This window comes from Peromyscus californicus, unplaced genomic scaffold (assembly GCF_007827085.1).
Source record: "Peromyscus californicus insignis strain IS unplaced genomic scaffold, ASM782708v3 Scaffold_6__1_contigs__length_162567912, whole genome shotgun sequence".
NCBI lineage: Eukaryota > Metazoa > Chordata > Mammalia > Rodentia > Cricetidae > Peromyscus > Peromyscus californicus.
Window position 1 is genome coordinate 27,148,406 of NW_026294584.1, and position 72,089 is coordinate 27,220,494.

General features: G+C 39.0%; 1 protein-coding gene across 1 annotated transcript; it reads left to right on the forward strand.

Moving 5' to 3' along the window:
* Positions 1-23,940: 23,940 nt before the first annotated feature.
* Tmem106b (transmembrane protein 106B) lies at positions 23,941-50,688 on the forward strand. The gene is made up of 9 exons (XM_052720029.1): positions 23,941-24,107; positions 24,451-24,537; positions 26,180-26,401; positions 29,842-29,905; positions 34,036-34,195; positions 44,632-44,772; positions 45,010-45,059; positions 45,996-46,049; positions 47,035-50,688. Exons 3-9 carry the CDS (start codon positions 26,182-26,184, stop codon positions 47,171-47,173), a joined length of 828 nt encoding a protein of 275 aa, XP_052575989.1. The 5' UTR covers positions 23,941-24,107; positions 24,451-24,537; positions 26,180-26,181; the 3' UTR covers positions 47,174-50,688.
* The last annotated feature ends 21,401 nt before the right edge of the window (positions 50,689-72,089 follow it).

The window sequence follows — 72,089 nt, forward strand, 5'->3', positions numbered from 1 at the left end:
TCCTTTCTTTCCTTCTCTCTCTCTCCCTCCCTCCCTCCGCCCCTCCCTCCCTCTCCCCTCCCTCCCCCCTCCCCCCCTCTCTCTTTCTCTCTTTCTTTTTTCCTAGCCTTTTCAACATGCTTACTTCAGTTACCTTGAATTCTTTGGGCTACACTTACTTTGTTCATAAGTAGACATTTTATCTACACTTGGCAAGTAAGATTTTCTTTTCTAAGAAGTTGGATTTAGGCTTTAGAGACAGCAGTTAAAACCTTTTCTAAAAAAGTGAAAATAAGAAGGAATCTATATTAGAGTTTTATTGACAGTCCTTGGACATTATACTCTAAATGATTTCTTATCTAGTTCTGTGCACTGAAACTACTTATAGTTTTGATGAAAACTGTATCATCTGTCATCTGCAACATAAAAGTATTATCACAGCTTAGCAGCTAAGCTACATTCCTGTGTCAAGAATTCAAGCACAGCTTACCTGGCTCTTTGCTTAGGGTTTTATGGTGTTTCAGTGGACATATCAGCAAGGTTGCTCCATTCTTACTGTGTTCTTGAGATGGGAAAGTGCCTCTGAAAACTTTATAGATTGTTAGCAGAGTTCATTTTCTTTCATCTCGGTGACTGAGTACTCAGCTCCTACTGCGTGTTGACTGGAGGCTGCTCTGAGGATGGAGCATCTCCTGTGTGTGCTGACTGGAGGCTCCTCTGAGGACAAAGCACCTACTAACAATTACCTAGCATGCAGCCCCTGTGCATCTGTAGCCACATTGCTCAAATGACCTTTTACTCCTGAACATGACAGTTGTAGCATAAGAACAATTCTATTATTTAAAGTGTAAATTAAATCTTTCCATGACCTCTCACTGCACTGCACCATAGTAGTAAGGCCTGGTCATCTTGTAATAAGTAGTAATAAGGCTCCTCCTTGACCTCAGCGCTCATCACTCTTCCCATCGCTCACTCATCAAGTACACTGGATTCTTTCTAAGTCCCAGGCTGGAGAATGTATTGATTCTCCCTCTCTAAGGCATCCCTACTCCTCTGTTTGATATTCTTTTCCAGAGAAGCATGTGTCAGGCTCCTCCCTTTAAACATATCTCTACTGAAGTACCAGTGTCTCTCACAAAGGTTTACATAAAATGGTAATCTATTCATCATTCTTTCACTTCTTGCCCTGACTTCCATTGTTCTGGTGAGCTTACTAGTGTTGGACATTTTTAGGGCACTGCTCTGTTTTGTTCTGTTTTTACCAGTTTGCTCTCATTCTCACATATATGAGCTCGGTGGAGACAAGGCTGACTCTTGCTTATGCTTGTTTCCCTAGAGGATAGAGAAATGTTTATCACATAGAGGACACCCTTTAGTGAATGGATGGAAACATCTTGGATTGCGCCCCGCCCACTGATTAGCATGGAAGACTATACCTAAATGCTCATAATAGTCAATTTCATTTCAAGTTATGCGTTAACTGGTACACCAAAATATTTCTCTAAATTATAATTACACATTGGACAAAATCAAACTCCCTGCCTCCTATTCTGCTCTCTCCTATAAACAAAAGTGATGAAGGACCAGGCTATTAAAATGAGAATTGCATATTATTCTATGAAAACTAAGTACATCATTTTTGATAGAAATATCTTCTATTGTATGTTTCTTGGTGTTATCTATATTTGACTTGTTTTGTAATGGAAAATATCAAAATGAAAAGTATTTGTATATGAACAAAACCTGTTTGGAAGATTTCAGAATCTTGCTCGGAAGGAGTTAAATGGCGCATATGCTATGCCATAAAATATTAAATAGAAACTCAACGTTAATTCCTGGTTTAAATGAGTGATGACTTGAATTAAGTATGTTCACAGAAATGTGTTACACAGTCCATTTTGTGTTGATCAAAAGGGCCTGACCTGGAGTGTGGTTGATATACCTACTCAAATTTCATTGAAGAAAACTGTTTTCCCTTTCCCAGCATGTATCAATTGCAAATAGCTTCCTGGTTAGCAGTGGGATTTGTGCCTACTTCTCTGTGGGATTTCGTCTGGTTTGAACTTGTGCCATAATCTCTGTGAGTTCACATGAGCATCAGCCTTGTCGTATCTGAATAATGTCATTTCCATGGGGTCACCTACCACCTGTGGTTCTTAGAATCTTTCTGTCTCCTCTTCCACATGGAACCCTGAGCCTTGAGGGGGATGATAAGACATCCATTTAGGGCCAAGCAAAGTCTCTCACCTCACATTGTCCAGTTGTGGGTCTCTGTGTTCATTGTCTACTTCAAGAAGAAGCCAGCTAATGAAATGGAAACTGGAAACGCATTGCTACACATAATTTTGTGACCAGAAAAATTTTACACAGGAAAATTTACATCGTTCTTATTCAATAGTTGATCCAGAAATAAAGTTCTCATAGATTCCTGACCAAAAAAAGGAAAAAGGAAGAGAAAACCCTCCCAGGCGTGTTTACAAAAACGTACTGTGAGTAGTTATTTCAGACAAATTCTAGCAACAGGAATAGAAATGATGAAAGAGGTAGAACCTCCTGATGCAGACTGTTTTCCAGGGCTTGTTTTCTGCCTGAGTGCTCTAGTTATTACATACTTATGCCTGATCTCTTGTGAAACTCTCACCTTGTCGGAATGTCAAAGTTAGTTAGGCATGATCTCTGTAATTTTCCATTAGTCACTGTAGTTACATTCAAACAGAAGATTACTCCTTCTGATTGGCTTACTTGACTGGTGCCAAAGTCTGTTAAATGTTCTTTGTGCATTGTTTACTTTTATATTTGTGGCTCCAAGTATTTCTGCCAAGTAGTACATGCATTATAAAAATATGTCAGTGGAAATAGGCTAGTTGAAATAATAGGAATAATGATATCAATCAAAAAGTTCAAGAAAATCCATGTAAATGTGGAAAAATGTACTTCCATGTAGACAATTAATTCTTAAAATAATAAAATATGGAACTGATGGTCTGTTGTGTCCATGACATTAGCTAGGAGAGATGATTAATCAGTCAAAGAAGTGGGGGGAAACACAGTCAGAAGATGATCAGCATATTCCAAGCAGAAAACAGAACTGAAATGAACTATAACGCCAAGAAGAACACAGCAGGAAGGGCAGAGGACTAGTACAAGGCACATTGCTGACTTTTGCCTGCAGTATGATTTCCTAGCGTCAGCATCAGGACCCTGATAAATGCCTATCCTAGTGAGCACTCTGGCCTATAACCCAGGGTAAGATCCTGGGGTGAAACCTGTAACAAATGTGATCAGCTGAACAGAAAGGCACACTTCTGTGGAATCAGCCCAGCAAGTCTTTAGAAGACTCTCATTCCTTTATTCCTGTATTTCACAGCATCTTCCAACTCCTTTTTCAGATTAAGGTTTACACAGCATGGAGCTTTATCATTTGATATCAGATTTAAAACTACTGAAAACTCTGTTTGTTGGTTCTATGGAGTCAGTGTGTATTTATTTTCTGTTTCTAAATTCTATATGTTATCGAGATCTCTGTTTTTTCTCAGTGTCTTTGTCCCTCCAGATCTAAAATGCAGTTCAGAAAAACAGTTATTAATAAAAGAGGATTTATACACTAATCTTCATTAACTACATATATTGGATTATACAATTTTTCATAATTCTCATCAGATCCAGGTGTACAGGAAAAATGCATCTATTTAAATATAATGTGAGTCAAATCCTGCTCATTACTCATCTCTTCACTTTAATTTACTTTTCAAGAGGTAATTTCTTTCAGGTTTATAGTATGCAATGTTAATATTTACTTCAAACACTGTATATTAAGTATGATTTCACATGCCTGTAATACCAGCACTCCAGAAGCTAAGTTAGGAGAATACTAAAGTAGAGGCCAACCTGTGTCTCACAGAGAGTCTAAACCAGCCTGAGCTACGTAGTAAGTTCCAGGGCAACCTAGACTACATGTTAGATCCTGCTTCAAACAACAGAATAAAATATTAGTCTGGGGCTGGAGAGATGGCTCAGAGGTTAAGAGCACTGACTGCTCTTCCAGAGGTCCTGAGTTCAATTCCCAGCAACCACATGGTGGCTCACAACCACCTTGAATGAGATCTGGTGCCCTCTTCTGGCCTGCAGTCACATATGCTGTATACATAATAAATAAATGAATTAAAAAAAAAAAAAAAAAAAAAGAAATGTCAAGAGTCTACCAGGTTGACCTCAGTCTGTGGGGAAGGCTTTGCCCTGGAGGAGATGGGAATGGGGGGGGGGGGTTGGGGGGAAGGTGAGGGGGACGGGACGGGGGAGAACAAGGAAATCCGTGGCTGATATGTAGAACTGAATTGTATTGCAAAATAAATTAAAATAAATTAAAAAAAATTAAATACAAAAAAATATATATTAGTCTGGAATTTCACGGAGCAGAGCGGTGGAGGTTGTTTGTTTGTGATAAATTCTAGAAAAGAATTTAATGTTCATACAGTTCAATGTTCATACAATACACAGATATCACAGATCAGGAGAAACAAGAGAGCCATAATACAGGAAAGTGAGAGGAACAGCAGATATCAAACACCAAGGCAAAAGGAATGGACAACATCAGTCAGACAAAGATAACCTTTGTGTACCATTAAAACCAAGAGGCTGACTCTGAGCTCTAACAAGAGTTTACAGGATATCAACATCAGACAGGTCCCTGAAATAATGAAAATGTATTCTCACTGTTTGAGGAAATGGTGTCTGAAGAACTGAGACTGAGAAATTTAAAAAAAAAAAAACAAACAAAAAAAAAAACAAAAAAAAACCTCAGAAAAAGAAAAGCAGAGAAGTGGAAATTGCAATACTTTATTAATGATTTATATAAAAATAAACTCCAGATATTAAGCAATCGATCCAATCAGTTTCGGCAGTTATGTTCAACCCCATAACTCTTTCCCAAAACAAAATGAGGAACATTTGCACAGTGCCACATGAATTTCTTCAAATGTCAATTTCTACTTCTGAATGAGGTGATTGCTTTCAGATTTGTATAACTGTGTATTTGTTTTGACTTTAAAAAGAATACTAAATACATGTAAATGGAATAGAAGTCTATGCATCCTTTCAATTTTTAGCTTCTTTTACACAACAAAATGACTTGTATTAGTACGCTCTTACTACTAACTGGTGTTTTTTATGTGAATGCAAAACTACTCTGTTGAGTTGCTTTATTTCTTCTCTTGGGCTATGTGTTGGGTTTTTTTTCCACTTCAAGCTATGCTCTACTAAGTATAAAGCTGCTATAGATATTCTTGTACACTTTTTTTGGTAGTTGTGTTTTTTTCTCTCTCATGTGGCTTTAGTTTTGGTTGAATATGATGATTATGCCTGTCTATAGGGTATGGTAGCACGTTTCAAATCAAATATATTTTATGTTGATTGAATCATAGTAATTCCTAAATATAACATCTTAAATAGTTATCATTACCTCATAAGAACATCTGAACTCTTCTTATCTAGTTATTTAGAAATTTATAGTGTTCTATTGTGTGATGGACAACGTAACTATTCTCCCAATGCAACATCGTGCCCATTAGCAGGCTTCTTCCATCCTTCCATCTAACCCCTGCTTCTGAGCCTTTGCTAACCACTCTGCTCTTCACTTCTGTAAGATCAACTTTCAGGCTTTTCCTGTGAGAGATGTCACACAATGCTTGTCTCTCTGTCCATGTCTATGTTAATGTACTTCAGGTTCATCCACGGTGTAACAATCGACTAGATTTTCATTTGCTACGGTTTCTGTTCTTGATACTCAGTTTGCACAGAATTTATTGATGTCTTTGATCTACAGATTGATCCACAGTTGTGGCCAATATCTTTTCAAGGATTTTTTAAAAGTTATACTATGTGTTTAATAATTTATGTCTTTATTTGTAAATTTATTAATATTTCCTTTTTGTCTGTGTAGTTCTAGGTAATCAAGCCCAGGACATAGCGCATGCCAAACAAGTGCTCTGTAGATGAGCTCTTATTTTTAGTTAAATTTACAGGACAAACACTTTAAAAGACACATTTCACTCACTGCAAAAATACTGGTTGAGCCTTCACCATGTGCTGGTGCATCTTCTAGAGAATGGAAGCACAGTATGCAAAGATAAAAATGATTGTCCTTACTCTCTACCATGTCCACCTACACTAAAACAAAAATTCCTGGAATTATCATAATATTGTATGAAACAATATGTTGTCAATGTAACACCCCAAAATAAATGGACAAAATCGGATAATTAATCACAAGATTAAGCCAGGTGGTGGTGGCGGCGGCGGCGGCGGCGGCGGCGGCGGCGGCGGCGGCGGCGGCGGCAGCTGCAGCGGCGCACGCCTTTAATCCCAGCACTCAGGAGGCAGAGGCAAGCAGATCTCTGTGAGTTCAAGGCCAGCCTGGACTACAGAGTGAGTTCCAGGAAAGGCGCAATGCTACACAGAGAAACCCTGTCTCAAAAAACCAAAAAAAAAAACCAAAAAAAAAAACCCCAAGATTAAAAATATAAAATGTTTACCTTTGCTTCATATACATATACTCTGGCTTCATGTGTCCAATTTAAGTTGTTCAGCCTTTATTTCTAAGGCAGGCCATTCTCATGTTCCAACCATTTCCTAACTTAAGTGGTATATAATATATTTTAGAATAGGAGTGCCCTTGTCTTAAAATGCCAGAAGGAGCTAGGTGGGTGTCAAGGCATCATCTGAACCAAATTCAGCCCATCAGAGTTACCAAATGCAACTGAGCACCTTCAGCTCCCATGCTTCTCCTAATTTCTGCTCTCGGAAGCGGGACCAGTCTCCCCGGCTCATCTCTCCAAGACTGTTCCATCTGAAGTGCTAGTTTACTCCTCCTTGACGAGTTTACTCCTAGAACGTGTTCGCAATTTTTTCAGTTGACTGTTCTTGTTTAAAGAGATAACATGTCATAACATTAACAATGAAGACAGGTTTATTGATGTACAACAAAGAAGCTTTTGCTGTCCACTCCTTTCCTACCTTTCAAGGAGAGAAGCCCAAAAGGAAAACATCAAGTGGAATGTCAATAACCTTTGGTAATACTCAGTTCTGGGTCTTGGGCCTTGTGAGGTCTCTCAGCTTGGGAAATGTGCTCGCCCTTGTTACTGATCCTGATGACCTGAGTTCAATGCCCAGGATCCACTTAGTGGAAGAGGAGAATTGACTCCTGTGATTCATCATCTAAACTTCACATGTTCTCGATCTAGGTTAAGAGTGCTTGAGCACATAAGCACACAAACGTCAGGGCATGCAAAATAAATAAATCAATCCAATTAAAAAATTTAATTCTAATTCTATCTAAATCTCTGTACCATTCATAATTCACCTAACATTTAAGGAATGCTATACATCAAAATACACATTTATGAAATACCTACAATGTATCAGATGCTGTTCTTTTGGAGAACATCAGAGGGAAGAAAGGAGGAGAGTGCTCTGGTAGTGGGCAATCAGGAAAGAGCATGGTGTGTAAAAGAATGACTGTGTAGCAAGCTTTCTCATTCTCTCACACGCGCTGTGTAGGCAGAGAAAACAAAAGCACCCTGAGCGTACACTACAACGTGCAAAAGAGAAATGGAGAGGCAAGAGACGGGATTCTGAAGCCTGGAAGTGGAAGCCAGGAGAGCTGCTTTGAGTTTCTTGAGTATGCAATCTGAGATTCTGAGTGGAGATGGAGTGCACTTTTCATTTCATTCTAGTGACTGTGAGTTTACTGTGTGTGTAGGGGAGGGACAAAGTGGATGTCAGATGGCCTAGAAAGATGCTAAGACCAGGAGCCGAAAGCTTAGGGTGGAGCAGTGCTTTGAGTACCTTCATTTTCTTTTAAAGAAAAATTATGTGAACATGCATTTGTGTGCGTGTGTGTTACACGTGTATATGTACACATGGGTAGTGTCCATGCCTGTGTTAATGAATGTGGAGGCCAGAGGAAGACAGTGTCCTGCCCTGACACTTCCTGCCTTTGAGACACAATCTCTCACTGAATCTGGAGCTAAGCTGCCAGCCATCGAGCCCCAGGGGTCCTTTTGTCTCCCCTTCCCTAGTGCTGAAGTTCAGGTGGTGCAAACCCAGTTTCTCACGTTTGTGCAGCAGGTGCTCCTAGTTCTCAAGCCATCTCTCCAACCCTTTAACCTTTTCAACCCTGTTGCTTTTCACTTGGCAGAATCCCATCTGTGTTCATGCATAGTTTCCACTTTTTCTATAAATCCTGTTAGATATTGATCAAAATGAATTTAAGGTGCATTAGCTATTTGAAGTGTGAGTCAATTCTGTGATTGTTTTGTCTTTTCTCTCTTGACTATCTCCCACATTTCCTTACTCCTCCGCAAGCCTCAGACCTTTTATTGCATGCCAGATACTCTATTTTAAAAAGCACAGTAAGTGATGTGTCTTTAAAAATATCCTCCCCATTTTTTGTTTTTTTGTATCAGGCTTCTTGTTTGATATGTTGAGCCAATCAAATCTTTAGATTTGCTGAGTCTCAGATTTGTTGATACTTTCCGTTGATTCGGTTCACAGTGTATTTAAAATATGCTTGCATTCCCAGCAGTGCCAAAGCTCGGGAGAGCTCTTTGAACTACTGACGCATTCTTACCTCAAGCCTCAGGTTCAAACACGCCCACTGTACATCCTCGTCTGCCTGTATTTCTGAGCATTGCCACCCTGCCCCGAGCTTTTAGACAGATAGCACCAGTGAAGAGCTGGGATCCTGCAATAATTGCACTCCATCATCCTGCCTTGGCTCTGCCTTTGACAGGACTCAGCTGATCACTTCCTCTCTGAAAGCCTCCGGGAAGGGTCTGGGAGGTGGCTGCCTATGACTGGCACTCTGGGGACTTGTAAGCCCTCATTCCAGCCCACACAGAGCTAGTAAACACGCCACTAGTCTCCCTGGCCCCTGTTTATGGGGCGTCTCTGCTCCTCCCACTGTATTGAAGATTAAGCAGCTATGAACCTCTCAGCTCCCCAGAGTTCTCAGCGCTTTCTGGATTTGAGCCTATTTGTCTGTGTCCTCATCTCTCGGATCAGATTTTTGTGTTTGAAAATGTGTGATTTTTGCTGACTGTGAGTAAAGCAGCAATGTCTTGTTACTTAAGAACTTGAACTTTGTGTTTTTCTAACTTTATAATAATTTCAAAACACGTTCTTCAGGATTGTGTGCCTAATGTTTCTCTTAATCTGCAGGGCTGATCATCACAGATAAAGAATGGAAATGCTTTTTTCTTCCCCACCTACACTCGCTCTGTCATCAGGTGTTGAGCTCTTGCTGTACAAAACTACCTGACCTCCTGTGGGTGTCACATACAGTGATGCATATTCTCCCTCAAACATTTCATTCCCATCATTTCTTGTTTCATGTATGCTGTACTCAAGCAATGACTCCGCTCTTCAGTGGGAAGTATGTCAGGATTATAGGCTCTTGGTTGACTCCAGGACTCTATTCTTGGGCTGGTTCTTACTTCATAACATTGCTCAGACATGTTGCCTTGATCTTTACCTCTTTCTTACTTGGGTCTTTGTCCAGGTTTTCTCACTCTGTTTTGCAGATTGTCTCTTCCTGACATCTTCTCTTTCTAGTAGTAACAATCCTGCTTAATTCTGGAAACTGAAAGTACTTTTGCTGAACTTCTGAATTTGTTGAATTATCCAGATGAACACATAAAAGTTGTCATCATTCTTTACCTTCTCAGATGGCTCATTTAGTGCTTTCTACATTGTTATATTTTGAAAGAACAAACCTTGTCAGTTCCCATTTGTTAGAGGTAGCCCATCAGAGATGACCAATCAGACACAGTTTAAACTTAATTGGTAGTTTTTATTCCAGCTGCTGGGACCACACCCAGGTCTTTGGAGACCTAGGTGTGGCTCTGAGTATCCAGAACAGTGGTTTTGATGGTGAAAACCAAAAAAAAAAAACAAAAACAAAAAAAAAACTGACCTACTCTGGTGATAGGATGGCCAAACACCCTAATTGTCATGCTAGAAACCCCATCCAATGACTGAGGGAACCGGATGCAGAGATCCACGGCCAGGCCCCAGGTGGAGCTCCAGGAATCCAATCGGCGAGAAAGAGGAGGGTTTATGTGAGAGAGAATTGTTGAGACCAAGGTTGGAAAAAGCACAGGGACAAATAGCCAAACGAATGGAAACACATGAACTATGAACCAATAGCTGAGGAGCCCCCAACTGGATCAGGCCCTCTGGATAAGTGAGATAGTTGATTAGCTTGATCTGTTTGGGAGACATCCAGGCAGTGGGACTGGGTCCTGTACTCAGTGCATGAGTTGGCTGTTTGAAACCTGGGGCTTATACAGGGACACTTGGCTCAGCCTGGGAGGAGGGGACAGGACCTGCCTGGACTGAATCTACCAGGTTGAACTCAATCCTCAGGGGAGTCTTTGCCCTGGAGGAGATGGGGATGGGGGGTGGGCTGGGGGGAAGACAGGGGGCGGGGCGGGAGGGGGGTGAACAAGGGAATCAGTGGCTGATATGTAAAATTAAATTAAATTATAAAATAAATTTTAAAAAATGAAAAAAAAAAGTCCTGCCATCTTGTTCAGCAGCTTTAGGGTGCAGGACTTCACAGAAGCAAGGAGTCTGAACAGAAGCTAAGTGGTAAGCAATAGGGGATTCTAGACAAACAGGCTAAGATAAGTTAGCTAGCACATCCTGACCTTAGGTTCTTAGAGAAGAGTTGGGTAATTTTCCATGGGATTTGAACAAGGAGTTCAAATTCTAGTTATACCTGAAATGACCTCAGCAAGACTATAAGACAGATGAACCTTTGTCCTGTCTTGCCCTGGACACATTCCCTCAACTATAAGAATTCCAATTTGAAGCCCAGGAGGTGGTGGCACAAGCCTTTAATCTCAGCACTTGGGAGGCTAAGGCAAGCGGATCTCTGTGAGTTCGAGGCCAGCCTGGGCTACAGAGTGAGTTCCAGGAAAGGCTCCAAAGCTACACAGAGAAACCCTGTCTCAAACAAAACAAAAAAAGAATTCAAATTTGAATGCAATCAAGCTCACATTTTATATATATGAGCTATCCCCTATTATAATAGAGCAAAAAGATTCTAATTGCTGGTTATTTTTACTGTGTCTTTTCTATGTTTATCTACACACAAATACTACTTATCATGGTTTGGCAGCTGCCTACAGGATTTAGTGCAGTAACATATTCTACAGGTTTATGGCCTAGGAGCAGCAGGGAATAGCCTGCATCATAGATGTGTAGCAGTCTGTCTTGTAGAATTTTCTAAGTGCATATTATCATGTTCACACAAAATCAAAGCTGCTAATGACACTTTTTCAACTGCACCCCCATCATTAAGCAAATCATTATTACTTCCTAAGTTGACTGTCTCCTCTGAGATTGTTCTGATTATCTGATGTAGCTATGGTTTGAACATAAATTGTTCCTCACAATCTCATGTGCTGCAGATGTAGTTATCAGCTGATGGCATTGCTCTGGGAGATAGTAGAAACTTTAGGTAATGGACCCTAGATGGAGGAAGTAGGTTACTAAAGGTGTGACCTTGAAGATTCCCATGTTCCCATCTCTTTCATTTTTCATTTGTACCCTCTGCTTCCTAGTTATCAAAATGCACCCATAATTGCTCCACCACATCCTTCTCACCAAGATGTTTGGTCTCACCTGGCACAGTGATCATACTTCCATGACTGAAACATCATGAGCATCAACAAATCTTTCTGGTTCTATGTTCTTCAGGTATTTGGCTACAGTAACAAGAGACTTACACAATAATGGAGATGCTATAACAAAGTTATCAAGATGCTAACCCTGGGAGGCAATTATTGTCCTAAGAAGAACTCATCAAGAAAGATTTAAATTTTAAATAATCTTCAATATTCCAAGACGGTTGTGGTAGTTTGAATGAGAAACTTTGGGCATGTGCTCATGTATTCCAACACTTGGCTCCCAGCTAGTAGCACTGTTTTGAGTGATTATGGAATCTTGAAGAGGTGGAACCTTGCTGGAAAGGGAGGATCTGAGGACTTAAAATCTCACCCTGTATCCTGCTTGCTTCCTCTACTTCTTATTCGTGGATAAGAATGGATGGTGTGCTTCCTGCTCCAGCTGTCTAAAGCTATGCCTTTCCCCTCTTCCACATTGTGGACTCTCCCTCTGAAACTGGAAGCCAACGTAAAGTCTTTCTTCTACAAGATGTTTTCAGTGATGGTATTTTATCACAACAGAAAAGTAACAGATAGTACATGGTTGGTAATGACAATGGTGTTATTACTATGAAAAATCTGACCAGGTTTTTGTTGGTGGTGGGTTTTTTTTTCTTTAAAAGATGAGGAATGTGGGATGCTTTGGAACTTGACTAGAAAAGCAGTTGGATACTGCAAGCAGAAAATAATGGACCATTCTAGTAGGAGCCTGGAAGTTGGTAATGCTGGGAGTAATGTAGACAGAGGTTTCATAGGAGAACAAAGACTCTGTCAGAAGCAACTGTGCAAGCAGCCATTCATGTGACCTTTGGGCAAAGAATTTGCCTGTTTTCTGCTCAGGTCTTAAAATTTTTCCCAAGGTTAAATTAAAAGGCAATGTGCTAATTTCAATAATCAGAGGACATCTCAAGGTAACTCAATGTTGAGTCTGTGACATGGTTATTACTGATTCTTCTTATGCAGATTTACAATATGAAACAGCAGTGAGTGGGGCCAAAGGAATTATAAAGCATGCAGTTTGGGGAGGAAAAGAGCAGAAAAATGGTAATTGTTAAGGAGATTAATGCCATTAAATAAAAAGCTCCAACTCTGCATTAGGAAAACAGAGAAGGTAAACTGAGAGAAAGACCTCATCTAACTATTCTCCAAATCTTGAAAGGAAAGAGGCTAAGGGGTCTTTTGTTTACAGAAAGCAAATGCATGCAAGAGCTGCCGCTAATGTGGTCAAAGTGAGGCTCTCTCAAGTGGGCAACAGAACCTGAAAGTGTCGTCCACATGGTTGGTGCTGGTGTTAGGGACATGAAACATGCAAGATTAATGGTGTTCTGGATTCTTCCTCAGTGACTTTAGGGAGATGTTAAGACCAGACACAGTATGGTAGGCTTGGAGCTCCTGCAAAGACACCCTAGGAGGCCATTGTGTGAAGCATGGATTGCAGAAGAGACCCTAAGATGTTGGAATTGACAAAGCCATGGGACATCAGTCAAGAAGAGCTTTATATAGAGAGTGGAACCAGCCCAAGAGGAAGAGATTATGTTGCAACTGGCAAAGCTGGAGAGGCAAGTCCTTTGAAACTAAAATGCTTGATACGGGACATGGAGTTACAGGACTTGGTGTTTGTTCTGTTGGATTTTTGTCCTGCTTTGATCCAATCTCTCCCACATTTTAGAATAGCAATATATATTCTGTACCGTTGCATATTGGGGCTATGCAATTATAGAAAAAAAAACACTACAAGAAGTCACAGCTAAGAGATTTTAGAATTTTGAGTGGTATTGATACTGTAACAAACTCTGTGCAGTTTTAAAGTTGTATTAGATGTATTTTCCATTACAATATGGCCATGCTCCTATAAGGGACTGAATGTAGTGCTTTGAATGAGAAATGTCTCGAATTGACTCATGCATTTAAATAGTTGGTTTCCAGCTAATGTCACTGTTTGTTGTTATTTGTTTGTTTTGTTTTGTTTTGTCTTGAAAGGGGTTATAGAGCCTTTAGGAAGTGCAGTTTTTCTGGAGGAAGTATGTCTGGGGCCAGACTTTGAGGATTTATAACCTCACCCCATTTTCTACTGTTTTTGTTTTTATTTTTGTTTTGTTTCTTTGTTTTGTTTGGTTTTGGTTTTTCAGGAAGAAGTTTTAGGAAACCATCAAAGTATTTTCCAAAGTGGTTATAACTTTTACTGGCACATGAGAAGATCTTTCTATTTAATTCAGTAGGTGGGCTGTGTATTCTTACGGCTTTAGTATGCATTTCTCTAATAATGTTGAACATTCTCTCAAGTGATTGTTTGCTGTGTTCAAGGCATCTCTGGTGAAATAGCTATTCAAAATTTTTCTTTTTTTAAAATTTTGTTTACTTTTTACTGAAGTTTGAGAATACTTTATTCTGGGTAGAAACAATATCAGCATGTGATGTGAAAGCATTTTGTCCTAATCTGTAGCAAAAATTCTTAAAGTTTTGCCTATCTCTTCATTGTATGTATGTCTATGTGTATTTGTGGTATTCATGTAAACATGTATGTATGGCTCTGTTGTCCTAACTGGTCTCACACTGATTTTGTAGCCTGAAAAAAAAAGCTTCTAACTTTTTATACTTTGAGGTCCACCAATCCTTTCTAGGAAATATTGACTAATAATCACATACTGTTGATTTTTCATCAAGTTATTTCCTCAAAGTAATTAGACTGAATGGGAAAAGCCAGAGAAGAGTAAACAGTACTTGAATCCACTAATGCAAATTTCCAGAAGATACTAGTAAGTAGAGGAACAGCAAAGAGCAGGACTGCAAAAGGGCACAAAGAAAATTCTGTTTGTGTCAGTATATTCATTTTTTTTTTTTTTTGAGACACGGTTTCTCTGTGTAGCTTTGCGCCTTTTCCTGGATCTTGCTCTGTAGACCAGGCTGGCCTCGAACTCACAAAGATCCACCTGCCTCTGCCTCCCGAGTGCTGGGATTACAGGCGTGCGCCACCACCACCCGGCCAGTATATTCATTTTATGACGAAGGTTTCACAAGAATAGTATAGCCTCATGCTTGGCAGACTGTAGGTGTTGTATCCTGCGCGTAACTTCAGGTATGTCAGTTTTACCTCAATAAACTACAAGAGATAATAAAACATCTTCTACCCACTCTTCATCTTTTCAAGGGATTTCATCAGACTTTTAGTCCTAATTAGGACTCATCTGTGCATCATGTATCTACTATTCATACATCTTATAACAATGAAAACCATTTTTCTGTGTGTACATTTTTATGTGATGCATAGATATGTGTGTATAGCACATATGTGTATGGGTACAGAGGCCAGACATCTATGCTGGGTGTCCTCATCAACCACTTTCCATCTTTCCTATTTGAAAAGGGTTCTTGTACTAAACCCGGAGCTTGCTGGTTCAGCTAGCCTGGGTGGCCAGTTAGCCCCTGGGATCTTTTGTCTCTTTCTCCCAAGAAGTGGAATTGCACACTTACAGAAAAACATTGTTATACCAGTCTCTTGTTTATTCAGTGTCAGTGCTGGGAACCCCATAAAATCCTCATGCTTGTAAGGCAAGCACTTTACCAACTGAACAATCTCCCTAGCCTAAACAATAAGTTTTCTATTAACTACATAATGGATTTGTAATATCAGGGACATGCTAGGTTATTATATTTTATTTCATCCACTTCTCTCTACTTTTCTAACATAGCTAGCAGGAAAACTTAGTTACCTATAGTGGTTTGAATGAGAACGGCCCCCATAAGCTCATATATTTGAATGCTTGGTCATTAGGGAATGGCATTACTTGGGAGGGATTGGGAAGTGTGGCCTAGCTGTAAGAAGTGAATCACTGGGGATGGGTTGTTGCGGTTTTACAAGCCCAAGCCAGGCCCAGTGTGTGTCTCTTCCTGCTGCCTGATGATCTGGTTGTAGACCTCTCAGCTCCTTCTCCAGCACCATGACTGTCTGCATGCAGCCATGCTACCTGCCATTGTAGCATGAATCTTAAAGGTTTTATTAATAAAAACAAACCTGAAGCCAGGTATTGGGGTGAATGTTGGAAGATCAGAGAAGCAGAACAAGCCACAGCCACCTTGCCAATTCCTCAGCTGCATCCTGTTTCCTCAGACTGGATGCCTCTCAGCTGAACTGTGCTGCTCAAAAGCCTCAAAGCTTAACCAACCTAGTTCCTGTCCTCACACCTTAAATACCTTTCTGCTTTCTGCCATCACTTCCCCGGATTAAAGGCCTGAGTCACCATGCCTAGCTGTATCCAGAGTGGCTTTAAACTCACAGAGATCCGGATGGATCTCTGCCTCCCAAGTAATAGGATTAAAGGCGTGTGAGCCACCATTTTCTGGCCTCTGTATCTAGCAGCTGTTCTGTTCTCTGACCCCATAAGTTTATTAGGGTGCACAATATTTTGGGGAATATATCACCACATGCCATGATGACAATGGACTGAACCTCTGAAACTATAAACCAGCCCTAATTAAATGCTTTCCTTTATAAGAGTTGCCATGGTCATGGTGTCTTTTCACAGCAATAGAACAATGACCCAAATGGCTTATATCTATTGGTAAGTTATATTTTGGTTGGGGCAGCACTGGTATAGAGGATGCTATTTTTGTCTGCTCATCTATCATTTGGCATTTCCAAGGATGATTTTCTTTACTTGTAGGTTAACTTTTAATATTCTGGTTATTCTGTTTTGAATAGAAGGAAAGAATAAGTCACAATATTTAATAATGGGATTCTAAAGTGTTAAAAGGAGAATGCTATGTTTTGAAATGAACATAAAGGGAAGTTCTGGTTATCAAAAGACATTTCTGGGCTGCACCTAGAAAAGAGAAGTGGAAACAGGGTTAGAGCCACACAGTTATGCATTGAAAGAACTTTTAGTTTTCACCAGTGACTGCTTGAGGAAGGGTGAGTGTGGATATCAGGGACTCAGGAAAACAGCAGTGGAGAGGAACTGTCCAGTCTGAATGGCCTTCTGGTGAGTGAACAGGAGAATGTGTCCAAGAAGAAGGTGACTACTGCTATATGACTGTGAGCAGAAATTACATTTAACTTTAACAGAGAGCAATTAAGTTTCAAGTTCTTTCTTTTTTGTGTGCTTAAACTAGTTTATATTACCTAGAACTTTTGCTAACAATCTGTTACACAGACTCACACACAGTAAGTAATTATGTCTACATAGGAAACATCAGACAGTTCACATTTCTCACCTTCCAATTGCAGTTTCAGATTTGATATTTTATGAGGAGCAAAAATTTAAATTACAGGCTATACAAAGGTACTTTAAAAAACTACTTTGAACTTTGGTGCTACAACATGGGAAATTGATCAAGAACACTCAGCGGAGTTCCCTTGAATCATTTAATGTTTTAAATGTTAATTTAAATTAATTAATTTCCATTTATTTCATTGAGGCATAACTCAGATGGTTTGGATCTTTATGTTTTAAAGATTAGCAATATTACCCTGGGATATATTTTGAATAAACTTTTCTTTGAAAGATGCTACCCTATCCTAAAGAAGAACCCATTGTTGAGGTGTCTGTAAGAGACTGGGCTCAGATTTGAAAATATGAAGACAAGCAAGATCCTTGGTTTGAGAAAGAATATGAGTAAGAAATAGAAGTAATCACAAACAAGTTTGCCTAAGATCCAGCTTTTGAAGAAGAGGAATGATTAAAAAATTATTCCGGCTGCTCATCTGTAAAAGTCCACAGCAAATTTTGACCCCTCCATAGAGTATAACAGAAAATTTATCTTATTATACATCTTTCAGTGCTGATATATGTTAATCATTTGGAAAAAATTCATTACTTCCAGTCTTTTTTAAAAGATATTCATGTCACAGTGGTGAATAACTTGTGCTTCTCTGACATCTAGCACTCCAATCTGCTAGCTGTGTGCTCATCACAAATGACACAACCTGGAGTCTTCCAGCTTCATACTATCCTTCAGTTGCTGTGTGCATGCATGTGTACATGTATGCACATTTGCACATGTGGAGGTCAGAGGGTTTCTTCTTCAAACATTATCTAACTTAGTTTTTGACACAGGGTCTCTCACTCAGTCTGGACCTCATTGACTTGTCAAGGTCAGTGGCTGCTTTCTCAGAGCTGAGATTACAGATGCAAATCTCCATGCTCAACTTTTTTATGTGTGTTCTTGGAGAATGGAACTAGACTCTTCATATTTGTGGGACAAACACTTTACAGACTGAGTGATCTCTGCAGTCTGTATTTCCTGTTTAAAATAAAGGTGAGATAGAATGTAATCCAAAGACTTTCCATAGAAATTAAGAGACGAACTAAAACACTTCATACACTGCAGGATACAACAAATTCATTTCATTCCCTAAACAGTAACTAATTCATAACATTTTCTCATTAGCTTATTCTGACAAAGACTGCTAAAGTTGGAAATCAATTTAAAGTTAGTCATTAGTTTTAAAATTTTAATACATAGAGAGAAATTAGACTATGTAGGTATGAGGTTACATGAATGTAACTGGGGCTAAAAAGAAGATCCTACTGCAATAGAGATCTGCACCAAAGGTTTGAAGAGATGAACTGTCTGCAGAATTGAACACAGGATATTGGTTTGAGAAAAAGGAACAACAAAGCTAGAGCCACAGAACAAAGAACTTGCTGTGAGTGAATGTAGGGCAAATGGCCACAGGGAATAAAAATTGTATTATGTATCTGGGAAACTCTCCCAGAAATCCAGCCAGAAACACTCCACCCTTTTAAGTCCCAGTTTTCTATTAGAGATGGCTAAATAAAATAAGCCTGGCTCAGAAGACAAAAAGTACATGATACTTATACACACGATGTAGGTTTAAAATGATATATGTGTGCATACATAATGACAAGTAAACTTATTTTACTAATGTTACCCAACCAGTTTGAAACTTAAAGGTATAGGTTGTAACTAACTTGTCTATTAACAATAAGCCATATACTTCAGAACAAATAAGAGAGCAAAAATATTTATGAATTATTTGTATTCTTCAAAGTTTTAGCAACTAATTTCTAAGAAAGTGACATTTGCAGTTTGGCTGCCAGCTCTTAATATGTGGGTGACTCCCATTCAAGGAAAATTATGAGAGCCACAAAAGGAACAGGCCTGTTTGGAGATTTAACTTACAGAGAAATACCTTAATTTCAACATCTGTGAGGAATCTAACCAGATTGCAACTTCTGTGCAGTTATCTCACACTATTAAAATCAACATCACCTCTGACAACTAATACCACATAGACTGACACAGACCTCAGAATTCAGGAAAACTCTGGCAATTGAACGGAAACTTTTCAAAAATGTTTCCTTAAAAATGTGTTTTAACAGACTTCCTCTTCCCTCTCTTCAACTGGACTCCTGAAGCTTGGCCTAGTGGTGCTTGTCTGCATCTGCTTCCATCAGTTACCAGATGAAGGCTCTCTGATGACAGTTAAGGTATTCACCGATCTGATTACTGTGGTAAGACAGCTCAGATAGCCTCTCCACTACTGCTAGTAGTCTAAGCTGGGGTCATCCTTAGGGATTCCTGGGAACTTCCCAAGAAACCTACAGAGACAACCGAACTAAGCTAGTAGACTCTCATGAACTTTAGACCAACTGTGGAGCCTCCGTAGAACTGGACTAGGCCCTCTGCATAATTGAGACAGTTGTGTAGCTTGGTTTGGTCTGCTTAAAGGGCCCCCTGGTAGTAGGATCAGGATCTATCCCCGGTGCATGAGATGGCTTTTTGGGGCCCATTACCTAAGGTGAGACATCTTGCACAGCCTTGATGCAGAGGGAGGGACTTGAACCTGCCTCAACTGAATGTACCAGGCTTTGCTGACTTCCCATGGGAGGCCTTATCTTTTTGGAGGAGGAGAAAGGGAGGTGGATTGGAGGAAAAGCTGGGGGGGAGCAGGAGGAAGGAAAAGAGGGGGGTTTGTGGTTGGTATGTCAAATGAAAAATAAATTTCTAATAAAGAAAAATGAAAAAAGTGTTTTAATGATTGAAAAAAAAAAGAATTGGAGAAAATGTGCCTAGCATTCAATTTATCTTTAAAATACCTCACTGTCTATGGACAAAAATTTTGTCACAATAATATCTATATTGTGCTGCTATAGTTACAACAAGCATTATTGCTTTCTACATTCCAACAATAATAAGCACATGCATAAAGAATGGTATTTACCCAATATTTTCTAGGGTATGTACTTACTTTATAGCTTTGTTCATGCTCAAGCAAGCTACTTTCCAAGGCAGTACCACTGAATCCACAGGAACTGTCTCCTAGAGGTTCACTGATACTTGAATTCTAATAATGTGGGTAAAGACTGTGCCAAAAAGATAATATTAACAGAGAAAAATGCTCTGCAAATACACCCTCAGAAATTCTTTTAAGTAAAGACTTATTTACACTCGAAAATAATACAGGTCACATTAGAGAAATAGGTGCTAATTCAACATTGTATATACTAGTTATTTATTTGGAAGCTTTTAGAAAGGCAAGTGGTAGGCATTTCTGCCCTTCTTTAAAAAATTACAGACTAAATAAAAGATGAAAAATTGTTACCATGGCCTCATTACAGCTTCCTCTTAGTTCTGGGTCTCCATGAAAGGAATTCAGATGTCCCCCACAGAGCATAGTGTAGAAGACAGACACAATTCATTACTGAAGAGTGTGAGGCACTCCACACAGTGAGCATGTCCAAAGGCCAAAAGGCCACTGTAAAGGAAAGCTCTATCAGGGTTAGGGTGACAACAGCCAGAGAGACCACTGTGCTGACCTACATGTTCAGGAAGGCTTCCCGTGCTTAAACTTTCTGGAACACCTTCTGGACGGGTATTTCCATGTCTACTGATTGACAGGCTCGTTTGGTTAACTCTTAAGGGTGGTGGTGGCAATGTTATTGAGGTAATATATAGGAATAGTATACAAAGGCAGAGGAAACTATGGGGACATGGGAAGAAAAACAAAACAACTCCTACTCTGGAGTCTGGTTGAAGCCTCTCACCAGCTGACAATTAAGGATTCCAGTACAATTAACATTCACTGTGAAGGCTGCAGACACAGAAAAAAAATATTCTTTTTAAAACTGTAAAACATAAGGACAACAACAACAACAAAAATCCACTAGACTGAATGCATAAGGCCTCGTGTATGTCCTCACTTCTTGATATTTTATGGAGGTCTCACAAACAAGACTTTTGTTTGAGGTAGAGACATCCTAACTTGCTGCACCCTGCAGGTTGTTCTATATTATCAGTTGCAATCCCACCCAAGACTCCCCAGGAGCTACCCTGTATTCTCATTTAAATTCCTTAGTGAGCCTTTAAAGATAATTGAAAACCCAGCCCAAAATGTCCCTGGGGCCACTGTAAAGACAATGAAGTGTGACTCTCTCCTGAGAAGTGCACACCCATGTTTTCAGGAGATTCACCCTTTCCCTGAGTCCCTTCATTTTTATTAATCTCTGTGCTTAAAATACATGTTTTAAAAGCCCTTTGATACACTTCAAGAGGGTTTAATATTGGATCTTATTGAAACTCTCCCCTACAGCAAAGCTATACCTGAGTGGAGGTTTCTGTAAAGAACTCCCCAGGTGAGGCTCTCAGGAATCCACAAGGTTGTCCCCACCTTGGTCTGCTGGCAGTGGTCCAGAGGGTGCCTGGACTGGTCTATTCTGGTGACCAGCCTAGCAAATAACCTAGCTGTCATCATAGAGTCTTTGTCTAGTGACAGATGGAGGCAGATTCAGAGATCCACGGCCAGGCACTAGGCTGACCTCCGGGAATCCAACTGATGAGAGAGAGGAGAGATACTGCAGGTGAGGGACGTCAAGATCATGATGGGAGGATGTGCAGAGATGACCAGCCACACTAGTGGAAACCCATGAACTGTGGACTGGCGGCTGTGGAGCCTCCATGGGACTGGACTAGCCCCTCTGGACACGGAAGACGGTTGTTTGGCTCGAACTGTTGGGCGGGGCACCCAGGGAGGGGGATCGGGATCTGTCCCTGGTGCATGGGCAGGCTTCTGGGAATCCGGTGCCTGTGGTGAAGCCTTGCACAGCCTTGGTGCAGTGGGAAGGGGCTTGGACCTGCCTAGGCTCAGTGTGCTGGGCTCTGCTGACTCCCCATGGGAGACCTTGATTTGGGGGATGTAGGGATGCGGGGTGGCTTGGGAGAGAGTGCTGGGGGGTGGGAGGAGAAAGGAGGGTGGTATGTGGAGTGAGTAGAAAATTTCTTAATAAAGGAAAAAAAAGAACTCCTCAGGCTGCTAGTGGCAGTGACATGTTGCTGTGTTTCTTCCCCTCTACCACTGACAGTATTCCTTTATTCTTTATCTGAAAGCCCCCAGTAATTTTATGATCTTTTAGGCACAGAATGCTAGTTCTCCACACTGAGTCTAAAAAACAATCTTTGATTAATAATGAAAGTCTTTTAGTTTCAGTTTTGGCTTTACATGCCATGAACTGTAAGAGGAGAGTTTGTTCTCAGTGACCATCAAGCCTGCTAAGATATAACTAACTAATTGAATGCTGTCCTATGTTATCTAATACATTGGGCAGGTGTGGTGGTGCATACCTTTAACCTTAGCACTCTGGAAGCATCTGGAGTGAAGAAGACTGATCTTCAAGGCCAGCCTGGGTATAAAGCAAGTTTCAGGGTAGCCAGTGCAACACAATGAACCGTGTCTCAAAAGCAATCAGTGTTTACCATGTGCACCCCGCTGGTGTGATTTAATCACTGCTCCCATTGTAGGGAATTTAGTTTATGTGACTCGTCACACACTGAACACAAGTTTATTTTAGAATTCTCACTGAATTTTAGGATGAATTCCCAAGAGTGGAATGTCTAGACCTAACGAGGTGAACATTTTAAATAATCTTGAAACGTACTCCTTGTGTGGATGGAAAAAGCACAGTTCTCACCTCAAAAAGACTAAGAGTTTATTCTGGACCCAATTATGAATGACCATGGCCTGAAAACAAAGACTCAGGCTATCCCACATACCAAGTCCCAACGTGACAACTATTTCATGAAGTTTCTATAGTCACAGGAGAAGATGGTCATACATCAAGCTATTTTCTAAATACAAGTAAAGCAGTTTAAAAAGACGGGCAAATTTGGGGGCTCCTCACCCAGTCGGGTTGCTGACTTTTTCCAGGAGAAGCAAGAATTTTAGCACAGTTAGTGCATGCTTAAGGCCCTACCCCTTTCTAGCTATAAATCTGTTAATTTTTTTTTTTTTTTTTTAGGAATCTCACCAGAAACCCCACTTAGGAAAATTGCTAACCCCCTTGAGCAACCCAGCTAGCTGCTCTTGGTTTCAATTTATCAGATTATAATTCCATCCAGACATCTTTAAGCCACTTTGTATATCTCGATTATCAAAAGAAAAATTTAACAACCTTTGACAATAACTTTTTTTTTTTTGGTTTTTTGAGACAGGGTTTCTCTGTGTAGCTTTGTGCCTGTCCTGAAACTCACTCTGTAGCCCAGGCTGGCCTTGAACTCACAGAGATCCGTCTGGCTCTGGCTCCCGAGTGCTGGGATTAAAGACCTGCGCCACCACCGCCCGGCGACGATAACTTATGAGAGCCACTAAAATGGTACATATCCACAGTAGCCTCAACTCACTGTGAATTAAGGCTGGGCAGTGGGTAGGTGAGTAGGGGCCTAGGGTCCTCGGGACCCTCCTTTAACTACTCACCTGGTCGTGGGCATTGGGAGAGACCACCTATTGCATGCACAGAATAATAATAAGAATTTAAGTACAAAATCAAAACCAGATTAAACAAAAGCCAGGGGCGGGGGGAAGCGTTCTCCCATTGGCAGCAATTTCTAAATGAAAATGCAATAATACAAAGCGTGCAACTCTCTGCCAGAGATGTGCTCCAAGCAGCTCCTCCTAACCCCAGGGAGGACGTCTGGAGGCTGCCACTCCAGCACCGGCGACAAGGCCGCTGCACACTGCGACAGTGCACGTTTTCCCCCTTCACAAAAGGAATCAGCCTGATGGAGGAGAAAAGAAAACCGATTATTCGTCAGCCATGCGCAATCAGCACTGTTTCTAAACTTCGCAGTCTGGAGAACCGGCAGGTGACAAAACCAGGAGCACCCACAACCGCGACCGCGTCCCTTCGGGCCTGACGAAAGGGCGCATGCGTCGTGCCCGTTCCAGGGGCCCAACCCCGCCTTCCAGGGGCGAACTGCGCAGGCGCACGCGCAGGCGTCCGGGCCCCCGGCTCAGCTGCTGCGGTTGTGGTCCGGCCCCTCCCCCGCCCCGCTCGGCCGCTCTCAGGCCGGCGCTCCGCCCCGCACCGGGACCGGGGACGCCGTGACCCCGTCCTGCGGCCCGCCCGCGCCCGAGCATCCCGAGACGGCGCTGCGCTCCGCGTGCGGGTGAGCGACCCTGACCCTGGGGGCCCACGTCCCCTGCCCGAGCGGCGAGGGAGGCCGCGGCGCGCCGGGTGCGGGGCTGTCACCGCGGGCCCTGGCCTCCCGCCGGGCTCGGCTGGGGCGGCGCCGGGGCCCTTGATCTGGGCGGCCCAGTGGCTCTGGGGTTGTCCCGTTCTAGCTGCAAGGTACCTCGGAGGTGGATAATCTTCCAGGGGTTTTGCTTGTGTCGCCCTTTAAAAGGCGCTAGTTCCTTTCCCTCTCCAGCCCTTCGGAGCTGACCCCGCGTCTGGTGACACATCTCAGTTGGATGCATTGGCTGTATGTCTCTTTTTCCCCCTGTTTCCAGACCGTGTTGAGTTCACAAGACCGCGACATAAACATTGAGGCCAGGGAGGAGGCGAAGGGGATCTTGCACTCCTTTTAAAAACCTCAAGTAAGTCTCCAAAATAACACTGGTTACACTTGTCAGTACCTACTCAAGAGAAGCCAGACACGAAGCCTAGGATTCAAGTAACTGCTTAAATCTGGTGCGTGCCCAAACCTGCCTTCAGCAGAATGTGTCAAGATTGTTGTGGATCTGGATACAACAGCCGGCTAAGACCAGAGCCATTTAGCTCAGTCGTCAGCCTTTTGCCATGAGGGCTCCCTTCGGTGGGACACAGTTTCGACCCCCTGTTGTCTAAGAGAGCTAAAAGGGTATACCCCATGCCTACCGCTGAGGCCAGCTCATCCCAAAGCTCCCAGTGTTCTGCATAGCTTCCAAGGTCACAGTGTGTGGGAACATTGATGATTAAAATTCATTCCTGTGCACCTGTGGCTGGCAAGCGTTGCTTTGGCTCTAATTTGCTGTCATTGAGCCAAGTTAAGATCCTGCTTGTTTGGAAGTCACAGTCATTAATATATTTGAGCTTAGGCAGACAATGAGTACATAGAACTTTTGAAAGTATTTTTATTCATACTTTTATTCTTTCACTCTTGTATACTACTCAAGGTTTTTTTAATTTAATATTGCTGTCTATACTGTGAGTGAATTCAAAGAATAGAGTAAAATTTTGAAAAGCAAAATTTCCTTCTATGGGGTGACTTGAATTATTTAGTGTTAGTTTTATTTATTAAATAAAATAATTTAAAAGTAGTATCTAATGATTGCCTAGTGCTATTTAGAAAGTGATAAATGATATATGATTAACCATAGGAAGAAAAGGAATTTCACCATTTAAAAAATTTATTTTCTGTTTTTATTAATTTTTTCTCAGAATACCAGCATGTTGTGTTATGTGATTTTTCGTGTTCCTTTCCGTCATGAAATTGTAGGGCTTTATTGTATTACATGACCTATCTGGAGGGCTTATTTCTGTATGACTGCTAGCACTACTTATTCTTACCTGGATTGTGAGCATCTGTTATTTAAACTGTTACCCTAAAAATTTGACGATAATATACTCAATTGTCCTACATTGTATAGTAAATTATGTTTAATATTTCTGAATATTTGCTTCCTAATTTTTAACTACCAGACTGTTACAGAAAACTATTCATGGCTTAAAAAAACTTCTGATTGAGAGGTTTTCTTCTTGTTGTAAATATTTGTTACAGTTGTTTGAAGCAAGAATTCTAAGTTTAGAACTCAAAGAAGTATTTTAAAATGAGTGAAATGTCACTTTGAAATTAGCTGGTGATATGCATATCTGTTGTAATAAGCCAACAATCAGTTTGACCTGTAGTGCTAACTGGTTTCTAGTTAAAACGTGGTTTTGTTTTTTTTTTCTACAAAAACTAAGAGCACATATCTCTTCTGAGAACACTAAGAAGGTCTAAAGTCTATCTTCACTGTAAACTTTTGCCAAATGTTACTCACCATTTTGAACCCTATTCTCATCACTAGGCTTTAATTTCATAGTGCTTTGTTAGAAAAGCACTTCCGGGTCCTAGCAAATGGCTCCCTCATGTCAGACATTATTTTGATTGAATATAATTTTAATCTTACAAGTAATTTGCACTTACCTAGCCCTGTAAATATCCCATGAGATTACTTTGCCCCTGGAATTTACTGTCAGCTTTTTGTTTTTCATTAGACATGGGAAAGTCTCTTTCTCATTTGCCTTTGCATTCAAATAAAGAAGATGGTTATGATGGGGTCACCTCGACAGACAACATGAGGAACGGGTTGGTGAGCAGCGAAGTCCAGAATGAAGATGGAAGAAATGGAGATGTCTCTCAGTTTCCGTATGTGGAATTTACTGGAAGAGACAGCGTCACTTGTCCCACTTGCCAAGGAACAGGAAGAATTCCTAGGGGTATGTGTTACTGCATGGATAGTCCTCTTAAAAAAGGATTCCAGACATTTGCTCAAGTATTGTAAAACCTGGAGTCTTAAGCAATCCTATTTTCAATGATTCAGAGTTAAAACTTACCAATTTTGTTTAGTCAAAAAGACACAAAAGTGCTGGACGATGGTGGCGCACGCCTTTAATCCCAGCACTGGGAGGCAGAGCCAGGGAGATCTCTGTGAGTTCAAGGCCAGCCTGGTCTACAGAGTGAGATCCAGGACAGGCACCAAAACTACACAGAGAAAAACAACAACAAAAGACACAAAAGCAAGCAATTAGTAGTGTTCCTAAAGCAGTGATAGACATGACTTGAGCACACCTGGTATTTTTCATGCTTGTCTGCTATAGTAGCCAATATGCACTGAGGATTTTAATCCTTTTTGACATCATTAGAAGCCATATCACAGTCGTTTTGCCATCTTGGATGTTAGTAGTTACATGATTCAGTAACTCCTTATCCAAACAATAAGTTGTTTATATCCCAATTAGATATTTCTAAAAGGAAATCCATGGTGTATGAAGAAGAGCCAAGTAAGGGAAAAAATGAGCTTGTGATTTGTCATGGGGAACACAGAAGGAAATAGTCCTCTCCCTCTTATTTGTAGGGTACTTGAGTTGCACTGATAGAAAAGAAAAATAATAGAGTGTGTTGTGATGTTCTTCTCTATGTGTAAAAAGTCAGTAGGTGACCCTGGAGAGACCCTAAAGAAGGACAAAGTGACGGCATAAGGAATTCCAGAGTCTCTGAAAAGTGCCTTGCATTAACTGGGGTTTATTGCATAGGCTACTGAATGGTGGTTTTATCTTTCTGGAGACAGTAGCTGCTTGAGAATGAAAGAAGTATTGTGGTTGAAGAAATTAATACCCAGTGTGATAGGGTAGGAATACTATTTCTGTCTATCTAGCTATGCTTTTGAGGTACGGCCAGTAGGCTTTTTGGTAGTTTGGGTGTGGATTATGGAAAGTAGATAATCAAGGATCATCCCAAAGTTTTTTTTTTCTACTCAACAATTTAAAGAATGAAGTAACTGTTTATTAAAATAGGCATAAAAGTAATTTGAGTGTGCATGTCAGAAGTGAGATAAGGAGCTCAGTTTCAGATATGTTTGGGGAGGTGGGTTTGACATCAAAGTGAGTTTTTATTAGACAGGTAGTTACAAGGGTCTGAAACTGAAGAGCGTATCTTAGCTGGTGTCATCGATACATGATGAAACTTCAAATGGAACTTGATAGGAACACTTTGCTTAGCAATTTGGATAAAGAAAAAGGAAGAGACTTTGGCATGAGCTCAGGGACAATGCAACATTTGAAGACAGCAAGAGAAAGAGCGGACGGGGAGGAGATCTCTGTCTTTGGTGTCCTAGAAGAAAGTAGAGAAAATGCACTGAGAAGAAAGAGAGCCACTGTTAATGCTGGTGACAGATGAAATTGTGTGGGGACTGAGGGCTTCCCATTGGTTTTGTGATGTGGAGGCCACTGGGGATTTTTAACAGAGTAGTTGCAACATCATGTGTAGACAATGTCAGAGCAAAACCAATTTTTTCTTGAATTGATATACCCTAATGTGGGGCAGTAGGGTGACATCTTATATAAAGAAATAGGCTTTGTGAGTTTTGCTGTAGAATAGGAGGGAAGAGAGGTGGTAGCTGGGAGGTTGTAAGGTCAGGAGAGCGATCTCTTTTAAGATGGAGTGAATGCTAGATGTGTGCATGCTGATAAAAGTGGTTCATAGAGGACATACTGGTAACACAGGAGGTGGGATAGTTAGTGGAATAATGTCCTTGAGAGATGATACCTAGTGCAGAAAGATGACCCTGTAGAGGGTATAGGGAGCTTCTCAAGAAGGACCATAGAAGCAGGTAGGTGAGTAGATATTGTTCAATCAAACTCTTGAGGCAGAGAGTCTGTGAAATGAAGGGATTATTTAGCTGTTACAGACATTAGCCAAAGGCAAAAGAGCTGGGCCTATGACAGATTCTCTAAGTCACCAGCAGCATGGCCAAATAGCACTTGAAAAAATGTCCACTGGACCTAAGGGACCAAAATATTCCATAATGAAATTCTGGGAGAAAAACTATAAATTATTTACATGAACTATTTTGGGTCTAGAAAGGATGCCAGGATAACAGAAGCCCATGGAAAGCAGGAGAGTAAAGAAAGAGAAAATTTTGCAGTCTGGTTGGTTGGTTCCAAAACCAGAGTGCAGTGTTGTAGATATAACCAACTGTCTTATTAAATAAGAAACACAGAGCCGATTCAGAGAAGAAAGCCAAGAGATCAGAGCTAAGAGCCTCACCCTTCCTGATTCAGCGATCCTCTTCAGCCAAGAGAGCTCTCCGAAAGGGGCCCACTTCCTGTGTGTATGTCTTTATAGTCTTTCTGTTCTGCCTTCTCATTGGTTGTAAACCCAAACATGTGACTGCCTCGTCACTGCCTGAATGTACCGCCCTCCAGGTCCTTAAAGGCGTGCGCCACCGCCGACAGGCACTTGCTATGACTCTAATAGCTCTGACCCCCAGACAACTTTATTTATTAACATACAATTAAAATCACATTTCAGTACAAGTAAAATACCACCACACAGTGTGGTCTGGTGGCTTCCTCCTCAACATACAGGAAAGGAATATGGAACATTTGTTCCTTTTTTTTGTTTGATGCTATGAGTTAAATGAACTTATCTCTTATTCCTTCTGTTTTCTGTCCTGTAACTTAATTTAGGACAACTGAAAAGTCTTCGAAAGTACATTGTTAGGTACATTCTCTCCCTATACATTATGGACCAAGAATGAGGATAAAGGAGGTTATGCCAAGAGTTTGAAGAGAGTTGAGTTTTGAAATTGTGGTTTTAGAGAGTGGTAACTAAGGAAATATGGTGTAATTGTCTCTTCAGGGATCACTTGAAATTAGTGATTGCAAATGAGAACAGTGAGCTCCTGAAAGCTTGAGATTTAGAATAGCGATAGCATGGTTGAGGATCCAGGAAAAGGGCAGCAGCAATGTGTTTCTTCCGCCCTCCGTCCATGTAGTCTGAATGGAAAACAAGGGAGTTGGAGGAAGCTGGGCTCAGTGCAGATCTCCTGAAAGCCAGGACTTTTCAGTTCTGTTTTGTTTTGAATTTTGTTTTTTTAACCAGTGGATCAAAGAGTAGTAGAGCCCTCATTATTTATATTTCTTTAGACATAATTAACTTTTGGTTAATTAGGCATTATGAAAAAATGTAGTATCTTCTCTGTAATACAACCTTTGGATAATTTTAGAAGATATAAATTTTAGAAGATATAAAGAACAGCTTACTAAGAAATAAAGAGAGAAGTATTCTGGTCTTTTGAAGCAGATTTTGCTAGAACACCACTGTGTTTTTAGTTATTGGTGTTAATGAATTTTTAATGTGCATCTTTCACTTTTAGGGCAAGAAAACCAACTGGTGGCATTGATCCCATACAGTGATCAGCGGTTACGGCCAAGAAGAACGTAAGTGATTATAAGATTTCTGCTTTTGTGGTTGTTTGTATATTTTTACTTTCAAACTTTGTATAAGTAATTACACTAGTTAAGACATTTGAGAAGAAAAATGTATCTAGTTGTTAAGTTATACCATCATATGCCCTGTGTCTTTAAACAAAAAAATTACTGACTAGGGTAAGGATGTGAAAACTTCATGGCACCTGATATCTTGAGAAACCTATTTATTAAGAGTTCTAAAATAGTGGCAGTACCATGCATGTGTATGCAGGCCATTTTCATCAGGCAAAGGAGGTTCTGTGTTCTCACTGACTCCAGAGTGATAATGACTGCCCAAAGCATAATGAGCACAGAGACCTGAGCATGCTTAGCAGACGCGTGGGCATTTGAAGAGAAGCCAAGGGAGTCTCCAACGATCCTAAGAGTCCTTATGTAGAAGGCAAATGCTCCACCCCTAAAGAACACGCCTACACTCAACAATGCTGGCAAGTATTTTTGAGAATAACTTGTTACAGTGAGAAGAACAGAGATTGCAGAAAACCCACAGTGGCCTTGAGAAGGTCAGAAGGGGCTGAGTACTCATGTGGGCCAAGCCAACCTTGGCCCATCCCATTATTCAATATGGAACATGAAGAACATGTACTCAACAAAATGCTGAAAATTGAAACACCAAAAAAGCAGTTGGAAACTTTTAAATATATGTAAAATTTAAACAATAGAAGGCATAACAATAGCTTAAGTCAGACATTGAAAAGTTCAGAAATAACTGAATAGGAGAATGTGAAAAGAGAACCAACAGATCCATTAAAATATCTAGAAACATACTTTTTCTATAAAATTGGAAGTACACAGTACAAATATGATTCCCTGAAAAAATGTGAGAGAAATTAAATCAACATGAGGTATGTAATCATACAGACTGTCTTAGTGTTCTGTTGCTATGAAGAGATACCATCATCATGGTAACTCTTATGAAAGAAAGCATTTAATTGAGGCTTGTTTATAGTTTCAGATATTTAGTCCATTGTCATCATAACAGGGAGCATGGCATAACAGGCCAAGCAGGCAGGCATGGTGCTGGAGAAGTAGCTGAGAATTCTACATCCAGATCCATAGACAGCAGGAAGAGAGATAATGGGCCTGGCTTAAACTTTTGAAACTTCAAAACCCATCTCTAGAGATACACTTCCTTCAACAAGACCACAGCTACTCCAAGGCCACACCTCTTAATCTTTCTTAGTAGTGCCACTCCCTGATAATTAAGCATTCAAATACATGCATATATGGGGGCCTTCTTATTCAAACCACCATACATACTGTCTTAGGGTTTCAATTGCTGTGAAGAGACACCATGACCACGACAACTCTTATAAAGAAAAAACATTTAATTGGGGTGACTTGCATTTTCAGAGGTTTAGTCCATTATCATTATGGTGCAACATGATAGCCTGCAAGTAGACATGGTGCTGGAGAGAGAGCTGAGATACATCTTGACCTGCAGATATCAGGAAGTAGTGGGTATGGCTTAAGCATATATGAGACCTCAAAGCCTGCCTCCACAGTGACACACTTTCTCCAACAGGACCACACCTACTCCAACAAAGCCACACGTCATAACAGTGCCACTCCCTATGAGCTTATGAGAGCCAATTACATTCAAACTACCACATATACATAATAAAAAATCTTTGAGAAAATAAGGAAAACAATGTGTATGCAACCTCATAGAAGCAAATAAGAGGTATGAGATTAATTATTAAATGTTTGCTTGAGGGACACATGGCTAGAATAGAAGAAGGTCTCATTGTATGTACTAGAAAGAGACACCCTCAACCTGAGAGATATTCTACTTAAAATCATGGACTTTAGAGATTTAAAGAAGAAAAGCCCTTTGACCATTCGGGCAAGAGGCTTAGTTAATGAATAAAGGATAGAAGATAGATTGGCCAACTACCTCTTGGCCACAATGCTTTAAATAAGCTGTTGAATAAAAAGAGTTGGTCCGAACTTATAATCACAGAGTGGGAAACCTTTCAGTAGCTATGATTTACAATCCATTAGTAATGAAAAACCATATTGGACTTAGTATAGATAAACTTCCCCTGGTTAAAAATAAAACCTTGCCAAGCAGTGGTGGCACACACCTTTAATCCCAGCACTTGGGAAGCAGAGGCAGGCGGATCTCTGTGAGTTCAAGGCCAGCCTGGTCTACAGATCCAGGACAGGCACCAAAACTACACACAGAAAACCTGTTTCAAAAAATTAAAAAAAAAAAAAATTAAAAAAAGAAAAGAAAACCTTAGTTGAAATCAGAATACAAATGATAAACCAAGAAGTAATGTCTGCAAATCATGTCATGTAGAAGACTGGTCCCCTTCTGTACAGAACATCAAAATTTGAAAAGAAAAAAGACAGCTACACAAAGGGGGATAAAAATAGAAGCTGTGGAAAGTACCTCACACACACACACACACAAAAAAAATATGAATGACCTTTAAATGAAGGAAAATATATTCCATCTTGTTCCTTAAAGAAATGCAAATTCAGTACACAGAGATATCATTTTTATCAGATTGGCAAAAGCCCAGAATTTTGTCAACATGCTTTGTTGGCACCACTGAGTGAAAACAAGCATTCTCATGTCTTACTAGTTGAATAAGCATTTTGTATTTTTTGGCAAAACTGCATAACCATTCTTTGGTGCAGAAATTCCACTTTTGAAAAATTTATACTGAAGATACTTGTCAAATATAGTAAGAGCATGATGACATACCCCTGTAATCCAGTACCAGGAAATATAAGCAGGAAGATCAGAAGTTCAAGGCTATCCTCAGCAATCTACCAAGTTCAAGGTCTCTCTGGGATATGTCTCTCTGAGCTATGTAAGACCCTGTCTCAAATAACACAAAGCAAATAAATTTGTGTGCATGTGTGTTTGTGTGTGTGTATATGTATATGTGTGTGTATACACAAGTTATTGAAAATAAAATCTAATAAAGTATAGGAAATCCAACAAGGTTAAGATGTTTGATCACAATGATTTTTAAATTTCTTTTGTGCCTATGATGTGTTGTGCCTATGGATATATTGTAGGCATGACAAATATGAGTTTATTGTTTACTTGTGGATCGTTATTACTGAAACTGAAAAAAATTCCACAACGAATGAGTAGGAATTGGTTGGTTTGCTCCACACAGCAGCATGAACTCAGTGGTGGTAGTTTAGTGAAATTTTGTTCATTTGCTTTATTTCTTTTTATTAAGCCATTTTTCTATTTCTCAGGAAGCCAAAGTACCTAGAAAATTCATTAGGAAGTTTTTAACAGCTGTTATAAGGTGTATGCAGTGAACTTGATGGAGGCATAGGAAGTTTGGGGGAAGAGAGAGTGACGATGGGTCACAAGGAAGGTGAAAGGAATATAGGACTGAGAATGAAATTGGCTCCTAGTAGAGCACATTATAGTGAAGTGCCCAAGAAATCTGAAACTATAGTTTTGAGTGTAACCCTGAAGGAAAATACACGTTTCAGAGGAGTTAAATGGATAGAAAAACATGTGAGTTATTTATCTTTTTTCTCTTGTACATGCCTAGTATTTCCACTTAGGTAAATGAAACAGGATAACATCTTCACTGCTCGGTCGATCAATGTAAACAGTACTTTTAGAACTAAGTACATGAGTACTTTGGGAGGGAGTCTGAAAGGACTGGAGATAATGAGGATAAGGAGCCATGTGTTTACATCAGGCAATAAGCTTTGCAGGTTTATTCATGTCAGGTAGTAAGACTCCAGTTCAAACCCTGCTTCCATGAATCCAGATGGAGGCCTGGATTCTGAATTTGTGAAGGGCCCTAAACTTGTTCTCATGTAAAACCTGGATTGAAAATCAGTTCAGTAAATAATTCATTATAAGGCTGAAATCTCATTATCTAAAAATGGCAGTTCATCTTCTAAGGAGATTATTTTAACACTTAGAAGTACCGACATTAGCTAATAGTTTTAGAGTGAAAATTTGGCAAAGTTAAACGTGTCTTCTTGCTGCAATGAGATGTGGCAAAAGAATTCAAATGAAAACAGCTTCCTTTCATGTTGCTCTATTGAATTCTGGATAGCATGTATGTAAGCACTCTCTTTTTTTCCAGAAAGCTGTATGTGATGGCATCTGTGTCTGTCTGCCTGCTCCTCTCTGGATTGGCTGTGTTTTTCCTTTTCCCGCGATCTATTGACGTGAAGTATATTGGCGTAAAATCAGCCTATGTCAGTTACGATTTTCAAAAGCGAACCATATATTTAAATATCACAGTAAGTACCCACTTTCGCTGCAGGCCTTGACTCCATCGTTTGTGTTGTATAGCCACCCATGTACTCTGCTCAGAGAATGCTTGCTGCTGACCCCTTGTTGCTGTATTTTCCATGAAGCTTTGGGGTTTTTTTAATTAATTAATTAATTAATTTTACATCCCAACCTCAGTCTCCCACCCTCTTCCAGTTAATATCTATGAGTGAGTGAGTATACACCATGATTGTCTTTCTGGGCCTGGGTAACCTCACTCAGGATGATTATTTTCTAGTTCCATCTATTTACTTTCAAATTTCCTGATGTCATTGTTTTAACCGCTGAGTAATACTCCATTGTGTAAATGTACCACATTTCTTTAGCCATTCTTCGGATGATAAACATCTAGGTTGTTTTCAGTTTCTGGCTATTACAAATAAAGCCACTATGAACATAGTTGAGTAAGTATCCTTGTGGTATGATTGAGTATCCTTTATGTATATGCACAAGAGTTGTATCACTGGGTGTTAGTTATTTGGCGGTGCTCTTACCCTGCGAGGAAATGTCACAAAACACGACAGACTCCACTAACAAGAGTTTTATTAAGATAAGAGAGACAGACAAGTGTGCTCAGGCCTGCGGAAGAGACATTAGCATAGAGAAGAAGGAAGCCGGGAATATGGCGCCGGCTTATAAAGGCTGGGTGGCGTGTACACAGGTCCATGTGGCTGCTCCACGCATGCGGCGTAGATAACATGGTTGCGTTACATGCTCTTACGCAACCATGCAAAGCCACAGGGTCCTTGTCACACGAGATGCCTTGGCCTGGAAATGGCTATTTTGACCCGGAACTGGCTAGGCGGAAGTGTCTAGGTCCGCCGGACATGCCCAACCGTGGGGGCGTGTTGTGAATTTATCACTGGGTCTTGAGGTAGATTGATTCCCAATTTTCTGAGAAACCACTATATTGGTTTCCAAAGTGGCTATACGGGTTTGCACTCTCACCAGCAATGGAGGAATGTTTCTCTTGCTCCATATTCTCTCCAGCATAAGCTGTCATTTGTGCTTTTGATCTTAGTCGTTCTGACAGGTATATGATGGGATCTCAGAGTCGTTTTGATTTGCATTTCCCTGATACCTAAGGATGATGAATGTTTCTTTAAGTGTTTCTCTGCCATTTGAACTTCTTTGTTGAGAATTCTCAGTTTAGGTCAGTACACCGTTTTTTAATTGGATGTCTAGTTTCTTGAGTTCTTTATGTATTTTGAAGATCAGCCCTCTGTCAGATATGGGATTGGTGAAGATCTTTTCCCATTCTGTACGCTGCCATTTTGTCCTATTGACAGTGTCCTTTGCCTTACAGAAGCTTTTCAGTTTCAGGAGGTTCCATTTATTAATTGTCGATCTCAGTGTCTGTGCTACTTCTGTTCTATTCAGGAAGTTGTCTCCTGTGCCAATGTGTTCAAGGCTCTTCCCACTTTCTCTTCTATCAGGTTCAGTGTAACTGGATTTATGTTGAGGTCTTTCATCTACTTGGACTTGAGTTTTGTGCAGGGTGATAGTTATAAATCTATTTGCAGTCTTCTACATGTTGACATCCAGTTATACCAACAGCATTTGTTGAAGATGCTTTCTTTTCTCCATTGTATTGTTTTGACTTTTTTGTCCAAAATCAAGGTGTATTGATTCATGTCTTAGTCTTTGATTTGGTTCCATTGATCCCTATGGTGATATTTTATTTGTATTAAAATGTTATTTGTATGTTAATAAATAAAGTTGCCCGGGGGTCAGAGCTATTAGCAAGCCATAGGAAAGCAGGGCAGTGGTAGCGTGCGCTTGTAATTCCAGCACTTGGTAGGCAGAGTTGGGTAAGTCTCTGTGTGTTCAGGGATACAGCCATTATTGGATACACATGCCTTTAATCTTAATACCAATCATGGAAAACCTGGAGGCCTATACAGACAGGCCGTGAGGAGGCGGTCATGTGGTTGGGTTTACAACCAATGAGAAGGCAGGACAGGAACTCTATATAAAGACTTTAACACAGGGGTAGCTCTGGTTCGGAGAGGTAGGACCACTGCAGGAGGAAGGGTAAGGTTTTAGCTCTTAGCTCTGACCTCTTGGCTTTCTTCTTTGCATTGGTTCTGTGTTTCTTATTTAATAAGAAGGTTGGATACATCTACAGATCCCTCTGTCTATTATGCCAGTACCATGCCTTTTTTTTTTTTTTTTTTTTTTTAATTACTATAGCTCTGTAGTGGAGCTTGAGATCAGGGATGGTGATATCTTCAGCAGTTCTTTTATTGTACAGGATAATTTTGTTTATCTGGGTTTTGTTTTGTTCTGGGTTTTTTGTTTTCCATATGAAGTTGAATATTGTTTTTTCAGGGTCTATAAAGAATTGTGTTGGGATTTTAATGGGGATTGCATTGAATCTTTCGATTGCTTTTGGTGGTCATTTTTACTATATTAATCCTACGGATCCATGATCATGGGAGATCTTTCCATCTTCTGATATTCTCTAATTTCTTTCTTCAAAGACTTGAAGTTCTTGTCATACAGATATGTCACTTGCTTGGTTAGAGTTATACCAAGATATTTTATATTGCCTGTAGCTATTGTGAAAGGGTATTGTTTCCCTGATTTCTTTCTCAGCCTTTTTATCATTTGTATATAAGAGGACAACTGATTTTTTGGAGTTAATCTTGTATCTAGCCACATTACTGAAGGTGCTTATCAGCTGTAGGAGTTTCCTGGTAGAATTTTTGGAATCACTTATGTATACTATCATGTCATCTGCAAAAAATAGCAATATTTTGACTTCTTTTATAATTTTTATCCCCTTAATCTTTTTTTTTTTTAAGATTTATTTATTTATTTTGTATACAGTGTTCTGCCTGCACACATCCCTGCAGGCCAGAAGAGGGCACCAGATCTCATGGCAGATGGTTGTGAGCCACCTTGTGGTTGCTGGGAATTGAACTCAGGACCTTTGGAGGAGCAGCCAGTGTCCTTAACCTCTGAGCCATCTCTCCAGCCCCCCCCCCCTTAATCTTTTTTTGTTGTTTATTGTTCTAGCTAGAACTTCGAGTTGTATATTGAATAGATATGGAGAGAGTGGACAGCTATGTCTTGTTCTGAATTTTAGTGGAATTGCTTTGAGTTTCTCTCCATTTAATTTTATGTTGGCTGTCAGCTTGCTTTTATTATGCTTTTATTATATTTAGGTATGTTCCTTGTATCCCTGATCCCCGAAAGACTTCTATCATGAAGGGGTGTTGGATTTTTGTCAAAGCCTTTTTCATCTTCTAATGAAAGATGATCATGTGTTTTGTTTTTCCTTTCAGTTTGTTTATATGGTGGATTACAATGACAGGTTTTTGTATGTTGAACCATCCCTGCATCTCTGGGATGAAGCCCACTTGAGCATGGTGGATGATCTTTTTGAGTTCTTGGATTTGGTTCGCCAGTATTTTATTGATTATTTTTGCATCAATGTTCATGAGGGAAATTGGTCTGTAATTCTCTTTCCTTGTTGGGTCTTTGTGTGGTTTGGTTTCAGAGTAACTGTGGCCTCATAAAAAGAATTTGATGATTTTCCTTCTGTTTCTATTTTGTGGAATAATTTGAGGGGAGTACTGTTACTAGCTCTTTGAAACTCTGGTAAAATTCTGCACTGAAACCATCTGGCCCTGGTCTTTTCTTGGTTAGGAGAGTTTTAATGACTGCTTCTATTTCCTTAGGGGTTATAGGTCTGTTTAAGTTGTTTATCTGATTTTGATTTAATTTTGGTATATGGTATCTATCAAGAAATTTGTGATTTCTTTTAGAGTTTCCAGTTTTGTAGAGTACAGGTTTTTGAAATATGACATAATGATTGTCTGGATTTCCTCAGTGTCTGTTGTTATGTCCCCCTTTTTGTTTTTTAGGTAATTTGGATAAGGGTTTGTCTATCTTGTTGATTTTCTCAAAGAACCAACTATTTGTTTCATTGTTTCTTTGTATTGTTCTCTATTTCTATTTTATTGATTTCAGCCCTCAATTTGATTATTTCTGGCTGCCTACTACTTTTGGGTGTGTTTGCTTCTTTTTGTTCTAGAGCTTTGAGGTTTTCTGTGAAATTGCTATATGAAATTTCTAGAAAATCCTTATGAAGGCACTTAGTGCTGTGAACTTTCCTCTTAGCACTGCTGTCATTGTGTCCCATAAGTTTGGGTATGTTATACATTTGTTTTCATTAAATTCTAGAAAGTCTTCAATTTCTCTATTTCTTCCTTGATGCAGTGGTAATTCAGTTAAGATTTGTTCAGTTTCCATGAGTTTTTAGGCTTTTTGTAGTTTGTTGAACTCCAACTTTAATCCATGGTGATCTGATAAGATACAAGGTGTTATTCTAACTTTTTTGTATCTGTTAAGACTTGTTTTGTGACTGAGTATGTGGTCAACTTTGGAGAAGGTTCCATGAGGTGCTGAGAAGAAGGTATATTCTTTGGTGTTTAGGTGAAGCATTTGGTGTTTAGGTGAAGCATTATGTAGATATCTGTTAGGTCCATTTGAATGATAACATCTGTTAGTTCTGATATTTCTCTGGTTAGTTTCTGTCTAGATGACCTGTTTCTTGGTGAGCGTGGGCTGATGAAGTTTTCCACAATTAAAGTGTGGGATTCAGTATGTGATTTTAGCTTTAGTAATGTTTCTTTTATAAATGTGGGTGCCCTTGTATTTGGGGCATAGCTGTTCAGAATTGAGACATCAATTGGTGAATTTTTCTTTTGATGAATATGAAATGCCCTTCTTCATTTCTTTTAGTTAATTCTAGTTTGAAGTCTATTTTGTTAGATATTAAGATTGCTATACCAGCTTGCTTCTTTGGTTCATTTAATTGGAAAAAAGTCTTTTTCCAATCCTTTACTCTGAGATAATGTCTGTCTTTGATGTTGAGGTGTGCTTCTTGTATGCAGCAGAAAGATGGATACTGTTTTCATATCCATTCTGTTAACCTGTGTCTTTTTATTGGCAATTTGAGTCAATTGATGCTAAGAGATATTAATGGCTAGTGACTGTTAATTCCTATTTTGTTGTTGTTGTTGGTGGTGGTGGTGGTGGTTTGTGTGTGTGTTTCTTTTGGTGTGAGATTATCTGTTGCCTGTGTTTTTGTAGGTATAGCTAACTTCTTTGAGTTGGATTTTTCCTCCATTTCTTTAAGGGACTTTTTTTTCATTTTCTTTTTAAGGACTTCTATTATCGTCATAAAGTTATTTTTAAGGTTGTTTCCTTGTGTTTCAGCTGTATTGGAATGTTAAAGTCTAGCTGTCTTAGGATAGCTGGGTTCTGGTGGAAACATATTGTACTTTCTGTTATTGATTGTGTTCTTATACTGGCATTTAGGCATCTAGATTTGGAGTGATTATAGGTCTAGGTGTTGGTTCCTGTGTTTGTCTTTATTGGATGAGTGTTTTGTTCCTTGGTTTCTGTTTCCTTTCTGGTCTTCTGACCTAAGTGGCCAAGGGTTCTGGTGATTGATGAGTCTTCAGGTCCAGTAGGGTGTCTCTGCTGGAGTTTTGGGGGGTCTTGGGTCTCCTGATCATAGTTTTCTTGGGTCTCTAGAGCTGACCTGGCCTCCAATAAAGCCTGAGTCTTCTTCTGGGGTACCTAAGACCAGCCTGGCCTCCAGTATAGTTGCTGGAGCTGTTCTTTCAGATGGTGTGGACTGTATGTAGGCCTATGGCATCTGTTCTTCTACCTGGTGTGGACTGAGTCTGGACCTATGGAGTCTGCTGGAGTTCCGTTCTGGCTTGTGTGGCCTGGGCCTGTTCTGGCTGGTGTGCTCTGTGCCTCAGTGTTGGAAGCCAGCTGGGATTGGGGTTGGGGGTCCAGCCTCTGCAGGGCCAGGGATGAACTAGAATGGTATTGGCCTGGGGAAGGTTGTGGTCGACAGAATGCAGGGAAGGTGGGTCAGGTCCACTGCGAGATGGGTCACTCACCTGTTCTGGTTGGTGTGAATTTGCTTTGTTGATCCTACTACCATTTTTGGTTCTGCCAGTAATGTTAAGTAATAATCTCATGGCATTTGAGTATATTGAGAATCATTTAACATTTGAAGATCTCTTTTGTAGGAAGATCAAATAAACAATTTCTGGCAAAGAAAAAAAATATAGCCAATTTACTTTTCAACATTTGACTCCAGGTAGTTCTTGCCAAGATAGTAATAGTCGATTCAGTAGATGTTATGAATACCATATCTTTGCTTTCTAACCATTTACAAAATAAAAATTCTGCCATGTTTAATAAACCTTTATTTAATTCTGTTTACAAATGAAGTTGAAATGATGACCTGATTCCTTTAAGTTAGAACATGTGAAAATGGCCTATGGGTTTACTACAGATTTATTTTTGAAAAAGCATTATACAGCCACCCAACTTTACAAACTTCACAGGAGGTCTTATATCTACATTTACACAGTAGCATTTGGCTGAGAAAAGCATGGTTTGCTAACCACTGCATTGGAAAGGGGAACGATATAATCACCTGAGCCATCACAGTTATTTATGGCTTCAAGCCCAGTGTATGCTGTGGTCTGTTTGAGAGAGTTCTCTTGAGTATGTCGTTTCCTTTTAAATACCAGTATATTTAAATGAGAGTGTCTTACTGTATTTTAAATACTTATGCAAAGAATACCACAGTTGTAGATGTTTCCTCATAATCAAATTAAGGAAAACTGAACTTTAGGTCAGAAATAGTATTTCTGTTGAGTTGAACATTAGGCTTCACTCGAGGACATTGAAGTAAAAGACTGGTTGATGAGGTTATAGGTCATAAGCTGAAGGTCCTTTCACAGTATCAGAGTTGTATTATTCCTTCCCCTTCAAATGAGGGGTGTGCATTCGTACTTGGGAGTGTTAGTATTGACTGTCAACTTGACAGAATCTAGAAACATATAGTAGACAAGCTTCTGGGTATTGCTGAGAGGGGCTGTCTATGTTAAGAAGTGGAAGTACCCTCCTTAAGTGTGGGCAGGCCCATTTTATTGGGCTGTCCCATGATCTCTGTGATCCCTACTTACAGGATTTCTCTTCAGCATCAGGCAGGCAATTTGCTGAAGAAACTAGTTTAGTGCCCTCTAAATTGATTGACTTCTGACACTGGCCAACTGTAGGTAGCCTTCAGAACTCAGGGTTAGAGATTCAGCCCCAGCAGCCTACTCTCCACTTCAGTTGCCAGTTTCAGGCTCAGACCCTGAAACTTCTGGTAGACTATCAGTTGAGAGTCTCATAACCTGCATTTTAGGTTTGGTTAGTTTGTCTGAACAAACAACTCATAGAACTCAAGGGATCAATATACTTGCATTTATTGGTTCATTAAAAGAGGATATTTTAAGGGCTACAGGTCCATAGACTGTGGTTGATATATTGTGCACCCCAATAAACTTATCTGGGGGGCATAGAACAGAACAGCCACTATAATGAACATAGTTTAGGCAGTGGTAGCACATGCCTTTAATCTTAGCATTCCGGAGGCAGAGATCTCTCTGGATCTCTGTGAGTTCAAAGCTACCCTGGAAACAGCGAGGCAAGGTGACACACACCTTTAATCCCAACACTTGAAATCTCATGTCTTGCTTGGGAAAGACATATGCCTTTAATCCCAGGAAGTTATGGCAGGAAGCAAAAAGGTATATAGGCATGAGGACCAGGAACTAGAAGCTTTTGGCTTGTTAAGCTTTTAGGCTTTTAGCAGCAGTTCAGCTGAGATCCATTTGGATAAGGACACAGAGACTTTCAGTCTGAGGAAACAAGATCAGCTGAGGAATTGGCAAGGTGAAGTTGGATGTGACTTGTTCTGTTTCTCTAATCTTTCAGCATTCACCCCAATACCTAGCTCCGGTTATTTCATTTTTAAGACCATTTAGCAATTTGTCTTATAATAGACAGATGACAAGACAGAGTAAGGGCAGAGACAGTGGCTTCTGTCCCCATGGAATTGGGATGTGCCATACTCCCAGCACATGTTTTATCTGTATAGAGATGGCCTGCGCTCTTTTTCAGCTTTTTTCACCTACATCAGCATGATTGAAGGATAGCCAACTGCAGTTGGACAATAAACATAATCTAATGTAAATGAACTGGGAATTGTCAGCCAGGAACAGTGGCTGAAAGGCAGTATGTACCAGTCAGTGGTACTGCACTAATGAAACACTTAAAATGCTTATTACTAGACTTGAAAACTCATGTAGTACATAATGATTTTGACTCTACTGTGAAGACTTAACTCTCAACAAATTATACATTCAACTGCTAGCAAAGTATATACATCAGCCTACATACAGACCTTTGAATGTATAATCAAGCAATCTCACATGTTTATATATGCAAGATAGACATGTGTGCTGCAGACTTGCTTTGGCAGGAGGGTTCAGGTCCCAAAGAGGATGTGTCGATCTGTGGTTAGGGGGAGGGGAATGAAGAAGGAGACTATCTGTGGGTGAATCATGAAAAAATACTACACCTTTTATTGTACTTAGGATTAAATGGGAGAAAAGGGGCATGTAAGCTGGGATGATGCTTGAAATCCATGAGGATTCAAGTGTTTAATTGAAAAAATACTACACCTTTTATTGTATTTAGGATTAAATGGGAGAAAAGGGGCATGTAAGCTGGGATGATGCTTGAAATCCATGAGGAAGCTAGCCTTGACCTTGACAATAGGCACTAGTCATATGTTAATGAAAGGACCTTAAGTTTCTCTTGCCAGAGATAAGGAGAATGACTGCTTTAGTGAGCAGGAACATTCCTCAAGCCCCAGAGGGAATGGAGACCCTTATCCAAATGCCTGACCCTGGGAAAAAGAACTTCTGGGGAGGAGACATTATACTACAATTTCTTAGTCTTACTATACGGGTTTGTTCCACTCACACACTCCCCAAAGGGAAGGTCCTGATGTCTTACTCTTTTCTCATTACTCAGTACCATTCTGATTTTTCTACATTTGTTAACTGAACTCTTGCCATTAATGGCCTCAGGCTCTGGATCTGAATTGTAGGTTTTTCATCCTTGGGATCAAGTGTATCTAGTAAATCTCTCACTTTCTTGTTCTTGGTGTAATTAGGAAGGCACAATGGAATTCCTGGTTCCACAGTGGCAGGAATTTTTTCCAAAGAATGATTTTGTTTAGAGAGGCTATCGTTGTACACATTTTTATCCTTTGCCAAAGCCCGCACAAAATTTCCCAAAGGGAAAGGCATTAATAGTGAGAATCATTAAAAATGAAAGTAAAAAGGTGCTGGAGAAGTGTGGTCTGCAATGTTGAAATGCTGGCACTTTGTCAAGCAGCAATGGTTGCCATACGGTCCACACCACATGTGCTCATGAATATTTCAGCTGAGATCACACTGCATTTTCCTGCATGAAGGACTTTTTCATTGACTATTTTCCAAAGTAATTTGATGTAATAGTTGTGAATTTAAAACATGTAAACTCAAACTGGCCGTGGTAGCATATGCGTGTTTGTTATACCACTGGAGGGTTAGGACAGAAGGTTGAAAGTAGAAGGCCTATTTGAGCTGCAAACTTAAATCTAACCTTTTTTCTCCGTGTTTTAATCTGGCATAAATCTACAAGCATGTAAGTTAAAATCCCATTTTCATTTAAACAGGCTGATAATGCCACTCATTGGGAAGTATTCTTGCCTGTTGTGCACAAAGATCTGATTTAGTCCCTCTTGCCACACAAAACCAGACTTGGTAAATGCCTATAATAGGAGTACTGTAGAGCTGGAGATAGGAGAAATTCAAGTGAGTTCCAAGTCTGCAGAACTGCATGAGGTCCTATCTGAAAACAGGTGTTTTTCCTTTCAAAACTGGGGGGGGGGGGGGTTTGTTTGGTTGGTGTTTTGTTTTGTTTTGTTTTTAAGCCGACTATGTAGTTGTTAGAGACATCAAACTCCAAAATTTTATTTTCCTCTTAAGGCATATATAGGTGGGGGCAAAGGGGGGTGCAAGCAGGGAGGGGACTTTAATCATGGGTTGTTCAGCCAACAGGGAATGTTGCTATTGGGATTATCTATTCTTGCCTAACTGCAGCGCGGTCACCTGATTTCTGAGAAGAGGTTCTGGTGCTATGGAGACTTAAGCAAGGCCTAGATCTAGGAAAAGAGGAGAGAAGCCCAAATATGGCGGCATGTGTGTCAAGGGTCACTTAGGCTTATGGCTCCCGTCATGTTCTAACATTGACTTTTCCCTATTTTTATGTAATATGTTTTCTGGGTCTGATTATTAAAATTTTGAATTTTGTGTTTCTTATACACATAGATCTCTGTAAATGTTCTTTGACATTTTGTTAATATTTTTCTTTTCCTACTAAATGAGGCATAGTCACAACTGAAGTCATTTGATTTATACTTTTGAGTTCACATTTGTGTGCCTATTTAAAGATAATGTATATTTTCTGCCTCCTTTTTTTACAGAACACACTAAATATAACAAACAATAACTATTACTCCGTTGAAGTTGAAAACATCACTGCTCAAGTTCAGTTTTCAAAAACGGTTATTGGAAAGGCACGCTTAAACAACATAACTAACATTGGCCCACTTGATATGAAGCAGGTAAGCCTCAGGCAGGGACAGGCTGAATGAGTTCAGTGGTTCTTCACCCTGTGTGCTGTAAAATGGAACGAGGTGGGGCATGTCCTCAAAGACTTGGACATGTGTCCCATAGAAGTACAGAGCAAGTTCATCAAAGAAAAGATGTCTAACTCTTGAAAAGTTTTGATTATCTTTAGTGTTTGGATCCTATCCTCCAGTGATATGTTTTCCTTGCTGTTTTCTTGTGTTTGCTTTCAGATTGATTATACGGTACCCACAGTTATTGCTGAGGAAATGAGTTACATGTAGTAAGTGTTGATTTTTAGTAACTTTACCTTTTGTTTTCTTAATAACCTCATCAGTTAAAATGGCCACATTTTTCAATGTTTGCTCTGTTCTCTAAACATGCTTTTCTTCTTTGTACTCTACAGTATAAATAACATGTATATATGTATCCATAAAATTCATCTTTATTTCCAGAATTATATATATATTATATATACATATATTATATATGTATATGTATATCACTTACTTTTAGTTACCATTTAGTTACAGTATAGTAATGGCGTACTGAGATTTCTAATCCATAATAATACTCTTAAGGATTTGTAGTTCTGATGATTTTTTAATTTTGTGTGTGTGTGTGTATATGTGTGTGTGTGTATATATGTGTGTGTGTGTGTGTGAGTGTGTTGCATGTGTGAGAGTAAACACGCTCATGCATGCATTTGTGGAGGCCAGGGTTGAAGTTGAGTGTTTTTCATTATCCGTCTCTACCTTTTTCTCTAAGACGGAGGTCTGTGACTGCAAACCTAGAGCTCGTTTATTTCATGATGCTGGAGGATCAGCAAGCCCCTGATATCCTGTACCCAGCCTCTAGTACCGGGCTTACAAGTGCATCCTGCCATGCCTGGCTTTCAGTCTGAGTGCTTAGTATCCAAACTCAGGTCCTCATGCTCACACAGCAAGCATTTTACCCACTGAGCCATCTCCCCAGCACTTCTTATATATTCTTAATAGTGTCTTTCCAGGCACAGTTACATGGGCCCTCATTCCCAGCTAGGAAGAAGGCTGAGATGGGGAAGATTATTGAGGTCAGCCTACACAACATATGGACATTCCATCTCAAAGGGAAAAAACAAAACAAAACAACAATCAGTATTCAGTGTCTATTAGGTTTAATGGAATTTTTGGTTAATAATATAGTAACATTGCTCTTCCTATTTTAATTTCTTTAACAGCGATTTCTGTACACTGATCTCCATCAAAGTACACAACATAGTACTCATGATGCAGTAAGTATGGCTATGTTTGCAAAAATAGCTCTTGCTAAGACTTTGAGTTTATAAAGTCCTGTAGGCTATGCATCCCCATGAAAGCCATCTCAGTTGGGCCCTCAGTCTTACAAGAGTGCTGTGTAAAATGGAAAGGTTTTCTCACTTCGCTAGCTAGAGTATGATTGCTCAGAGACACAATTAAAAGCCTCCAGGCATTGTGGGAGCTCAGGAAAATGGCAGGGTTAGCACAGAGAGGATGGCCAACAGCCATTCCTTTCTGCTAGATAAGTAAACTTACATCAGCAAGGAGGAATTATGCTTTGGGTTTATAAATTGTGTGTTGTTTATGTACATAAAATATTATTGGTTGTATTTGATATTTTCTCCATTGGCTGACATTTAATTTTCTGTTTTTCTATGATGAGGGAACCATGAGATTCTTTTTTTTTTTTTTCGGTTTTTCGAGACAGGGTTTCTCTGTGTAGCTATGCCCCTTTCCTCGAACTCACAGAGATCCGCCTGCCTCTGCCTCCCCAGTACTGAGATTAAAGGTGTGCGCCACCACCACCCGGCACCATGTGATTCTTTTTAAGCATGTAATAAACTATTTTTCAGTCAAAATAACTATTTTAATTATATTTAAGATATATTTTATAATTATATTTTATAAATATTTTACATATTTATAAAGAAATATATGTGTAATTATATATGTTTATATATGTATTATTTAAGCAGATAATTGGATAGGGTTTGCTCAGTTAGCATTTTTGGATCTGGTGAAGAAATATTCCCTAGAAGTCCCGTGTCTATAATCTTGTTATCACTAATACCAAATTCAAATAATCAATAACTGATAATTATAATTCTCAATAAGTAATTTTAGGACATTAATTAATTTATGAGATATAAATTCATATTAGGCTGATTTTAACCTCATAAATCCCCTTGGTAAAATTTTTAAATATACCTTGCATATTCTTTCCATTGATTTCATTTCTAGGGTAACTGTAACAACGACATACTTTGGACACTCTGAGCAGATATCTCAGGAGAGGTACCAGTATGTCGACTGCGGAAGGAACACCACTTACCAGTTGGCCCAGTCTGAGTATCTCAATGTACTTCAGCCACAACAGTGAACTCTGAAGGAGATGTGATAGAGCAGAGGACACCCCTGAGGCATTTCCAGAACTGTCAGTGAGGAGGCACTGCCTAGAAGGACATCTTGAATTGGGCATGTCTAAAGTTGAAACTAGAACACTGAGGGTTCAGCCAACAGAAGCTGCTCCTTAAGCAGTTACTGGACTCTGGTTCTGTGTCGAGGATTTGCTCGTACCAAGAGCTTTTACTTGATCGTAAGTTAACTGATTGGCTTTCTTCTCATCTTTGTTCCCAAGGTGAAAAAACCGGAGACTTCCTCTAAATACAATAAAGAATTACACAAAAGTCATAGACTTAATCTGTAGCTCTATTGATAATATAGTTCAGTCATGAACGTAATTTGAAAAATAATTCTGAAGATTTTTATATGAAATTACTGAAAGTCTATTATTCATGGAAGACTTTTAAAATCTAACCTGTTTTATAAATTCCCATTCTTATATGATGGTAGTCTTTCGACTATATGATAACTTAGCTATTAGCTAAATGTTTTTAGCCTTTGATTTGTTGAAATTCTACTCATTTGCATGTTTTGTCTTATTTCTAGCTAATGGTTGTATAATATTTACCAACCATAACAGTCTGCACAATTCTGGTCTACACTTTTTAAGAGCCTCTCAGTATGTGCTTCATGTATATAGCTTTGTGAACTTTCTGTGTGGTCCCCAAACACACTCCTTTTTTGTGTACAATATTGTAAATAAACTGCATGGCTTTTATACAGCTTTGATAAAGGTCAAATGAAATGGTACTGATTAAGAAGTAAAGCAAGTTGTTCATAAAGAGTAAAGGAGGACAATGAAATTCAGAAATATATAAAATATCAGTAGATTCCAGCTACTTGTTGGGTCTGACATAAAATAGATATTCAATAAAACATTTTGATGCTTTACTTTTATGTTGCTTTTCATATTAAGAATTATATGGATATTTTCACAATGATTAGATATCATCAATTTTATGAATGCTAAATGGAAGGAAATTATTTTTTACTACAAATTATTCAAGAAATCCTTTCATTGAACACTGGTGGCTACATCAAAATAAAACCTATAGTTTGCTTGTATATCATACTGATTTGATACTTCTAGCAGCTGCATAAGTATTCCTTTTTTACTTTAATTTCATCTAACATTGTTTTCAAGTATGATGGATGTGTTTGCCTTGTGGCTTACATTTTCAGTGTCATATTCCATAAGGTGTTTTTCCTTATTCACTCAGAAAATTCTAAGACCCTTTTAAAATATATAACACTAACCATAGGAGCTAAGTATGATAACAGGTTGATTTTTTTTGTTTGTTTTTTTTCCTCGTGACAGAAATTGGGTTTTCCTTTTCCCATATTCAAGTGCCTACCTTAGTTGCGTGTAGTTGCGTGTAGCCTATTTGTCAGTGTGGCTCTTAAGTATGAAACATAGATTCTAATGACTTAATCTTGTCCCTTAAGCACACTCATATCTCCCTTAGCTTTCATACCATATTCCCCATGTGAGTGAACATTTCAAACATCCATTTTTTTGTATCTTGCATTCCTCAGGCGTTATGAGGTTAGCATCCTTTCTGTCATACCCAGATCATCCTTTGCATCATTCAGTCTCTAATCAAACCAGTCTTCGTTGGAAGTTTTCTTTTGCTGTGCTTGCTGGTCACCTCCCACCCCCCCCCACCCCCCCACCCACCCCCCACCCGTTCATTCTCCTTCAGTCCCCCCGTTCATTCTCCTTCAGTCAGCACACTGGTTGTGCTTACATTTTCCAAATTAAACTCACGTCATTATCTGTATTCTCTCATTTTGACATAACCAATGTCTGTGAGTCAACTGCTTTTCCTTTTTCTAGAAGTGTTTAATCCTATTACTTCAAAATCACTAGTTAGACCTCCAAGCCTTGTGTCTTCTTGACTAGTAACTATGTAGTTTCATGTTTACTCAGTTAGCTTTCATAATTAATGATTTTTCTATGTGTAAAAACAAAATGTAAAGAAATCTTTTAATGATTTCTCTTGTGCTTTTTCCTATTCTTCATGCTTCATTACATGGTGTGCAAAATCATCATTCATTCATTACTTCAAAATCAATCTTTACATATGGCTCATATAATAATTTGTTTCTTCAGTGTGTATTTTAGTCTGGGATAGCACTGTGTAAGTGAGGAAGTTTGTTTTCACCTTCTTCTAGAGTACATGTGTAAGGCCTGAAGAGGCAGGCCAGTGCAGCAAGTGGAAGTGCACAAAGTGAAGCAACTTTGTGCCCAGTGACTCGGTTTCAAAATCTTTAACTCTTTAAATTGAAAATTCGATCGCATCTACACATCTAGGGTTGATGTCTAATTCTGATGATGTTTGAGTCATAAAATAAAAAAAAAAAAAAAAACACCTTGGAATTTAAACCCAAGTAAAAGATAAAAGGAAGAGAGATGTAGATTCCTTGTGACTATTCAAGGAGAATCAAGTAACTCCTGGGTAAGCCAGGGTGGTAACAAGCTGTAAGTTAATAAAACTAAACTAAAACAAACAACAACAACATTTTTAGAGAACCCAAACAGTAGCCATAAAAACATTTGAAAGAATGAATGAGGCTTTAACTTTTCTTAGGTCAGTGCTGAGTCTGGCTTCTGGCATGGAGAAAGGGTAGGTATTAACATATTTTTATGAGTACCTCTATAACTTAGACTGGCATATGATGAAGACAGTACATGCTTTCAGAAGCAAATTCTGTTTTACCCTGATCCAACACTGCCCCGGCCTCACAATATCCTGTACAACACACTGGCTGCTGCTTTCTGTCTGCTTTTCTTATGTGATTTCTCAGCAGGGTACTGAGAGGATTGCTTTAAAATTACAGACTAGTACATACTTACACTGCAGCCAGAACTAGGTTCTCTGTCTCATATTTGTGCCCTATCATTTAAAATATCCATCAGAAAGCCATGGTAACTCGGTTTAATGCAATTAGAAATCAGAAGTGGCCAGCAAAATGATTCAGTGGATAAGGATGATTACCACAAAGCCTGATGACCTGAGTTCAGTTTCTGCATCTCACAGCAGCAGGAGAGAACTGGCTTCTGCAAGTTGTTTTCTGATGTCCATGCACACACAGTACCACATGTATATGCACACATGCACATACACACACACACACGCACAAATGCATGTGAAAAATAGAATAAAAATTCTTGAAGTTAATAGTGATGGGCTAAGATGTTGGTAACTTTGAATTGCTATCTGGAATATTTCTAAAAGTAAACTAAACAATGTAGAATACTTTAGAGCCAATCCTGGAACTTAATTTTTGTGTTAATGTTTAATACTTTTTCAATAATTCCAATAAAAATAAAACTGGCATTTTCAGTGTGAATTATTTATAAATAAGACTATTACATTTGAGATTTGAAATACAGTGTGAAAATATTAGACATGAGATAAATTCCTTGAAATTGCTTGAAAGACCATCTGACTGAGATATTTAATAAAATATAACTTTATTTTGTGTTCAGTTTTCTTTTGATTCCTGTTTACTTTGGCTTAATGAATTAGTTATTTTCTCTAAAAAAAATAGTTACAAAGAATAAAATATAACTCACAAAAAAAATATAACTCTTCAGATCTTATAATTTGCACTTAGGAAATGGCAGTGCAGTATAAAAAGGGTAGGAGATAACATCAAAACACAGTATAAGTGACATCTCAGGAGACTTGAGTCTTGGCCCTAATGAGTCCTTTTTGGTTCTTAGCCTTACTGTGATATAATGTTGGGTATTATGTTGGCAGGTGTATCGCTGAGTCTTTGCATTCTGTTTGTTTTTTAAAGTACTTAAATCAACAGGTCTTTACATAATGCTTCTTGTTTTAGAAGATCATTCCATTCATATACTTTAAAAATATGAAGAGTTTTACGTTTTCAAATACATCATCTGTCTTCTTTGACAAGTAATATGAGCTAAACTTAAAGCTGCTGATGTGTAATCAAAAGGTAAACCGGGTGCCCTCGGGTAAGAGTTTGAGATCCGTGAAATGCAACAGTTGCTTGGCTCAGAGTACTTCTTAGAGGGGTCAGCTTTGTGCCTCTCACTTTTTTTGTGAAATTAGGTTTTAACTTTTTAAAGAAAAATTATTACTTATCTGAGATAGTTGGATAGTAATTATTCAATTTTTATTTTTTGATTAAAACAGATGTCTTTGTGATATACTTGGATCAAAAATTTAAATTCTATATCCAAGATCTATTTGCATAACAATATTCATTTACAGTTTCTAATTGGAACTACATTGTATATCTTTAGCTTGCTTAGATAAATGGTTTCACAGAGGAGTTTGGAAACTTGTCTTTAATTTGGATAAAACCAACAGTGATATGGTTACTGTAGGAATGGAAATGGAGTTCCCATGTTCTAAACTGAATGCAGTTCCTTCTGTAGTTCTTTTTGCACATCTAACATGGAGTCCAAGTTGAAGAACATAGTGTGGTTGCTGTTTGACTCTCAAAGCACGGCATAGATAACTTAGCAAGATTATGAGAAGCTTTCCATAGTTGAGTCTAACTATTCTAGAAGGAAGTTGTTGCCTTCTGTTTAATTACATTAATTGAAATGTGTTTAAGAGAAATGTTTTCAGGATATTTTGTATGCTGTAAAACACAAAAGAATAGTATTGTGCCAATGGCCAAAGTAATATTACTACCATGTAGATGATGAAGTTCAAATTGACTGACTTCACCCAGAATTTTAGAAACTAGAAGTCTGGGGGATACTGCATCAGCTGTATTGGGTGATTCTTCAGTGTTGTACATGCTGTTCATCTTGCAATTGTCCAGGATGAGGAGGAACAATGCCAGGCTATACCAGATGCAGAATTTGATTACACAGAGGCTGGCTTCAGACATAAAGCATCAGCCAGTCATGTCTGTGTATTTTATCCTATAATTCCTTTTAGAACTAAACTGAGAAGGTTTTGGGAAATGATTTGGGATGTCCACTGATTGCATGAATGACAGTATTACTAGACTCTAACAGTCAATTTAAATTGTGGAAGAGAGAACGTAAAATATGTTCTGTATACTTGCTCTTTAGTGACATCCATCATGGTATACCTATTAAATTTACTGTTTGTACAGTTCTGAATTATAGTTATGATTACTATTCGTGTAGGGAAACACGGTTATGATAGGAGCAAAAGAATAGACATGCCCCCCCAATGCTATTTTTAAATTCACTTGTAACCGTTACTCTTATACTTGTGTATGACAAAATTAAATTTGTAAAACATTTTAGCATGAAAAATAAAATTTGTATCAACAAATTATTTGGCTTATGCTCTTGAAATCTTGAAGGTATAGATACTTTAGTCCCCTCATCTCTGAGAGTCTTGAGAGTGAGCTCATCTTTGACTTCTCTTTCTTTGATCCACTCTAGCTTCCATTTTGTCCTCAAGTTCCACCCTTTCTACCCATGCAATCTCTCTGGAATCTTGTGTGTGGAATCTCTATTGCCTATTCTTTACAGGAAAAAAAAAAAAAAGCCTAGGTCCTTCCGCTGGTGTTAACCCTTAATTGTCTGATCACAACCTAACTTTACACCCTGTGTCTACCCATGAGCCTCCCAGCAAAGCTGAGAGCTGTGCTGGTCCTTGGGAATGTGTGTCAGCCCTTTGCTCATTCCATACATTTCTTCACACAAAATTCTGTATCCATTTATTCTCGCCCCGTCCTATCATTAATATTCAGCTCATACCCTACTCCTTGCTCCCTTTCTTTCAAATGGATTCACAGTTGGTAACAGTGTTCCAGCTTTGTGCTTTTCAATCATTTGCCTAATTGTGAAAGGAAAAGTTATATTTAAACCTAAAATGTTTTCTTCTAAACTGAATTTAATAGCGTTTAAATTTTTGTTTAGAACATTTATTCAAACACTTTTCTCAACAGGTCTTTTTGTTGTTCTTGTTGTTTTTGAGACAGGGTTTCTCTGTGTAGCTTTGGAGCCCATCCTGGAACTAGCTCTGTAGACCAGGCTGGCCTCGAACTCACAGAGATACGCTTGCCTCTGCCTCCTGAGTGCTGGGATTAAAGGCATATGCCACTACCACCCGGCTAACAGGTCTTTACTTTAAGCACAGTTTTTAAAATGTTGTGAAAAATAGGATGAGCTGAAGTTCAATGCGCCCTGAAGTATGTTGGTAGAAAATGAAGAAAGAAGAAGTGTTTGTTTTACTTTTGTAAGTCTGATTTTTTTTTTTTAACCTGGACAGTTTGTAAAGTGAGAAAGAAGTAACAAATTGATGAGGCTTTTATTCTGGTAAATTTCAATTCCCTTGATCAAAATTGTCAGATTTTCCTCTAAGATGTAACTTTTGGTTTTTAAGACAGCATGCTGTATAGGAGCCCAATATGTGATGTCAGGTCTGCCTTGATTTGTGAGGAACAAAAGGCAAACATCTGCAGACAGCTCTAATGATCAACAAAGGTGTTTTGATGTGCCGTAAGTGAGCACATTGAAGCTTAACTCTACATCTCACAAACAGCTTGCAGAATGACAGTGAAAAGTGGTTTTTACTTTCTGACAGGTAGCTTTCTGCTTTTACTCTAATGTTCAGTCTTGAACGGGAAATTTTCAGAAATTTTTGCAGTGCATTATATTTTATGGTGATATCATAAGTCAAAATTTGCCTTCTGAATCCAGCGCTGTAAGTACTTAGCCATCACAACCGTGGCCAAATTTATCATTATTTCATAAACCCAGGTACCAGGAAGGAGACACATTATTTATAGACTTTTAAAAAGTCACACTGAACTGAACAGATCAGGTGCAAAAAGAATCCTGCCCCTAAATGTAAAAGAATGTTTCTCCCAATGAAACAAATCAACTTTTGTCTTATAATTCTTTTTTTGTTCTTTAGAGTAAACATAAATGAGCTATCAATTAGACATTAACAATCTTAGACTGAAAACATAAACAAAATCTCCCCGGTCATGATTGTAAAGGGCTTGGTTTAGATAAATATAAAAACCTCAGCCAGTAAGACGTAGCCAACTAGGATGGTTATGTAACTGGGGACTTTCCAACTAGATAAATTTTTTGGCATGTTGATTGTTTTTACATAGCTGAAAATTAAACTTGTGGGTTCATGCATGCTGCACAGGCATTCTACTGAGCCACATCCTCAGCTCTAAAGAATGTTTCATTTTCCTACCAGATAATTCTGACCTTTTTGTCATTGGACCTTTCTTCTGTCACACATTACCCAATTCGTTAATTCTTTCTCATTCAAACTCTAATGTTACTAGAATTTTACTCTTAAAAAAAACCCAAACCTTTAAAAAAAAGATGCTGGAGCAATTTAGTATACAAACATAACGTGGCCCACATTCTTTTTATCTGGGAGGCACTTCACCTCCCTCCCGTCACCCTTAATCACATTGGTCTTGTGATGAACTAGTCTGAGCTTCAATGTTTTAAAGGGGATATGAGGTAAAGATGCTAAGGCATCAAACCGAGCTCTCTCCCAGCAGCTGACCCTCTGGATAGCGAGTAGTGTGCCGGCCTTCTGATGGCCATCTGCGTTCTGCAGTGCCTGGGCATCTTTGGGCATTCTCATTGGTCTATCCTCATAAGTTGAACAGATATTTTCTGTGTAAGCTATGGGTGGATTAAGCAGCTCTGTACATTAAGGAATGATGAAGAAAATAACTTTTCTTATTAATCCCACTAAATTAGATATAAGCTGTGTGGTGTATTTCCCATCTTTTGTTAGAAACAGATTATACAATTGTTTTCTTATTTTTCCCTTCAGTTATCTCTGGGTCTTAGACCTACCTTTATCATTTCACTATATTACAAAGGCAAATATCTTAAAACATATATACCTTCATAAGTATCAGTAGTAAGACAACAGATTTTCCCAACAACTGTGTTGTATGTAGATGCACTCGGTGAACAGGAACACTGACAAGGAGCCCAGAAAGATGGCCTCTCTGCAGGTGAACCCCATAAAATAGTCTGTGCATCACCAAGATTTTTAAGCACTAGAAACACTCAACTTTTTTTTTACTTTCCAGTTGAAGCAGTGCTCAAAGGCATTTTCTCTCAATAAGCATTTTTATTTAGTTTATCTAGAACTACAGACAAAAATACAGGCAGCAGGCTGCCACTCTGCATTGCTTGATAAACTGCCTATTTAAAGTTTTAGACCATTCACTCTAATAGGATTCCAGTTGAGCTGCAGAAGCATTTAACCAGGCCAGTTGGCTGTATCCAGAATTAATTGGAACTCAGACTAGTGCAGATAACAGATGTATTCAACTGTAATTATTTTGCAAGGCTAAGTTACTTTGTATCTTAAAGGTTGGAACCTGAAAGCAGCATAAGACTATGTGTGCTCTTACTATGAGCAATACTTTTTATTTTCAGAAAATAGGTAATATTCATGGGATTATTTGGGTTAGTTTTAGCCTAAAGACCAAATTTACAAAATGACAGGTAGATTCAAATCCATTTATTTCAAGTGTTATGTGGTTGTGGGATGTTAGGGGTGGAACTGAGGACTCCCATGTGTCATCTGAGCCTTCATCTACCACTGAGCTGCACCTCCGTTCTTTTTATATTGAAGCGAGGACTGGCCAAGTAGCCCAGGCTGGCTTCCGATTCACTATGTAGGCTGGCTACTGCTTGCTCTGACACCTTTCTTATACAACTCAGGCTCGTGTGCCTAAGAATGGTATCACTTATATTAGGCTGGACCCACCCCTATCATTTAACAATGAAAAAAATGCCCCTCAGACATAACCACAATTTGATAGAGGCAATTTCTCAGTTGAGGTTCCTTCCACCCCAGTGACTAGCCACTGTCAAGTTGATGTAATGAGCACACTGTAGAAAAAAACACTTCTGAGGGTGTATTCAGAAAGTTTGCCTGAGAATAGAAGACCTAACCTGAATGTGGGTGGCCCCGTTCCACAGGCTGGAATCCCAGACTGAAAATAGAAAGGACAAAGAAACCGCACACCCGCATTCATTTCTCTCTGTGTCCTGACTGTGGACACAGTGTGACCTCATAGCCCTGCTGCCATGACTTCTCTGTCAGAATGTTCTCACAGCAAACTGTGGCCCCAAATAAGCCTCTCCTTCCTGGAGTTGCGTTTGGCAGATATTTCATCAAGCAACAAGAAAAATAAAACAGAGCTCAAGAGAAGCTCAGTGTAGTCTTCTCTGGATAAACAGTGAGTTCTACCAAGCCCACTTCTAAAATACAAAAAGCAAAATGATATCACACATAGAGAAACTGGCCAGTAAGCACCATTTGTGAACAGTGCATGTAGTGGTGGACACCTGTAACCCAACACTCAGGAACTTGTACCCAAACCCAAAAGTGCACATTCTTTTCAAACACATACTTGGTCGGAACTTTACACTATTATGTTACTGTAACATCTATTACTAATACAAACCTGCATAACTTATACTACTATGTACTATTGCATGGTAACTACTGTTTACTTGAATGCTGCACAACTATAAATCATCAACAAAAATATACACCAGGAAATGTGAACACTTGTTAACTCAGTAATGAAATTAAAATGGACATTATTTACTCCAGAATACCTCTGAAACCATCACATTTAAACACCCAGGTATGGTGATATTTTATTTGTGCTGAAATGTAATTTTATTTGTATGTTAATAAAGTTGCCTGGAGATCAGAGCTAAGAGCAAACCATTTAGCAGAAGTTCAGTGGTGGTGGCACACGCCCTTAATCCGATCACATAGAAGGCAGAATCTCTGTGTGTTCAAGGACACAGCCAAGGGCAACCCGAACCTTTAATCTCAGTATGAACCATAGAGACCTGGAGGTCTATATAGACAGGCAGTGATGAGGAAGTCATGTGGTTGGGTTTACAGCCAATGAGAAGGCAGAACAGAAAGGCAATAAAAAGACAGGACACAGGAAGAAGGTCTCTCAGGAAGGACAGCAGCGAGTGGTAAAATAAGGTGGTCTTAGCTCTTGGCTACTGCTCCATCTCTGGGTTTTTAACTCTTTATTTGGCTCTGTGTTTCTTATTTAATAAGACCGTTTAGAATTACATCTACACTCAGGTATAGCTGTTATAGTCACAATGTGAAGTGTTCTCAAGGTCCATGTGTCCTCAGTTTATGCTATTTTGGAAAGTTCTGAAAACTGGGGGAAGTTGTTTTGGGGTCTTAGAGTTTTGTTTGTTTGCTTTTGCCCCTGGCCTCTTTTCTGCTTGCCACACAATGAGCAGCTCTCCTTGATCACAGGTCCATGCCACTGTGACATTCTGTCCAAGCTCATGGGGTCAAGTGACCACGTGTTGAAACCCTGGAAGCCATGACCCAGGTAAAGTAATTCATTCCTCCCTTGAGTTTCTTTTCTTGGGTACCTGGTCATAGAGACACAAAGGTAACTAACCCAAATCCTTTAAAACTCCAAGAAGTCACTAGGAGAACTATAAGTAATTCCCTAAAAAAAAAAAAAAAAAACTTTCATTATAAAAATCTTTTCACGTTTAATGAAAACTTGAATCACATCCTGACTTCAAAGCTGCTCCTAATTAATCCTAGTTCAGGCCTCATTTCCTCAATCAGAAATTCTCTAGAGGGAAGAAGGGGCATCCATCCACTCACATTCTTGATCTACTTTGCTCTCCATTTTTTGGACTTGGAGATGTGGAGATTCAAAACAGGATAGTTAAAGAAAAAAAGAACAAACGTTTTCATTGTTTTGTTTTGCTTTGCTTCTTGTATAGGAGATGGTATATTTAATTACCCTTGATTTGGTAGAGATTGGCCATTCATTCTACTTTGGCAAGGATGCATCCACTAGCTCATTTGTGGAGTCAATTCAGGTCCTTGGGAATACCCACGGGGACCCATGAACTGTACTGTTCCCTGGAATTTCATTCCAGGGCCTGTATCTTAGAGTCCCTTTACCCCAGTAGGAATCTCACCTAGGGAATAGTAGAACAGTAGCAGATACCATGTGGCATGGAGGAAATTTGTAGATACCAAAATTTGTAAGTATATATACCCATTTAGACAGTGGATATCTTAAGAAAGGGGATTATGCATAATTCTAATTTTACTTTATTGTCCATCATAGCTTATATTTTTATATGGGTATATATCGTTTTCAAAGTAATATGTTCAAATAATACAAATCAGAAACATTCCAGAGAAAGATATTTAAATGTGTTTAGAAAAAGTGATGAGATAAGTGTATAGCTAAGTCTAGTATAAGAGGCCCTGGATTCTATCTTTAACACTGTGACACCAACACCGACACACACACACACACACACACACACACACACACACACACACACGCGCGCGCACATATGTAAAATGATAATTCAGATAGATTAGATAGATAGATAGATAGATAGATAGATAGATAGATAGATAGATAGATAGGTAGACAGATAAATAGACCATCATTTAGCTCCATCCAATGTAAGCAACAGTCACTAATGCTTAGTTCTATAATTGCTCATAATTACAATCAAAACTGATCCAAATTGGCTATATTGGCAAAATATTTTTCACATAAATACTTAATAAATCACTAAACTTAGGTTTCATAAGCAATAATATTCAAAGCAATGTAGTACATAAAACATTTCGGGCATAAGATGGATGTTCTAGTTGAGGATGCTGTAATGTGTGTCCTCCATACTAGTAAATGATTTTCAGAGAGTAAGAACCATGAGATTCACTGGCCAGACAACTGAAGATTGTGGAAAAGCAATTTGATACTGCATGAAGCATGCTCATCGAAATTTACATGTCATTTATGAATTATATCCAAACAGGATAATGTAGGTGCGTTATCCCAACACTGTAAAGGTGGTTATAGCTTTCAGATTGATGTGAGCTCAATGCACAAAGCAGTTAAGGACTAATAAATCAGCTGCCCTTTGTGGGAATGTCTTCCTGATGCCTCAGTCATCTATCCATCAGGATTGTCTCATGGACAATGGTGCAGCTCCTCACAGAGGCAGTGAGCGCTCACCTTGCTGTGGTGAAGATTCTAGCCTTCAGCAGGGAGTGTGGATTGGGAAGGAGATTCCAGGGTTTAAGAAGAGTCCTTTAAGCCTTGCATCTCACCCTTAAACAAGCGTGGGCAATTCTCTGCAGTCTTACAAAATTCAGATCCTCAGTGCATCTTGAATAGATTTAAGATTTCACACAGTAACAAGGTTCACTGTGAATGAGAAGGTTAAATGAATCAGGAAGGAAGTGGCTGGTTGCCCCAATCACTTACTGTTTTACTAACTAAAATTAAAACTAACATATTTTATCTTCTAGCCACATTCAGAGATCCCCTTCAGTCACGTATTCGAGTCCAGTGTAATTGGAGAAAGGGTTTCAACTATAAATTTGGTTTCTGAGGGGAAAATTACAGGAAAAAAGATAGAAAAGCCAAGAAGAGACTGTAATTGGGGATGATGGTAGGGAGTGGATGTTTGATGTTCATTCATAAATGAGAAAGGTTGGGGCCAGCAAATCTCTGTGGGCGGCGTTCAAACTGTGCTAAGGAGATTAGATACTGAGATTGTGTGGGGGCTCATACCAGACATTGATAATGACAAGGTCTAGGTGTGATGCTGGGACTGAGTGAAATTAAGGTGGAAAATGAGATTTGAGAAGAAACAATTTAAAGAAGGATGGAGGTCTTCACTTCACATAGACTATTCATGTTCTCAGGAGAGACTAGAATAGATGAATGTGTGTGTGTGTGTGTGTGTGTGTGTGTTCTTTCACAGTGGTAAGGATTAAACCCAAGGCCTTCCATGTGCTAGTCAAGCACTCTACCACTAAACAACACTCCCAGTCCCATGGTATATTATTCAATAAATCGCAGCAAATATCAATAATTTTCATTTCAAGCACCAAGTGCTTTCAATTCCTGAAGCACTTTGCCTCATCTCTGTAGCTCTGAGAGGGGAAGAAATGGCATTTCAACTAGAAGTTTCCTCAAAGCCAAGCAAGCACTATTTCTGCCATGCTACCTGAAGCGGATGAAGCCTGGCATCTCACCAGAGACAATTCTAGGAAAAATGAGTTAATTTTAACAACTTGAATTGTGACTCTCTGATGCGGGATGTTAAAAAGCCAACACTTTCTGCAAGAGTTGTTCCAGACTCCAGGGGAAACTTGGTCTGTCTGAATAATAATAAACCATAATGGTAATAGCAAGTGCAGCTCTCAGGGGCACTAAGCTTTAATGACTCAATATTTGTGGAACCTTTTGAGCACCTCTGAAGTTATGTAAGCATAAATGAATAAGTAGAGACGTCGTATTCCATTGTTATTTCTGCATTAAATCTTTCCTGACAATTTCTTTTACTACTTTATAAGGTGGGTACTATATGAAAAGCTATGGGAGAAATAAAATGTGAAATAATATGTAGTAATAGTTCCAGGAGAAATAATTATACTATCATATCATTGAAAGAGAATGAGGTCATTAATTGCCCCTCTAAAAAAGTAATTTCTATGCTATAAAGTAGAAGAAAATGAGATTCTGGAATGAAAATTTTTGATATGAATGTCTGTAAGACCTTGAAAGCCAACTTGCTTTATTTTTCTTATGAAGGAGACAGAAGGGGGTTTTGGCAGTTCTTTGCATTGAGGAAATTTTGTTTACATTGTTTAATTGTTCACTTGATAATAAATTTTACATTTTTTCCCTATATGCCTTCCACAATGCTTCTCTATCCATCTTCTATCACCAACACTATCTGTATGATATCATAGAACTCATAGTCAGTTTGAGACACATCCACAACCCTGTACATCATTAGCCTGCTTTCTAAACGTACTATTGAATTATAATGGTGTTTTTAATCTCAACTGAGATAGCTGAAAATAAAGGTCAGAGGCCCAAACTATCTTCCAGCAAGCTTTATGGAACACCTAGATTTTCGCCTTACAGAGATTCACTGCGGCCAAAAAAGTCATCCTTTAACATGAAAACTCCAAGCAGATTCTGTTAAGGCAAGAGCTCTCCTCACCCGTACCTTTTCCCCTTTCTCCAGCTAATACCATTTACCTCCAGACCAAAAAAAAAAAAAAAGCTTCTAGGAGTGAAAAGGAATGGACAAACAGTTGGATCACCTCTTTGTGAGGAGACGAATTCTGTTTAGAGCAACTCCCAACTCCGTACACAGTTTGGAGAAGGTTTGACTTCCTGTAGGAAGGCAGGTGTTGTATAGTGCTGCCAGCTAAGCCTCACAGCCATTAACAATGGAGCCCATTACCTGTGCTCAGATGCCTTGCTCACCCTTGATGCGGGGGTGGGGGGGGGCACTTGGTCTTGCCTCAACTGAATGTACCAGGCTTTGCTGACTGCCCATGGGAAGCCTTACCCTTTTGCAGAAGGGGGTGGGGGTGAGCCAGAGGGGAGCGGGAGGAGGGATGAGAGGGGGATCTCTAGCTGATATATAAAATGAATTTTAAAAAATTTTACATAATAAAAAAAAAATGTCATCAGAGCAGCTAAGCCCACATTCAAGAGATACTCAACGTTGGGACTGATGACAGTCCCTCATACAGGGGCCTGGATTCCAGTCCGTTTCCCTCCCCCATCCCCTGGGTCTCTTTCCTGGAGTCTCTTGCTGGCTTGCATGCAGGGATGGTCCACATACATAAATCCTAGCAGTAGGCAAGAAACAGCTGTTAGCATAGGTGACCCCTGATCTTGGCACTGACCGTGTCCTGCTGGCACTGGACCAAGGTCAATCTAGGATGCTGTTGTATGAGGGAAGATGAGTAAATGATGAATGTGGAAAGCAGAATCTAATGAGTCCAACTTCTCTTAGTACTCCATTCAGTTATAGAACGAAGAGCCTGGCAATTCTGAAATGGAACCTGATTCCCAGATTCATGTTCCTCCATGATTTTGAAACACAAGCCAAGAATGGGTTTGGAAGTGGAGTCTCCAAGAGGGTAGAGGATTCCATATGTAGACGAGGTCCTTACAGACATACCACGAAGCCACAGGAAAACATTTCCCTCACCGCTGCATGTGCGCTTGCCCCACAGTGTTTTAGATAGACAATGGAATTAACTTTGGAATTGTACTATTTGCTCTTATACAACTGTATTTGTTCATATGAAGGTAAAAGACAAATTATTATTATTATTTTTTTTTTTTTTTGGTTTTTCGAGACAGGGTTTCTCTGTGTAGCTTTGCGCCTTTCCTGGAACTCGCTTTGGAGACCAGGCTGGCCTCGAACTCACAGAGATCCGCCTGGCTCTGCCTCCCAAGTGATGGGATTAAAGGCGTGCGCCACCACCGCCCGGCCTAAGACAAATTATTTTATTTAGTGGTTTGTTGGATTCTCTGTGACAGGTTCTCACACAGCCCTAGGCTGCTCCTTATCCTCCTGCCTCCATTTCCCAAGTGCTAAGATTGTTATAGGTGTACACCACAATACCCAGCTTGGTGGCAATTTTAAGTTTTTTTGTTTGTTTGTTTGTTTGTTTTAATATTGCTTGTTTCTGTAGTGGTGAGAATTGAAACAAGAGTCTCCCACAGGCTACTTTACCACTGAGCTCTATCTCAGCCTCTTTTCCCTTTTTATTTTGAAACAAGGTCTCTCTATGTTGCCACGCTGGCTTTGAACTCACTCTGAAACTCAGGTAGGCCTTGAACTTGCGATCTTCTTGCAACAGCTCCAACCCCCAACCCCAGTAGCTGTGACTCCTATCTGCACCATCAAGCCTACTACATTCTTTTCTTTTCTGAAGAACTGAACCTGATTATGCAGCAGGTACTCACAGCTTTCCTTGGATCAAGGTTTGATAGCAGAGAGAGGAAATTATTAGGTATATTAGTAATATTCCATACTACACTATGAAAGAAGAAAGGGAGGTAGAGGCATGTTATGCAGCCTTTGAAGTTTCCCTAACATCTTACTTTAAAATGCCTCCCACTTTCCATTGTGAGCACAGCACTAATCTACACATAAAATAAAAAGTGATAAAATTTCTAATAAGCCTGCCTACATGAGTGCTTATTATGTAGACACTTGTAATACCGTAAATTTTAAAAATCATTATGTAACTAGATTTTAGGCAATAGAACTGTGGAAAGCACCCTCCATTGTACATGCATGAGGAGGCTGAGAATCAGAGCTCCAAATCTTTCCAGTTATTCTATATCCATGCTTATCCTTAATGCTTTGGTCTTTCTTAGTCAATTTTATGGCAAAAGCAGGATTTGACTTGCATGTCACAAAAATATACTGTTTCAAGAACTACATGTATAATATAATGCAATATATACTATAAAGTAATTAATATAATACTTATGTGTATGCTGTTTTGCTGGTCTCTCATGGGAAGTATTGTTTAAATGATTTACTCATTTATAAATGATTTTTCTCTTGTGTATATAATAGTAGGGTTTTTTATATTCTGACATGAATCTGTTTTAAGTATGTATGCACTGTGAATATTTTCTGTGTTTGACTTACCTTTCCTTCGGTAAACAATTTAATGAATCAGAATTCTTATTTTAATAACTTTCAACACTTCTGTGCTGCATGTATATTTTTATTCTTTTCTAACAAAACTTAGTCTTTTCTTTTAGCTTATAACTTTGCTTAATCATAAATAATTTGGTGCAGAGTATGAAGGACCGGGGTTTGTATTTTTCAGAAGTCTGACTACTAAGTGACCTGGCATCATTACTGAGAAAGCTGTAATGCGTCCACTGAACTGTGACATTATTATACTGGTCCACCATGTGTTTCCTGGTTCTTTTCATTTGTTCACTTGACTGGTCTAGAGAGAGTGTATGTAATAAATGTAAAGCTGTGATATTCACATTCATCTGGTAATAATAAAAAAAAAACCTAACCACTGAAGTTTAGCATAGATTAAACCTTCATCCCTAACATTTCAGAGGTTGAGAGTTTAAGTGTACTTCTGGGATGGCACGATAAATCCCACGGTTGGTCATGTGTCAGCTAAGCATTTGCTGTCCGTTTTCAGGCTTGCCAACTCCTGTCCATATTGCAGGCAAGAGGAAAAGTAAAGGGGGATGAGGTGGTATGTCTATGAGGAAAGCAAACATGTTCTAAGAATCCTTCAGCCTTGCTTTTCTGTAGAGAACTCCGTAAATGCAGGCAACAGCAGGGTGGTATCCTGTCCTTGGACACAGTGCTACATGAACAAAACCAAGGCTTTGTGAAAAGGCAAGAAAGATAGAAATTGGGTAGAAACTAATAGTATATGTTTAAAAATATATTAACATACTGCAACACTACTTTTAGCACAAAATAACCTCAATTAGTTCTCAGAAGTTCCACTGGGAAATAACAATGAATTACAGAAAAATTAATAATGTGTCTATATAATTACATAACATTAAAAAAGCAAAGGGAAAGGAAATAATAAATCTATGTGTTATAATACTATAAACACAATAACAAATATTACTAATAATGATGTAACATAACTCACCATGTCATGCTATACAGGTACAAACTTAAATTGTCCTGATAACAGATTATACAAAATCAGCTGTCACAAGGGTAGAGAAAACATTTAATATGTGGTGCTGTAATGGTACAAAGAATTTTTAAGATAGTGGGTTAAACAGAAGTTTTTAAATACAACTGAAATTTAGAAGAACTTAATTGTTATCATTATTTTTCAATCTCCATTATTATCCTGGAATATGATTTTTTAATTAGAAAGTGTGTTCTGGGTAATGTACAATTAACAAGAGATAATGCTGCATATACAAAATCGACTTTTCTTTAATACCACAATTTGCATGGAAAGCTGCTGTGCAATAAGACTTTAACAGAAAATTGAGGTTAAGCTATTTGTCAGAGAACATCTATTTCTAATTTCAAAGGTTATTAAAATCATTTGAAAAGTTCTCTTTCGCCACATCCTCTCATTCCACTTGGTAGAACTCTTATTGAGCCCCACAGGGCTTGGAAGCTCACGCCAAGCTAGTCCCCATGCAGGAATATTTTATTCTGTTGGCTTATTGCATAGTCATTAGGAAGACTGATATTTTTTCTAAAGTAATTTTCATATTTCTGATTAAACCTTCCGCTAACTTATTTAAGAAGTTGTGGGGTGCATTACAGATGTCTGATAAAGTAAATTAATTCTAAGATGAAACCTCATTTCAACCACTATTGTATATTTTATTTCAATCCAGTTAAGTCATTAACAAAAAATTTATTAGAATTTTCTAAAAGTAATTTTTTTTGATGCAGGTCTCTCAAATTCACAAACTTCCTTCCTGAGCCTCCTAATTGCTGAGCATGCAGGTGTAAACTATCGTTTTCAGCAAGAGGTAACACACACACACACACACACACATACACACACACACCTATGCTCCATTTCTGTTGTTATGATGGGTACCTTCTGAGGTTCTGTACATGTACCATCTCCATCTTTTTCGCCACTGGTTTTGGCTTCATTTGGTTAGAAAAAGGCAAGGCGTCCCACTAGCAATAGTGGAGAGGGATGCCTGAACTGGCCTGTCCCAGAAACCAGATTGGCGACTACCCTAACTGTCATCATAGAGCCTTCATCCAGTAACTGATGGGAGCAGATGCAGAGATCCCCAGAGAAGCACCAGGCTGAGCTCTGAGAGTCCAGTCCAAGAGAGGGAAGAGGGATTCTATGAACAATGGGGGTCAAGATCATGACAGAGAAACCTACAGAGACAACTGAACCAAGCTTGTGGGAACTCATAACTTTAGACGGACAGCTGTGGAGCCTGCATGGGACCAGACTAGGCTCTGTGCATATGGGAGACAGTTGTGTAGCTTGGTCTGTTTGAGGAGCCCCTGGCAGTGGGATCAGGATCTATCCCTGGTGCATGACCTGGCTTTTTGGAGCCCAAGAATTCACTCTTATTTCGAGATTGGCAATATGCATTACTTCTTGATGCTTTCTCTCTAAACCTTGTGAACTACGCACATGCAGTCACTGTCCTCAGGTCTGCTTCACATCCAACCTTTAGTACATACATGCTCCTTACCAAGACCCTGCGTCATAGTTTCTCCATAAGGATGTTTTGCTTTTCTTATCTACTCTAATAGCTAAAACATTTGGTTATAAACCGAAGATGGAAAGCTGAAGTTCTTCACTTACAGAGAGAACACTTTTTGCCCTATTTTCTTAAATCAGTTACACACAGACACACGCACAAACACACAGACACACATTATTATTATTATGTATTATTATTAATTGCTACTACTACTGCTATTACATTGGTTTATTTATTTTGTGTGTATATGTCTGTGTGTGTCTATGCATGCCGTCTGTATCTGTGTGTGTCGTCCGTGTCTGTGTGTGAGGGGGTGGTCAGAAGATGACTTTCTGGAGTCGGTTCTCTCTCTCCCTCACAATGTGGATTTTAAGGATGAAACTCAGGTCTTCAGGCTTTGCGCAAAGTGCCTTTAACCAATGAGCCACCTCACTGACCTCTTCAAGCTACATTTCAACACCCTTCTGTTCACAGCACCTTTAGCAATAGGTAACTTTTTATAATATAGACTGTATTTTGTCATTTACAAAAAAATTGGTTTAGCAAATTCATATAAAGACTTGAAAATTCATTGTTTTTTTAACAATTTATAAAGCCATTTCTTACTCTAATTTAAGCGTATCGTGATGCCTAATTAAAAATAAAGTAAGCATTCTCATGTGGTGAATTTTCATATCACTTTATTTGCAGGATAAATAATGTTAAATTTTGTAGTGAACAACGTGTTAGCTTTTGTGCTTGCCCGTAAAATCTTAGCTATAACAAAAATATGCAGAGATGACTTTGGAAGGTAACTGAGTTTATTAAAATTATTTTAGAGCTTTTAAAATACAAAGTGTTTAATATTTTGTCACTCTGAATAAAAAGCAATTCAGTTAAGACATAGATTGCTAAATTTCAAAAAATATTTTTTAATAGATCCAAGAGCCCTTATTGGTAAATCAAACATCAAAGATGCTGTTTCAACAAAATTTTAGCTATCTATTAGATGGACTTAGTCTTTATTGTTAAAAAAAAATTAGTCAATTAATATTGTGTATGTGTATTCATGTGTGTGTTCGAGTGTGTGCTTATGTGTATGCAAGCACATGTGTTCCACAGCGTAAGTGTGAAGGGCAGAGGGTAGCCACAGTCTTAGGCTTCTACTTTGTTTGAAACAAGGTGACTCTTGTTCACTGTTGTGTCTGCTGGGACATCTGCCTGAAAGCTTCTGGAGATTTTCCTTTCTGTGTTTTCCTTCTGGTCAGGACACGATGGAATGACAGGAGCTTGTGAGCTGCCACATCTAGCTTACTGCATGAGATCAGGCAATCAGAAGTTAGATTGTCAGGTTTGCATGGTTTAGCCCTCGTTAATTTATGAAGAACAGAAATTTGTATGAATTTTATGGTTCTGGTGGCTCAGAGGTTCAAGGTGAAGGGAATGGGTTAGGTGTCTGGGGAGGGTGTTCTCTAAACTTCCAAGAAGTCACCTTGAATGTTATGTCTTCTCATCAGGAGGGACAAAGAAAACAGACACCATCTCCATCAAGCCAGCATTTTAAATGATGAGACTCCACTCAAGAGGGCAGATCACTCATGACTTAGCATCTCCCTCCTTCAAGGTCCCTAAATTCTAATACTTTCATGTTGAATGTTAAGATTCAACATTAATTTTAGAAAGGAAAGAAATCTTCAAATCACTGCAGAGACAATAAGCAATGCACAGTCTACATCAGGTAATGATCAGCCTCTTGGGTAGACAAAGTAGGGAGTTGTCTATCTGATGAGGTCTGAGGGCATCTCTTCAAAAGCATTCATATTAATTACTATGTTTTAATTCCATTTAATAATTTTAACCAAGTAGAAGGGTTTCGTTTATATCTTAGTCAGTGTAAGCTCAGCTGATAGATGGGCAAGAAACATATGGAGGACAACATCAAATCCTACAGCCCCATGTCCAGCATCTAAGGCTTTTAATGTAATGCTCTGGGTTCCAAACCACTTAATAGCACCACTACTTCAGCTCTATAGTCTGAGACATGCACAGAATATGGGAAGGTTTGTTACTTGTGGTAGAGAGAAACTTCCAAAGTAATGCCAAGCAAAGAAAAACATGGACATTTTTAAAAGGCTTTTATGTACATATGTACATATGTTCATATATGTGTTTGTGCCATGGATGACAAAGGCTTCAGATTCCACTGTAGCTGGGGTTAACAGACAGCTCTGTGCCATCCAAGTTGGATGCTGGAAAACAAGCTCAGATCCTGTGACAGAACAGTCAGTACTCTTAACCACTGAACCATCTTTACAGCTCCAGAAACACAAGTATTTTATCTGGGGAGCCTAAACATATTAATTCAGGAAATTATATTAGAAGCATCAACATGTTAACAATATCTCCAGTTTGAAAGTATGGCAAAAAGAAAACACATCAATTTCTGCGGCTGTTATTTTTAAGTTTTCCAGCCTTGCTTACAAATTTCTAGTTTAACTTCTGATGAATAAAGTGATTAGGAGTCCTCATTTCAACTCTTATGGCAATAAAAATTGCTGAAGAAGCACCCCCACACCTTTAATAATCATTTTTCTAGGGTTCATCAGAGAATTACAGTTCTGGGCAAACTGCTGCCCACCATCAGAAAGATGAGCAAATAAAAGTACTCAAGTACAGCACAGAGTCTCTGGAGCAGAAGTTGCTGGAGCATAAACTGGAGGGAAAACTTCCAGGGTGACTTTGATGACTGGCTGGAGTCAGACCCTTAGCTAGTGGAGGAGTAAGGAACTTGTGGCCACAGTCCTGGGGGAGTCCCCACACTTCCCTTAAGCTTTCTCTCCATATTTTTCAATGCTGCTTAGTGTACTGCTAATACTACCCAATAATTTATTAGTTTCAGTGTTCGTGACTCAGACTTTTCCAAATACACTTTACAATCTGTTTTGTTTCCCTTGAAAGGAGAATGAGACAAGACTCAAGCGCAGGGGAGTTATTTGAGATGCTTGGGTGCTCTGATAAATACGTGGGGCTTTAATTTGAGAAATGAAGAGATGATGTTCTTAAAAGAGAACTAATTAAGTATCAATTATCCAGTAAGTTGTCCCCATGACTACTGGAATTTAATCTTGCTGGGAATTTCACACAGTTCAGAGTTATCTTCCACTGGGTCTAAGGACACATCTAATATGTTCATTCCCTGGTACTTCTGGTTGACTATGTATGGAAGACAGGATTTCAGCAGCCAGGGGAAACCACCGGGAGAGAAAAAAAGCATAAGAACTATATTAAAGCAGATGAACATGCTTTTAAACAATGAAGGTGACATATGAACAGCCCATAGTTACTGTCACTCTAAATAGGAAAAATGAAAATATTTCCTTTATAATTTGGAACAAGAAAAGAGTGTCTATTAATCTCTTATCTGATATTGTGCCCAAACTCTTAGCCAAAATAGTAATATATGAGGAATATATAAAAAGAATAAAAATAGAAAACAGAGAAGCAGATTTATTCCTATTCAAAGATTAAATGGTTCTATACTTGAAAGATCCTGTAGACTCTCTTTAAAGCTCTTAGAATTAATAAACACTTCCATTAAAATTATGGAACCCAAAATCAACACATAAAAATCAAGAGTATTCATATATGCCTATATCAGACTTACTGAGAAAGATATGGCCACTAAACTTTTGCTCTAGCTATCTTGCCTTTGCTCTGCCATCATAGACTCTAGCTTTCTGGGATCATAAGCCCAAATAAACTCTTTTTTTTCTATAACTTGCCTTGGTCATGGTCTTTTATCAACAGGAAAGTCTAACATCCTTGGCATCAGGGAAATTAAAATAAAAATCACTTTGATGTTTTATATTGTCCAGTCAGAATTGCTAAGATTGAGAAAACAGAAATCAACAAATGCTAATGAGGACATATGGAAAGATAAACTCTCATCTATGCCTGGTGAGAATGTAGCAACTATAGAAACTATTAGGGAAGTGCCTAAATAAACTTAAAAGTAGACCTATCATATGGTTCAGCTATAACACTCCTGGACATATACCCAAAAGACCCTATGTCCTACCACTGAAGATGCACATCAACCACAGAATGGATAATGAAAATTTGGCTGACAGCCACAATGGAATTTTACTCAGCTCTTAAGAAAAAAAAAAACTCCAAAATTTACAGAGAGGCAGATGAATGGAACTGGAAAGTATTGTATTAGATGAGATGACCTAGTCTCAGAAGGACACAATTGCCTTTTCTCTCTCATATGTAGAACCTTACTTTTAATGTTTGAATGTATGTAAGTAAGGGGTTGGGTTTAGATGATGAAACTAGATAGAAACCATGAGAGGGGAAGAAGAGGAGTTGAGAATGGAGGGCGACAAGGACACATAAAATGTCACATGTGACATGAAATTGGAAAAGGGACTACTGGTGGTAGGAATCAAAGGGGAAAGAGCAGGGATGGGGAGGAGGTAGAAGAGAAAAACAACAAAACAGATTTTGTTTGAAAAATAGCATAATGAAATCTAATAAAACAAAATTAATTTAAAAATAGTTCAAATCTGGAACAATCAAGATTCCCTTTGAAAGCCGATTGTATAAATCTCTGTTGTATCCATGCCATGGACTATTACTCAGTACTTGAAAAGATATGAGCTCTCAAAGTCAAGATAAGACATGAAGAAACATCAATGGCATTTTGTTCAAGCAAAGAAGACAGTGAAAACAAGCTTGCATTTTTAAAAATCCCAGCTGTATGACAGTTTTCAAAAGATAAAACAAGAGAGACAGAGAAAACATATGAGGGTGGAGTGGAGTGGGAAAAGGATAAATAAGTGAATTCAGGGATAGTTAAGTAATGAAACCATTTTATATGATCCCACAATGATGTTGTGTATGCCATTTTGCATTTGCTAGGCACCTTTGTATACAAAGACAGACCTTACTGTAAACCAAAGACTTTGGTTTACAACAAAGGATAATAAGTTTATGAAATACGCCACAGCAATAGAAGATGTTAGTAATAGGGAAATGGGCCGAGAGAGAGTAGTGGAAGTGGAGTGTGTACGTGCAATTCCAACATATACTGTCTGTACCCTTGTTCTGTAAATAATCAACTACACTAAAAACAAAAACAAAATTAAACTAAGCCCGAGGGCACATACATATAGTTCCAGCTACTTGTAAAGCTGAGATAAGAAAAGTCCTTAAGTCCTGGAATGAGAGTCTGATTTGGAAAAGTATGGTACATCCTGTCTTAAGTGGAAAAAAGAATTCAAATTTTATGAGAAGCTTTATTGCACTGTTGAAAATTTGAAAAAAATCAACCTATATTGACATCTACCTTAGAAATTTTCTATACTATTTTCTCATTTTTGAAATATATATATATATATGACTCTTTTTAGAAATCAACACTATCTGACTGAGGTATGTCCTTCATAAGGACTTGTATGCAACAAATTGAAGTCTAAGCGAGAGCTAGCCTACCAAGTTCCCAGCTTCTCTGTAGCTGTAGGAACCTACCCGTACACCCATTGCCCTAAATTGTGAAACCACTTCATCATAAAGACAGGAGAGGCTTGATTTTCTTCTGAATAAGATCAAATAGATAACACAACAATTAGGTAAAATTAGGATAAGATAGATGAGAAAGATTGTGTTGTGCAATACTCTTCCTTGAAGACTAGCTTTTGCTCATATGTGCCTGCTTGGTTACATCAAAGAGTGGAATTCCATTCTTGCTTTACAATCTTGGAAGATTCCCTGGGGTCAGCTTCCCCTTAACACTTATTTAATTAAAGATGTGTTTTATTTCTCTTTATAGTAGGGATTCTAGGTCATAGACAAGGTTTTGGAATGAAAAG

Coding starts and splice junctions, on each gene's coding strand:
- Tmem106b (XM_052720029.1), top strand. CDS start 26,182: ATGGGAAAGTCTCTTTCTCATTTGCCTTTGCATTCAAATAAAGAAGAT. Junction 34,196..44,631: donor CCATATATTTAAATATCACA/GTAAGTACCCAC, acceptor CTTTTTTTACAG/AACACACTAAATATAACAAA. Junction 46,050..47,034: donor AACATAGTACTCATGATGCA/GTAAGTATGGCT, acceptor TTTCATTTCTAG/GGTAACTGTAACAACGACAT.